Consider the following 69,297-nt stretch of genomic DNA (forward strand, 5'->3'; position numbering starts at 1 on the left):
GATTTTCAGTTTACTGAACTCTGATCAAAGTCTACTACATGACTGCTTGATGTCCATATAAATGTTTTTTTTTTTTTTTGGTTAAACCTTACTCTTGCTGATGGATGACTCTATCTGGTTGCTCTGCATAGTTACTACATCCTCCAAATAATCCAAGAAGATAGAGGGTCGGACTGTTACCTTTTCCGGAAATGGGGTCGAGTGGGCAATGAAAAAATTGGAGGATCCAAATTAGAGGGGCTTTCAAAATCAGATGCAATCGATCAATTCAAACGGTTGTTTCTTGACAAGACAGGAAATCTATGGGAGGCATGGGAGTCAAAAGAGAATTTTCGGAAGCAACCTGGCAGATTCTACCCTCTGGATATAGTACTCCTCATCTATATTGCTTTATTCAATGCAAATATACTCGATTAAGTGTGAAATTTTCTTTCTCTCTAACTTTCCAAATGATCGATTTGTAGGACTACGGAGTCAGCAAACAGGTCGCAAAGAAAACTTCAGATGATGCAGATAGCCGACTTGCCCCTCCATTGAAAGAACTGATGAGGATACTTTTTAACGTGGAGACATATAGGTCATATGATAACCAATATTAGAATTTCGTGACCCATGGTGCTTTGTATTCTATCTAAGTCCAATATTGACTGCAGAGCTGCTATGATGGAATTTGAAATCAATATGTCGGAAATGCCGCTTGGAAAACTAAGCAAAACTAACATAAGGAAAGGTACTTGATTTGAGTATCAATCTTTTCTGATTTGTATAACCAGCTGAAATGCCATATTTTTCTTTCTGTAATTAGATTATATTCAGGAATCATGGGTTTGGTGATATTATACTTCTTTTATCTCAGGTTTTGAAGCATTGACAGACGTTCAGAATCTGTTGAATAGTGGAACTCACGAACCATCCGTCAAAGAAAGTTTGCTTATTGATGCGAGCAACCGATTTTTCACGGTGATCCCATCTATTCATCCGCATGTTATCAAGGATGAAGATGATTTTCAGTCCAAGGTACCGAATGCACTGCAAAATGCATTGCATGTTTCATCACGTAATGTCATGTGTTTCTTGTGAAGCCAATGAGATTGTAGTTGATTGATTTCTACCTAGACAAAATATTTCTCATCCGTGTCATCTCATACTTTTTACATGTGAGGTAAGGCTGAAAGGATTCTTCTCTTATGACTCAAGAAATGTGCATGGGCCATTCTCAGGTAGAAAATGTCTACGTGTGACTTGCTTGCTCCTTGCATGAACCCACACAAATGTTCCTTGATGCAGCCAGAATCAATGTACCCTTTTGGTTTCTGTTTTGGTTGTGCAACGTGAACTCAAACTGTTCAAAAAAGAGAGAGAGAGAGAAAGGAAAAAAGAACTCAAACTGCAAAAGAATGAGATATTTGGCCAGTATCTGGCAATAGATGCAATATTGGCTTGATGGTGATTACTAGGGAACATCTGGAACGATAATGAGATTGAAATTCTTTGTGATTGCCATCAGACTACAGGAAGCTATAGTTGCAGAGCATGTCATATTTCCATTCCTATATTCCCTGGTTTTATCCTATTGCTTTAGTGTTTTCTAAAATTTAAAGTCAGGAACCTTTACCATATGGATATTTTAAAGGCAGTCTACAACCGAATAAAGTGGGGATTACCCTACATGGCTCATAACCAATTTGATACCTTGGTGAATTTAGCTGCTTTCCACAGTGGCTCATTGAAATTATTATGTCAAATATGTTCTTGCCTTTATGGCAGGTGAAAATGTTAGAAGCTCTTCAGGACATTGAAATTGCATCTAGACTGGTTGGCTTTGATGTTGATAATGACGATTCGCTTGATGAGAAGTACAAAAAGCTTCGATGTAACATTGATCCCCTTCCTCATGATAGTGAAGAGTATCAGCTGATCGAGAAGTATCTCCATAAGACCCATGCACCTACTCACACGGTTGGTGTACTCTGTGATTGTTGATCGTAGACTTCGGCTTCACTGGATTCTCCTACTCTCTATCTCTCTCTCACCCATTCTAGTAGAATATTTATTCTGCTTCTTTATCTTTAGGATTGGACTCTAGAATTGGAGGACGTTTTCTCACTTGAACGTGAAGGGGAATTTGATAAATTTGCTCCCTTCCGGCAAAGCCTAAGGAATAGAATGCTTTTATGGCATGGTTAGTGACAACTTTAATTCATTAAAGAGTGACATGATCTTTCGTTTGAGTGGCTATTCCAAAAGAAAATGATTAGTAGCGACTAAAAGTTTCTGCTCCACAGGTTCTCGCTTGACAAACTTTGTAGGTATACTCAGTCAGGGTATGAGAATTGCTCCTCCTGAAGCTCCAGCAACTGGCTACATGGTTCTCCACCTCCTCCCTCCCCCCCTCCCTCCTTCCCTCCCTCTCTCTCTCTCCCCATATATATATATGCATGTGGTTTTTCTTGTTTATGTTGAAACTTTATCTGCAAATTTAACTATCACTTGTTATGCAGTTTGGCAAAGGAGTATATTTTGCTGACATGGTCAGTAAAAGTGCCCAGTATTGCTTCACTGATAAGAATAATCCTGTTGGGCTAATGCTCTTGAGTGAAGTTGCTTTGGGAGAGGTCTATGAGCTTAAGAAGGCAAAGGTATGTGTGCATATTAGGTCTTTGAGGCCTGAAGGGATAACTGGTTTCCTTTATGCCTATATGTTGTTGACAAACTGCTTTGTAGGAAAAGTTTCTGATAGCTTGGAATCCTGCCTCAATTTTGTTGCTCAATATTCATTAAATTTGCATGTCAAACTTTTAATTTGCAAGAGGGGCTTATTACCCTTTCTTTTATTTGTCATTCAGTATATGGATAAGCCCCCGGAAGGCAGACACTCTACTAAAGGTCTAGGCAAGAAGATACCCCAGGAATCTGAGTACGTGAAATGGAAGGATGATGTTATTGTTCCCTGTGGCAAACCAGTATCTTCTAATGTGAAAGCCTCTGAGCTTATGTACAATGAGTACATTGTTTATAATACAGCTCAAGTAAGTTTGCCTTCTCAGATTCAATTTTAGTTGTCATATTACTGCTCGCTAGTCCTTGCATTTTCTCTGCACGATGCTTTGTCTTTTGTGGATAAACTCTTAGTTTTTGTTTAATCTAAATCTTGTGGCGTACATACTGTTACTTTTTCATAGTCCTAAATGCCTGAAACTTATACAGATTTTGACATGTGATTCGCATATAATTTTCTCATGATCCTTTGGAATTTGGACAATATTTTAAATTTTGGTGGAAGAGCAACCTTTTAAAAAGCAAAAACAGATGGGCCCGTTGAACCTTTTTCTACTGCATAACAATGTAGAGCTCTGCATTTTTCAATTTTTTTAGGCACAAAGGGAGAAAAACAGAATAGCCAAAATAAAGCTGTTCAAGGGTGCGTTTGTTTCGCGGAAAACTCAAGTTTGGAAGACATTTTCCAAAAAATGATTGCTCGTATCGCTTGCAATAATCAAACAATGAAAAATATTTTTATCACCCACGAAAATAGTTAGTCATAGATTGTTGTCGATAATAAAAACATCTTCCGTTGACAAATTTTTCTAAGCGATATAACCAATTAAGTTTCAAAATATGTTTTCCCAAATCTTGAGTTTTTGAAACAAACGCAACCTGAGAGGAAGAAAGCAGAGGGCTGTCTTGTCCCTATGTGGTAAAAGAGCATATATTCTCGGCACAAACGGAGTGATGTAGGCTTTCTTACTGCCAACAGGCATTCGAGATCACTTGAATACATGCTTTTACTTGTCTGGCCACCTCACGCATCCTGTCATAATTTATGTTGGGCTGTTGGAGTCAGGAAGTAGTTCTTTATTTTTTTGACAATGAAGGGTGCTGTCGGTGTTCTTTCATTGTTACTATTGCAAGCTGGATCATGCTTGGTTACTACTACCCTCCCACTGTGTTTCTTCAGAACTCAAACACAGATTATAACTATCTATTACCCTGTCTACTGATCTGGTGGTTGGATGTGATGTCTTTAACAGGTTAAGATGCAATTTTTGTTGAAGGTGAGGTTTCACCACAAGAGGTGAAGAAGCAGCTAGAAGTGTTGGTCGCTTGCCTTTTGAATCTCTGTATAGGCTGGATGTAAATAGCGCCTAGTGGTTTATCTGGTTGGAGACTCAGTTTCCGGGTTGTTTGACACTTATGCCCGCTAACCACTATTTTTAATCACTGGCAAGATCTCATTTTGGGGTTTGGTGGAGATCTTCAAACTTCCTCTCCCAGCTACAAGTATGTCGAGTTTCGGTCTTAGCTCTGTAATTGACATTTCCAAGTGAAAAAGTGTTGTGCCTTTGAATTATGAGTTCGGTTGCATCCTCTATGGTTTGACTGAATTTTCCCAAGGGGTTGCACACGACCTGCTATGTCATTTGTTCAGGGAGTGAGACATATTGTCTTGCCAAGAAACGCAACTATATCAGACCTCGATGTTGGCGAAGGCAGACTCATAGTGAGATTTGATCAAGTACCGGGTAAGCAAGCATCATGAAGGCCATCGTCCTATATTACTGAAGATCCTAGCTATTAGCTGTTATTCCTGACTGTTTGTAACGAGTTAAAGTTCTCGTTATTGAGCGCAAAGTCATTGAGCGCTTTGCAGCTCGATGCAGATCCAAAGAAGATTGCTAGAATATCTGACAGTGAAAATTGGTTAGGCAAGTCGTGTTGGGTCGTATGGAACGGAGAATCTAACCCTTAATTCACTAAGAGGGTGTCGTCAGTTGAGGTAGATGATCTTAAAGCGCGATACAACTGGACAGCTTGGCGAGAGTGTGGCATGCGGCGAGGAGGATGACCTCATTACGACAGAGGTGATAGGTAGGGGCCTGAGGAGGGGAAAAGGACGGCGATGATTCCGACCGCTTACATGTTTAAGGGGGCCGGTGGTTGGCGTGACGGCTGTGAGCGCAAACAGCCATTTTCCTCAGTCACGGTTACGGTACCATTCTGGTGCAGCTGTTCTCTAACATGATGAGCAGCTTCGCTTTTTATATTCGCAATAGAGCGGCGGTTGCCTTGTGTACGTGTGATGATTGACCGTAGGTTTTCAGTTCGAGATCACGTACGTTGTTCCATGGTCCCGAGCACTGGAATCTGATTTTCGTTTTGTCCGGACTTTCGTTGCCTCTCTAAATCCACTCCTTTCGGTCTGAACATTGCTATCAGACGGCCTGCCAAAGTAAATACGTACCCCGCTAATGATATGCGATCATTCAAGTCACTAGCGTGATCTAAGTACACATACCTTGTGATTTCACTGACATTCTCGACAAGTTCCTCAAGATGTCGATGTGGTCGTTTGTCTGCCTATTGGAACCCTAATGGCTTAGAGAATGTATCATTGAACTTCGGGGATGATTTGAAAAAAAATCGGGACAGAGTATTCAGAAGGCAAAATGGTTATTTTTGGAAGGTTTGGGAACCAAAAAAAAAAAAAAAAGGGTCAAACCAGCCTGAATGCATGATAATTTATGACTGATAGAAAATAGGGTTAATACCATGAAAAACCCTAAATTGGTACACTTGTGACAAATTTATCCTAAACTATTTTTTTTACTACAAAAAATTCCAAACTGGTACACTTGTAACAAATTTGCCCCAAACTATTTTTTTAACCACCAAAATCCTAAATCTGGTATATTTGTCACAAATTTATCATAAACTAATTCTTTTGACCAAAAAATACCCCAAACTGGTACACCTGCGACAAATTTGCCTCTAGTTAAATTGATTTAATATCACGAAAAATCTCAAATTGATAAACCTGTGACAAACGGAAGGTCAAAACTCCATAATGGTATACCCGTCAACTGTCATATGTCACCAAATCAACAATTTGACTGTTAAATTTAACGAAAATTAACGGAGGGTAAATTTGTCACGTGTGTACCAGTTTAGGATAAATTTGTCATAGATATACCAATTTGGGATTTTTTGTGGTAAAAAAAATAGTTTGGAGTAAATTTGTCACAAGTGTACCGGTTTGGGGTTTTCCATGGTATTAACCCTAGAAAATATAAATATGCAAAGCATGAGAAATTGATTTTTTTTTTTTTATAGAATTAAGGTTGCAAGCCCTTGTCGGTTGGTCAAAGTTGGCCGGATGAAATGAATTGACATAAATACAAAAGATTTAAAGGCTGAATTGGTACAAAAAAAGAAAAGAGATTTAGGACTCCATTGGGTTTTTTTTTTTTTAAACATGAAATGCGCATTCAAATAGGGAGAAGTGTCAAAAAAGTCCTAAACCTATTGTATTAGTGCCAATTCAGTCCTAAACCTTTTATTGGTGCTAATTTAGTCCTAAACCTTCCGTATTGTTGCAAATTCAGTCCTAAATCTTTTATATTTATACCAATTGAGTTAATCCGGCCAATTTTGATCGAAAATCGCTGACGTGGACATCGATTGTCCTACATGGCACGGATAACGCTAACTTGGACATTTTTTAATATTATTTTAATATTTTAAATAATTTTTTAAGCATTTTTTGGTTTTTTCAAAATTATTTTTTAAAAATAATTTAAAATATTAAAAAAAATATCCACGTTAGCGCCAAACGTGCCACGTGGAATAATTGATGTTCATGCCGGTGATTTCTAATCAAAATTGGCCGAATTGACTCAATTGGCATAAATGCAAAATATTTAGGAATAAATTGGCACTATTATAAAAGGTTTAGGACTAAATTGACACTAACAAAAGGTTTATGACTTAATTGGCACAAATACAAAATGTTGATGACTGAATTGGCACTAAAAAAAGGTTTAGGACTGAATTGACACTAATGCAATAGATTTAGGACTTTTTTGACACTTTTCCCCATTCAAATATGTTTGGATAACTCCGAAAGCTCTTTGGGGATAGATGCAAACGAAGAGATTTTGAAACGTCTTCGGCCGCGTGGTCGGTGTCCGTTTATTATTACGGCCACGTTGTCCGACACACCCCAAAGTTTGGATTAGCAGCCTATGCATTGTTCTTAAACCCCGTTCTGTCAAAAGTCGATGGAAAGTCCAAGGTTCAAATCACATGGGTGGGGACGGTCACTATTTGCATCTTCTTTCCTTCTCTTTTCAAACATGACAAGAAGGGTTCGATTGGATTTTAACTATGCATAAAATGATAAGGGGTTTACTCGGAATATTCAATTTTATTTTCGTTTGCATTTCCAGCCGAAAAAAACCAAACAAAAAAAAATTGGATATTCTGTAAAATTACGGGAAAACTACCGAAAAAAATTCTAAACACATTGCTCTTGTGCTAATTCAATCTTGAATTTTTTAATTTGTCCATTTGAGTCATAAGCCTTATGATAACGTGCTAATTGAATCCTTCGGGCCAATCTTGATCCGAAGCCGTTGACATGGATGTCGATAATTGGTCTATATTATCGTGACCGAAGCTCGTGTGGACCTTTCTTGAAAATTTAATATTTTTAATTTTTTCTTTTCTATCTTTGTTTTTTTTTTTTCCCTAAGCCCTCACCGGTGAGGGCCACCATGCCCTCCCCGGTAGTTGGTGAGGCTGCAAAGGGCCTCACCCGAATTTGGCGAGTGCCTTCGCTCCATCGCTCGCGGATGGCGAGGCCGTGATGGACTCGCCCGCAGCCTTCGAGGCGGTGCTAGCTGCGAGCAAGGCGGCCCTCGTCCAAATCTAACGAGGGCAACCTGGTTGGCCGACGAGCTAAGGAGGGGAAAAACGGCAAAGCTAATCAAAATCCAAAATTCCAAAAAATTATTAAAAATGTTATCAAAAAAATATTCACGTTAGTGTCGGTCGCAATGCACAGGACAATTGGCGTCCAAGCGGGCGATTTCCGATCGATTTGGATCGGAAGGACTCAACTGGCAAATTATCAAGAGCTTTAGGATGTACAAGTGCAATATATTTAAGACCCTTCTGAAAGATTTCTCGAAAAATTTACCATATCAAGTCATGTACTTATTGTACGGATATCTTTCAACCGCGTCAATACAGTCCTAAACATTTTCACTGAATCCTTGAGTCCCCATATCGGATCCAAATGGTAAAAATCCTTCTCTTTCGCAAAAAATATTTCCGAGAAATGAAATGTCTCCCCTTCCAATTAAATGGAGCATTCTAAACGAGGCATGCGCGGACTTGTCATGCTAATTAATATTGACCGACTGCCTCATCGACTAAACTAAACAAAGAGAAGATATGTTCGTCGTCGTCCCTTAGTTGTGAACCGATTTTCGAGCCAAACTTCGTATTTTTCTTCGCCTAGGGCTCCCAAAAGTCAAAGCCCCTACTCAATTGGTTTGACCAATTTAGCTCCCTCTCGCGTTAACCAGACTCATCAGTCATCTGCCCCCGCTTTTTGCATTTTGATTTTTCCCCTCGAAGAACTATTAGATCATGACAAAAAAAAAAAAATCGACTTAGCGAGTTCTCATCAGGGACATGTTACCACGCTCTACGGTCACCATCGTCGCCTCAGAAATGATTCTAATCGTTCAATCGATGGATTTATTTGAAATAATAAAAAAAAAAGGCGACAATGTCTTGTCTTCTTTGTTTCAGATCGATTTGCATGTCATGACGTAATATATTCGTACATTTCATATATAATATATGTTTGTATATATGTATATCGATATATGTAAGGTTAGCACACCGAAAAACTTCAAATCAGTACACCTGTAACACATTTACTTGAAGGGTTGTTGCGATATTAACCGTATATATATATAAGGCCAAACTAGTAGAGGTGGTGACCGACAGGTGCCGGTTCCATTGTCCATCCCCAACCATCCAGTTTGGTCAGCGTCAAAAAAAGGCGACAAAAAGCAGCAGTTCCCAGGTGCGGCGTTCGGCGGGAGAAAAAGACCGAAAATGTTAAACAACAACAGCGATAATTAATTAGGCCAAAACCATTTATATTAATCCCACATTCCCACCCCCACAAGTCACGAAATTACGACTTTGGCCCGATTTTTTTTTCTATTACGGACCAAACCGTGCGACAATAAATAAAGAGCTTCATTCTCCAAATAATGCAAAAGTGTGGGGCCCTCCCAACCCCTAAATTAAACTCAAATTGCAGTAAAGCCCCATTGATTGATGCCCCCTCCGAACCCTACACGCAGACCTTCCCTGTCCCCACACGTTCTCTTCCGTGCCTCCTTCTATTTGCAAGCAAAAGTAATAATCTAGATGCACCTGTATAATTACTAGGTAATTACCACACAATTACCAGCATTTTCAGAAGCGAGGATCGATGGACAGAATCAATTGCGATAAAGAGGGACGTCGCGAACTTACATTTCGATGACTACGTCGCGTGTTCGATTTCCTTGCCGCCTTAAAGAGTCAAATGGTCGAGCAGAACAAAAACGGTATCATGCACACTGAACATTCCAACGGCGTGAAAGTCGACCGTCGGTGGGTCGACTTTGAACCCTTAAAATCTCGCATTAATCTCGTTGTCCAAGTTCAATCTTTTTCCATAATTAATTATCATGAGTTGCTTTTAAATTCACCATATTAACGATAGAACCGCAACGATGCACAGCCACATCAATATTAACCGCATTTTTAGACAATTGGGTTAGTATTATAAGCTATGGATTAGACATAATGTGTTTTATAAGTTAATTTTTTTTTTATTGAAAAATGTTAGCCTGACAATTCGATATGTTTTTTTGCATAACATGCGGTGATAGTATATAAATCGTTCTTGGCAGTACTGTTAAGAAAATATATTTTTTTTTCCTTCGAAGAGATGGAGTGGAGACAATAGTTGTACTTAAAAAAAAAAAAAAATGTACTTACTCCTTCCCGTTATATTTATAGGCCACCCTTCTCTAAGTGCCCCACACGCCCCCTACCTCAAAGCAGTTGGGTTAAGCGTACGTGCAAACCTGCGACCTCTGTGATCTGTCTTTGTTCTTTCGCTCATCCCCACTGCACTCGTGCGCATCACCTCCTCTCTCTCTCTCTCTCTCTCTCTCTTCGCCGTCGCCGTCGTCCTCCGCAAACCGATGGGACCGAGCGGGGCTGGGAACGGGGCGGCGGTCTCGCCGTGCGGGGCGTGCAAGTTCCTGAGGAGGAAGTGCGCGGCGGACTGCATATTCGCGCCCTACTTCCGGACGGAGCAAGGGCCGGCGCGGTTCGCCGCGATCCACAAGGTGTTCGGGGCGAGCAACGTGTCCAAGCTGCTGCTCCACGTCCCCGTCGCCGACCGCTGCGAGGCGGTCTTCACCATCGCCTACGAGGCCCAGGCCCGCCTCCGCGACCCCGTCTACGGCTGCGTCTCCCACGTCTTCGCTCTCCAGCAGCAGGTCTCTATCCCCCTCACTCGCCACGACCGTCATCATTCATTGGAGCTCAAGATTCGATATGTTATATTCTGATCATCATCTTCTCCTTTTCTTTCTTTCTTTAATCTGAACTTCTGTTGAGCCTTTTCTTTCCTTTCCCTTTGATGGAGTTTGAGCAAGAAACATGGGAGAAAGATCTGGAACTGAAGTTCTTTCAAGTCTTCTCCAAATAAAAATCAAAATTCATTGCTGAAAATGCCTGCCATTCTTGACCCTTTGCCCTATATTTGTAAAGTGATATGCAAGAAGATCAAGCTGTAATGCCCGACTGTCTAATTTCTTGATTGATTGCGACTCTCCTTCGCATTCGTCCACTGCACGACATGAATCTCTAACTCTGATTTGCAATCTCTCTCTCTCTCTCTCTCTCTGTTTTCTTCACAGGTGGCCTTTCTGCAAGCACAGCTGATGCAAGCGAAAGCCCAACTGGCGCAGAATCTGACGTTGGACTCCATAAACTACAACGCCCTAATGCAAAACCCTCATCAACAATGGTGGGGCGATAACAATAACGTAAGCGGACTCCAAGCGTTCACGACCCATCACATGATGATGATGATGAGCAACAGTTCGGCCTCTCCCACGAGCTCGCTCGAGTCCATCGACCACAGCAGCAACAGCAACCACAGCAATGGCGCTGCGGCGATGATGGTTCACCGCGGTGAGACGGAGAGTAATAGGGAGGATTGGTACAATTATCAAGAGCTTTGTTTCCTGCGGCCGTCTTCATCGTGCGCCGCCACGAAGAGACCCCTCAACGGCGACTTGAGCGAGCTTCAAGCTCTTGCCCACACAATGATGAGGAACGGATCGTGATGGCGATCGTCTTCGACCTTGGTCCGACAACGCTTCATGCCCTGATCATGATGATCACGGTGATGATGTATGACGAAACATGGTGTAAATATTAGAGAGACCCATCCATGGGGCCGGGAAAAGAATAAGGAGAAGACAAAAAGTTTAGCCTAATTTGAGATAGGACTGCGGATGTAGGGCAAGTTTCTTTGTGCAGATCCATCATTCATGCAGTTGCATAAATGCTGTAAAGAACTCATGACCTATCCCACAGTTTTTTTATTTTGTAATCGAGGAAGTACGACGATTGAATTATCTGAAAATTCATGGAGTACTATGAAATTTTCACGAATTGCTTAAGTGCGGACTTTCGACTTGCATAGTTAATCATGATTCAGAGCAATCTGCATGCAATGACCTCATTTGTTCCTACTTAGGTAACTTTTATGCACTAATGCAATCACCTTAGTTATGATTTTGCTATGCAAATACTCAATGTGAATGTGACTCGAGTAAAGTGACTTGTTCTAAAGAAGAATAGTTAGGGCGGATTGGACAGTTCGAATTTAAGGCGGATAGGACAAAAATTAGTCTATTCGGCCTTTGGTAACGTCATTCGGTAGGAGAAAACCCCCAATAAACTCTTATAAAAAGCTTGATAGGTTGTCCAGACCTAGGGACGAGATAGACCAAAATTTGAAAACAGTCTTTTTGTTTTTTTTCAGATTAGTCAAAAGAAGGAACTAATTCATCCTTTTGCGTCACCACCAAGATTGCCTGAAACCATTGCAAGACGGTCGCTTCTCCCTCTAGGATGTGAGAAAATCATAACTTGTTCTAGTCCGATTTTCGACATTTCATACTTGCACCAAATGCAACTTATACTCCGAGACTTCAATAAAAGTACTGGATGAAGCCACATCGAAGATCGAACCCTTAATGAACTTCACAAATCACGTAACATGCTAGTCAAAATTCAAGTGAGCAATTTGTATTGCATAGCGCTTCTGGCATGAAAAATATATCCTCAATATGCTGGGCCACGGGCGTTACATAAGAAAATATAGATTGGAGTCACGCACGTACGCCCCAATATATCATCATTGAATTGGGGATTAGAGCAAACTAGTGGTAGGTCTTATGATTGTAGATAATTATCATGGCTACCCCAAATCCGTCAGGTGAAGTACTAGAAGGGGGCCATCCTTTTTGCCCTAGACCTCATGCCCTGATGAGCAGGTTCACCTAACGTTAACCCCAATCTTTTCAATTTAAACCCACTACTCCATGCCTCTTTTGTACTCATATTAAAAGACCAATTGTCCCCTTGATTGAATGCATGTGGGTACACCATTGGCAAGTGTTTGGGCTTGGCAAAGACTTTGTCAAACCAATAAGCAACCCCAATACCCTAAAACAATTGTTAAACAATGTGGGACGACAACCTTATACTTCCGGTCGAGAACTTAAATCATCTCGTGGTTTATGCGAGAAACGCACGTAAGCTTCGAGCCCCCGAGTACTATAATATCATTTGCTGCTAGAAGACATATCGATCGGTCTTAATCCGAGTCAATAATTCATCACATTTTATCACCATCTTCCAATTGCTTCGAGCCCCTGGCACACTGGCATATATTATAGGAATAATCTGACCATCAAATTCCAGTCAAGCCGCAAGCTACCCACTTTCGGGCATTCAAAAAGGTAAGATAATATGCAAAAAAGGAGTAAAATTAATGGCTGAAGCATGTTCCTTGTACGTGTCATTGGTTAGACATGGAAAGCAACTGTGTCTGAACAATGCTTAATTATAGTTTAATGGGTTGATTACTGTGCGTTAATTCAGAGTGAGTTCCAGAGACAAAAGACTGTCTGGAAAAAGTTGGCCAGAGGAAAGGAAGAGAAAGAGGAAGAGATGTAAAGCTTAGTAGGCGACACGATTCGATAATTAAAAATAGAAAGCAAAAGGTTTCCCGGGCAGGGAAAGCAACGTTGCTGGGGCGAATTGCAGAAATTTTTCTGAATTAATAATTGCTTTGATTTGATTAATCGTGTCGAGCCATCGCTCTTTCGACACTTGTCGCCGGGCCCTTCGTCTGTTCTACGTTGCTCATCAAGGGCACGCGTTCATGTTCACACATGCCCGAGCCGAAGGAAGGATTCGATCGCGTGTGGATGGATGAACGGAAGGACTTCATTGAACTTTTAGCTCATGGCAATGGTAAATCAGCAAAATTGGAGCACGAAAACGATAACGAAAAGGTCCGAATTGATTTGAAACCCGTGAAAATGTCAGTATTTGATGCTAACTATGTAGTACTTCGAATGAGCTCGGCTCTTTTGGGAGGGTGGGGAGGGTTTTCCCGCTCTCTCCAACATGAATCCTATGAAATTTAATTCTTCGGGAATAAGAGCTCAATTGCGAAAAATAAAGAAAAATAATGAGTTTGTTGTATTAGTTTATGTTATGAGACCCACCCTTACCTCCTCTTGAGTTTAAAAAAGTCATAGTTTACTACAAAATGTTTTGTGAACTCTTGTTCGAAGCCCACCTATTGGCTTTGAATTTATGAAGCTCTACAAAGTATTCTACAGTTGCGCTCACATCAAGCTACTGATAATAATGATCCACATAAAAAAAGCTCCGCCATTCCTTAGCCGGATTTTAGATCTGAGGGTACTATGAGAGCCGAAGAAAGAAAGTGAAGCAAATCCTCTCTTGAAGCAATTGCTTCACATAGGAATCATTCATTTTCATTCCTTTCAAAAGTTCTCACACCAAACTGACTGTTGTAAAGCAAAGCCCGGCGGGGGCTCACCTTTGTGTGAAGGCTACATTCGTTTTGGAATCGAGAGCGCGCGTCATGCACGACGTCATTAGTTGATATGAATTGTGACCATGCCTATAATGTGTCCGATAGTCAAAATCGCGAAGAAAGCAGTATGCTGTTACATTAATATGGATGACAACTGTAATTAGCTAGTTTTCATATTTCGTAAATTGATTGAGTTGGCGCATGGTACTCGCGCAATATGATCTTCAATCTGGGCAGCAAATCTTGATTTATTGTGGATTAAAAAAATGAAATTGTTTGGCGTAAGGTCAACTTTGTCCCACAATGGCCTGCAGTCTTCATTAGAAATCGAAAAGCAGGCCCGTTTTCCCGGGTCTTGTCATGGGCCATGCTAAGTTATTATTATTTTTTTTTCATTAGATAGCTTGAGTTTGTGCGTTACCTAATTTTATCTAATTCGACGCCAATAAACTCCATGTACCTCTATATATCTCTTGCAGATTAAATTGAAAGTGGGAATTTGATGTTTGACTCTCTTTCATTTCTTCCAAATTTGCCTCTTGTATTAAATAAGAACGAATGTAGTTCACCGCTCCGCAGGAAATTCCCTCCGCCCCTGCCATACTCTAGCTCGGTTGTTTAGTCATCGACATGTAGGGTCTCTCGCTTTTCAAAAGAAACTTCTTTGTTAGGTTTTCGGAAACTTGCTTTTTCCAACATCTGAATAGCTCAATTTCCTACACGAGCGAATTTTTGTTAAGGGCACCTAGGTTTTCCTTCCTTTGTTATCCAGCTTATTGTAACGAGGACACTCCTCCTTGTGGCCGACAGGCATGGCGTCAAGTGAGATGTCGCCGAGCACGGGTAGTCACAAGCTTTCGACCATTCTACGAAAAACTAAAACCATCTGTGGAATTTCACATGGAAATCTCTAAAGTGGAATAATGGAATGGCCAAGCCACATACCTTCTGGACGAAGACACCCTTCACCACCAGCCTAAATATGGTATTGTCACAGGTGAATATGCACGTTAAAAAATTTTTTTACCGCAGTTTTAGGACTGATTAGTAATGGACCATATGTGATTTCTACTGTTACTGTTTGTTAATTTTATTGCTCATCTTAGTATTATGATTTGATTTGTAGTGAGAGAGCAGAAAATGCTAGCAAATTGAAGAAGCCTCTTCATGCATACTCATCCTCTTTTGCAAAGGCGAAAAGTTCAATAATTGTACAAACAAATCAATACATTTGGAAAGTAAATTACCCAAATACTCTCTCATATATTAAAGGCAATCCGTATATCAAAGAACACACAATCAAAAGAAAGAAAAACCCACACAAAAGAAAGAGAGAGTACTGTGCAACTATACATTAAAAACTGGCTAAAGTATGGTGGACAAGATGAACAAAATTTCGATTTCACCTACAAGCATAAACACCAAAAGCATGACTTTTCATGATTAGTTGATAACTTAACACTCCAAAATTGTCAAAAAGCTCGAGTAAATGTTCATCAGCTGCTCTAATCCTGAAAGATTCGGAGATCAATTTCCACTCGAACTGGAATGTTCTGTAAGTAAATGAGTGCAGCAGGTCAAATCACTCGGAACCAACATCGACCCCTCTTTGCTTCAAGAAATCCTTGGCCTCGACAACGTCCTGCAAAAGATTCAACTCTCTTGCCTCAACACAAAGTTTAACTATAAGTTCTAGTTACAAAAAGAACTATAACTGAACTAAAATGTGCATAAAAAATGGGCAGGCATAGAATACATTGCTAAGTTCCAGCAGATTGTCCAACAATGGAGCAACCATTCTGAAAGATCAAATTCATATGACTCATTGCAGCTGTGTGCCATCATATTATCACATCATAGATATTTCACCACGGTCTTCCACCACTCCTTCCAGAGACACCAAGCACAACAAGCATGAGCTACCTACTAAGAGATAACCTCAGACAGCAAGAAATGTGCTAGATGTGAAGTCAGGTACAGGTTACCCGTTACTCCTGTGGTCAACCCATCAGCCTTAACACAGGCAGGCGGGTTAAATAAACTAAATTGAGAAACAAGTCCTCTTGCCTTAGAATGCGTCCCTCTAACCCCGCGAGAAATAGAATTCACAGTCATCCACAGTGCAGAACTAGCTCTTATGGCACGCAGTCCCTTCAAACCACCTGCTAGATTAAATCTAGTAACAATTCCTCTTGTTTCTTTTACTAGAGGAATGTGAAACTGTTATCGCGTTAAAAAGAAAATCCATGTTTACCCAAAATACTCGACTAGCTCTTAGGGGACTACATTCCCCCAACACCACCCACCACCCCCAAAACAACACAAGAAGCAGGTGGTCTGAGATTCCAAACTATACCCCTGGTCACTGACAAGCCATAGAGTAAATACCAGGTATTGTTTGGAATCTCAGACCAGCTGCTTCTCGAGGTCAAGAAAAAGTCGTGCTTATGGAAATACAATGATAGATGACACCAGAGGCATACAATTTTACCACTTCCATATGTTCCCAGGTGTAATAAGTTAAACAAAATGCTCCAAGAAACCCAACAAAACTAGCAGCAAAGTACCAACCTAAAGATTTCATAGGTTGCTTAAACATGAAACCAAGCGATGTTTTGAGAAATACTATTCGAGTATCAAATCCAAAAACATATACAGACTTTCTTTTTGAGAAATGTTTGAAGAGACTAAATATGTTAGAAGTTTGTGATCTCAATGACCTTCTCCATTCCACATAAGAGAAAAAAATGTAGGCAATAGAATTAGCTCCCTCAAGAAAATTTCTTCTAAGGGATTCACTTATGCACTTTGAATGCAGCACACTACCAGTACTATATTTAAGAAATTCAAAAAAGGACCATTGGATTAATCCCTACAAAGATATCCATTCTAGCACCATTAAAACAACCAGAAGAAAAAGAACAAGTACAAAGAGAAATGGAACCCAACGAGTCAAAAATGGATTGTCAATGTATGAGCCTTGCCCAATAACAAAATTATGAAAATTCGAAAACAATATACCTGCTGCAACAACACTGCCTCTTGAGGACAAGTTGGAAATTGCATTAGGCCGATGCCGACCATTAGCAATCCATAGCATCCCAGTGAAACAATGAAATATATTGGTAGCTGAAGAACAATCAGAAACCCACAACATCAAACTACGCACGAAAGGAAGGATCTCACAAGTGTAAAGGAGATCAGAGAAGGGAGAGGCAACTAAAAAGATTCTCACCAACCACGTCTGGCTTCTAGGAACTACAGACATCTCCAGGAGACCAATCCACATGGCAGAGATAGCCACCAAAAAGGTAATTATCTTCACAATATGCTTCATTATGCTCAAGCAATCCTAACCTTGGTCATAGGAAAGTACAAAAATCAGACCAGCAAGAGCTAAACTCTCACCAGATTAGCAACAATATCTTTCGGCCGTATCAGCGGCCCGCAGACTGCCATACCAGGATATTCCATACAGAAATTTCTCACACAAAACATTTGTATGGCCCCCTTTTCACTTTCAAGCCAGTATTGCAAACATTTGTGCACACCATACATAAGTCAATACTAGTCTTCCCTAACTAATTAGGAAATTCTAAGACATGGACATCAAATGAATACCTGATTCGACTTGGAGAATATATCTGAGTGGAGGGATGAAGGAGAAAATCTAGGAAGCCGATCCGACTTGGCTTGATCGCAACCTTAATCCCACCGAAAATTTTTCAAGAATTGGACAGAGTTTGAAGAATTGCAAACCTTCCGGATCGGGGGGAAGAAAGAAAATCAAACCTTTGAAAGATTACACAGATTGGTGAAGCTTTTAGAGTCAAACCCAGCAAAGTACCTAACGAAAGTTTGGAACTTTGCGATGACGGACAGAACCCAGGTCGATGATCGAGGCTTCGGAGATTGCTACCGATGGCTTTGTCCGTCACCAGAACGAGGAACACCGCCATGGGGGCGACTGGCGAAGGACATGGAGGTGGAGGATGGACCGATCGGGTTTGGTCCAAATGGGCCTGTGTCCGACTTGGGCGGGCCGGACTTATCACAGTGAATTAAAAGGCAAGAAGGAGCACAAAAAATAGTCTTGAAATTCTGCATCTTGGTATTATTGAAGAAATGAAATTTCTGCCCATTCCTCTGCAAATTTGGGAGAAAATGATTTGTGCGCGTAGGGAATTATGAGAAAACATTGGGTGCTCCTGGAGCACCAATCCATCTCTGTCTAGTCCACTCAAAGAACGCCACGTGGCAAGCCGGGGCCCACTGTTATGAGCTCCGTTATCTCTTTTCCCCCCTTCTCTTTGTCTTTCCGTCTTCTCGAGGAGAAGCGGGCAAAAATACTCTACGCAACTTCAAAATCTCTTCCGCTCACTTTTTCTCTATCTCAAATCCCTCTTTCACTCACGACCATAGAAGGAGAAACAAGAACAAATCTTTGAAATCTCGTCCTTGCGTCTTCCCGAAATCTGCCTCCGTTATAATCCATTAAAAATTAAGGCCCTAATCAATCGGAAATCATCCGATCATAAGCTACATTGCACAACCACAAGAAGAAAAATGCACACGAATTCAAGCCCGATCCCCCTAGAAGCGCCCTGCACCATCGAAACCCCACCTTCCCATTTCGCAGAATTAGAGGAAGAAGAAGAGGAGCGAATCGCCGTGTAGCTCGGCGAATGCAAGCGGTTTCATTCTCTACGGATGCCCCCCCTCTCTCATTCTCTCTCTCCCAGAGTCTCATAGTAGGATTGGCTCTGTTGAGGAAGAGATATGGGGGTTGTGAACAAACCAAGTTCGTGGCTACCGATGGGGTCGGAGGCAACGCCGGAGCATACGGCGAGTAGGCGGATTTCAGGAAGACGCAAAGACGAAATTTCAAATATTTGTTGTTGTTTCTCCTTCCACGGTCATGAGTGAAAGAGGGATTTGTGTAAGGACAACCGTTACTACGTTAAAAGTCGATGGCAGTGAATGGAGACGAACTATGAGAAATATTTCCCTTCATTTGGGCAACAAAGGGGAAGTAAACCGATGCTGAATTGCTAATACAGAGGCAATAATTCCTGAGAAAATATTGGGTGTTCTTCGAGCACCAATCCATCTATGCTCTAGTCCGGTCAAAGAACGCCACGTGACAAGCCGGGGCCCACTGTCGACAAATTTTGAAAATCTGAAGTCGCTTTAAGCAACATTTGTATATTCAAATCCCATGGAAGTTTTGATTTGTCCATTACATTATAGCACACGTGGGATCCGTTGAATTTTCACAAAATGGCCGCAGGTTCTTGGAGTTACCTCAGAAATCAGATTTCCAAGGCTATGTGGAGAACTTATGCTCGATAGAAAAGGCATATTATATTGTTCTTCCGTTTGAAAATTTATGTTGTTGCATATCAAAATCATGATTTTGGTTATTTGTGTGCTACGATGCGTTGCGCGGGGCAAAGGATAAGCGTCTTCGGGTCAAGCGGACCGGCGAGAATACCCACCGAGGTTCTTCATATTACAACTAGGAAGCCAGCCTGTGGAGAATGTGTTGGACTAGAATCGGTTTCATGTGACGAGTGAGTGAATGTGCATGATTGCTGTTACATAGCCCACCAAAATACGACGTTTAGTGTAGTTCTGCTTTGTCTACTTTATTGGCATCAAGAGGTGGTATGTAGTTATCACTCTAAATTATAGGTACGATCTTGTATAACTTTTGCAAATTCATGGCTTCGATTCGGATATGCACTTGCTTTCTAATTTCTCGTGGATTTTTGGGCTATCCACATATTTGCAACATTTGATTTTCCCGGGTTCGAAAGATGTTTATCCATAGCCGAGTATATTTGAGCCGATAACGATTGCCTACTGATCATGGTCAATGTTTCAACGGTGTTATAGTCCATGGTCTCTGCAAACCGCATCATGGTTTCGATTGAGTTTTTGTTATGTGCTCTAAAGCAATCTCAGTCTGTCTTGCGTTTGTCGAGAACCGATACACGGGATAGATTTGAGCGACTCACAAGCGGGTCGGTGAGCTCTTCAGCTCTCCCGAAGTTGACAAGCGGATTACCTCCGTCACTATCGAGCCCGACGTGGAGGTCGAGGTCACCATTGCAGACTCCTTAAGTTTGCTTCACCACGGTGTGTGTGAGAGATTTACTGTTGGTTGATCTATGTGGGGCTTATATAGATAATGTTGTCCCAGTTGTCTTGACAAAGTCTTTTGATATGCGTAAGGGTTCTTGTTGTTAGATTTGGAGAAGTGAATAATGGAATGCTTCAATTACAATTAGGCACAAGGCCAATATAAATATACATACAAAGAAAGGTATAAAAGTAAATACATATACTAAAGGAAAAACCCTACTCCTAATATATCTAACACCCCCCCTCAAACTCAAGGTGGGTCAACCAATGAGAGTTTGGAAAGAAGAGTAGCAAATCGTTGTGATGTAAGAGATTTGGTGAATAAGTCGACAAGTCGGGGTCGCGAAGCTACAAAGGGAAGAGAAATGATACGTGCTTGGAGCCGATGACGCGTGATATGACAATCAATGTCGATGTGCTTGGTACGCTCATGAAAGACCGGATTTGTAGCAATGTGAATAGCACTCTTATTGTCACAATGAAGAGGAATGGGATTAGAGGAGGCAACACCAAGATCAGCAAGGAGACGTCGAAGCCAAATAATCTCAATCGTAGTGTCGCCCATAGCACGATACTCGATTCGGTAGAAGAGCGAGACACGACAGGTTGCTTCTTAGCACGCCAAGAAATCGGAGAATCACCCGGAAAGACACAAAATCCCGTAATGGACTTGCGGTCGGTAACATCCGAAGCCCAATCAGCATCGGAGTAAGCACGAAGAGCAAGTGAGGAAGTTGATGGGAGAAAAACCGAGCGTGTCAGAGTACCACGAAGATATCGCAGAATGCGGAGTACAAAGAAAGCATAATGAACCGTACGAGGAGCCGCTACAAATCGACCGACAAGGTGAACAAAGCATAGGCGATATCGGGACGAGTAGTCGTAAGATAGACAAGATCGCCAACAAGAGCCCGATAGCGAGTAACATCAGACAAAGGCTCACCATCATCCGGACGAAGCCGTAAATGAAGTTCAACGGGAGTAGCCGCGATGCGAGTATCGGACAACTCAGCACGAGCCAGAATGTCGGCAATGTACTTTCGTTGGGAGAGAAGAATACCACGTCGATTGCGAGCAACTTCAATACCGAGAAAATAACGTAAGAAACCTAGATCCTTCATAGCAAACTGACGGTGAAGATGTTGTTTAGTATAAGCAATATGAGCATAGTCATCCCCAATAATAATTATATCATCAACATAGAGTAGTAGAATAGTACAACCAGAAGGAGAAGTGTGGGTGAACATAGCATGATCATTCTCACTCGAACAAAACCAAGTGACCGAACAACATCTCGCAAAACGTTCAAACCAAGCTCGAGGAGCCCGTTTGAGACCATAAAGGGCTCGACGAAGACGACAAACCCGACCGGGAGAATGAGCTAGACCAGGAGGTGGCTGCATATAGAGTTCCTCATGAAAGACCCCATGAAGAAAAGCATTCTTCACATCAAGCTGAAAAAGAGGCCAATTACGAATAGATGCGATCGCAAGAAGAGTACGAACAGAAGCCATTTTGGCAACGGGAGCAAAGGTCACCTCATAATCAATCCCATACTCCCGATCAAAACCACGTGCAACAAGACGTGCTTTATAGCGCTCAATACTACCATCAGAGTGAGTCTTGATTTTATAGATCCAACGACAAGATATCAAGGATTTTCCTGGTGGAAGAGGTACAAGATCCCACGTACCGGTGCGTTCAAGAGCAGACAATTCCTCGGACATAGCATCACGCCATTCGGCATGTTGTACGGCCATACGATAATGTGATGGTTCCCGTAAAGTATGGACAGCAGCCATAAAGGAACCAAACTCATCGGAATAACTTGTAGCAGCCACGTACCTAGCTGGAGGACGGCGATCTCGCAGAGGATTCCTCCGAGGGGAAGGGGGGCGAGAATCGTCAAGAGGCGTCGAAGTGGCGGGTGAAGTAGACGAGGAAGGAGGCATAACGGGAGAAGGTGGTGGCACTGGATCTAACGGAGAAGATATAATAGGAGGAACAAGAGATGAATCAAGAGGAAAATCCATAAAAATAGATGGGGCTGAGTGTGAAGAAGTAGAGGTAGCAGAAAAGAACGGTAGGTGCTCAAAGAATTGAACACTACGAGAGATACGAATACGCCGTGAAGAAGGATCATAGCACTCGTAGCCTTTATGTTCTGTGTCGTAGCCTAAGAAAGCACACCGAACCGACCTTGCAGAGAGTTTGGTATGCTCATGCGGTGGAAGAAGCACATAACACGTCTGACCAAAAAACACGAAGTTGGTGATAAGTGGGTGGTTTCGAGAAAAGACGTTGGTAAGGGGTGGCTTTGGAGAGGACAAGAGAAGGAAGTCGATTTATGAGATAGACAACGAGTAGAAAGTGCTTCGGCCCAAAATTCAAAGAGGGAACAATTGGACAACAAGAGAGCACGAGTAGTATCTAGAAGATGACGATGTTTTCGCTCGGCAAGACCATTTTGAGCGGGAACACCGGGACATGACAAGCGAGGTAAGGTTCCCTAAGAAGTTAAGAAAGAACGAAAAGCAGTAGAAAGATATTCCCCACCCGAATCAGAACGAAAAACTTTAATAGTTTTAGAGAATTGAGTAGAGATCATGGTTGTAAAGTTTTTATATATAGAGAGAAATTCATCACGAGAGCGCATGAAATAAACCCGGGTATAACGAGAATAATCATCAATAAACGATACATAATACTTGAAGCCACTTTTAGAAATTTGGGGGGCGGGACCCCAAACGTCCGAATGTACTAAATCAAAACAAGAAGTGGAAACATAAGAACTAATAGGAAAAGGAGGTGCAGATTGTTTAGCTAAAGGACAACTAGTACAAGGACGCATAACAGTAGATGAAATAGGCCCAAGTACACCTCGCCGACGCAGAAAAGACAAACGAGAAGCGGATATATGACCCAAACGCTGGTGCCAGCAATCAAGGTCGAAGATAGCGAGAACATGTTGAGGTGAGGGAAGCCGGAGATGCTGCATTGTATATAATCCTCCATGTCTACTACCCCCGCTAATCGTCCGGCCACTCGTACGATCCTGTACAACACAAGAATCAACAGTAAATGTCACTATATAACCCATATCAGCAAGTTGTCCAACGGATAAAAGATTCAAGGCTAAGTTCGGTATATGCAACACATTAGGCACATTAAAAGCGCCGGGGATAGTAAGATGGCCTTGCATAGTAGCAATAATAGAGGATCCATCGTTTGTAAAGAACCCTTGTGGATTTTTGAGTGTAGTCTGCTGAGTGAGATGATGAGCAGAGGCGATCATGTGATGAGCGGCCCCAGAGTCAAGAATCCAAGAAGAACTATCACCCGAGGATTGCAGAGCAAATGCGGCAGTAGCAATAGTAGAGGATACACCAGAAGAACCAAGATGAAGCCGAGCTAAACGAGAAAGCCGAGCCTCAATATTAGCAAGTCGATCATCCGAAGATGAGGATGGAGTGGCACGATCAACGGATGGAGAAGAGACAGGTGCAACGGAGCATGAGGTTGCATCGGGAAGATCACGCATCTTCTGAAAGCATCGATCCTCGGTATGTCCATTTTGTTTACAGAAGTTACAATAAAAATGTGAACCTCGCCGAGAAGAGGCACGCTGGGAGCCACGCACGTAACTACGCCGAGAACCACGTTGAGAACTACGCCGAGAATAGCCGGATTGAAAACCACGTTGAGAGGAGACAGATTGAACACCACGCCGAGAGGGGCCGGACCGGAAATCAGGCCGTGGGGTGGCCGATATTGCGGAGGGATCTACAGATGGAGGAGCACCAAGAATTCCTCGTCTGGTTTCCTCGGCCTGAAGTTCTTTGATCGCATCTCGAAAGAGACGGTGCGGGACAACGATAGAGAATCGACTCGAACTCCCTCAAATTCTCGGTGAAAGTTGCATCAAGAATTCGTAAAGACGATTCTTGTTCGATCTTCAAGTTTAAATGCAGCACAAGTAACGCAACCAAGACACGTGGGACATCTTTGGACGAGCCAATACATCAAGTTGAGACCAAAGAGATGTCATATAATTATAAAATTCATGAATTGATCGCGTGCCCCGAGTGGCACGACGAAGTTCCTGCATAAGGCGATAAACACGAACGGTAACCCGTTTGCGTAAACATCTCAAAGCAATTTGATCCCATAACTGTTTTGCACCAACAATCTCGAGTAAATTGGGGGCGAAGATCGGGGCTAATAGAACCAAATAATATGGCCCATGCTTTCCGATCAGCAACATGCCAAGCCCTAATTTCAGATTCGCGTTGCGTAATCCGATCAGCACTAAGTTTAGGGTCGGCAGTATCGGACAAAGATGTAGGACAAGAACGAGTACCATCAACATGCTCATATAAATCACGATAAACAAGAGCAGCCATCACCGAGGGTTTCCAAATAACATAATTAGAGCCATCCAACTTAACATCAATGCGATCAATCCGATCACTATCACCCATTAATTCCGAGATCACTAAATCAAGGTGGAAGCAAATATATATATGAGTGAAGAAGATAGAACCCGAGATCGATCGCAAGAACAAGGCGAAAGACGAAGAAGATCGGGCGAGACAAAGTCGGACAATCGCGAAGCTATACCGATGAAGACAACGTGGCCGGCATGAAAAACGAAGGCGCAATGAAGAAGGCGACCGAAAAAAAATTTCGGTGGGCATCGTAGTCGTTGATTAGTGTACAGTACTCACAAGAAAGCAAACCCTAGCTACGATACCATGTTAGATTTGGAGAAGTGAATAATGAAATGCTTCAATTACAATTAGGCACAAGGCCAATATAAATATACATACAAAGAAGGGTATAAAAGTAAATACATATACTAAAGGAAAAACCCTACTCCTAATATATCTAACACTTGTTACTCTTTATTTCTTCAATTTTCCACCTTGATATAAAATCTTCTTAGAGCATTCCTTCGAGATCGAGCGCTAGAATGCGGGATGATGATTGAATTGACCAGTGATGTTTTCTTGACGTCGCGAACCTACCCGTTAAAGGGCATTCTGCATCTCTTTTTCTCAAGATTTGGCCATGTTTCTCATTGAATTCATGTCCGGATGGATGCTGTGGATGTCGATCCGGACTTTACTTATCCTGGTATTAGGAATTAGGCCAGAAGCAATATTTTGGCAAAGCAAATTGGTGAATCATAAGACGGAACAAAAACATTTCCTGGTAAGTTTAAGTTATAGCAGACTTTTGTTGCTGAAAGGGGAAGGCGAAACTTTGTGCGACGACTAGCTCACGCAATCGATGAAGTTAGCCGGGCGACAAACAAAATTTGATTCCCATATGATTCCCGAAGAAGATGTAGACAAAGAAGGATAAAGATTTACAGTGTTTGTGGCTAGTTTTGGAGCTCGAACAGCGGTTCCCGTAATATGCTCTCCCCCCAACATTCCATTTCTCGAATATCCAAAGATTCGGACTTTCTCGACGATGTCCCGCAAAAGATTCGAACTTTGTCGCCTCAACACGATTGCTAATGTCCAGCAAACCATCCAAAGTGCAGCCGTTTGCATCATTGCTAAACTGTCATTCTTTAGAGGAGACAGTTCCCGCTCCCCGGGCGCGAAGGTGAAGGTCGGATGACCGCACGAGGTAAAATCACGCAAAGAACATGTACACTTCATCCTTGATGAGACGCGGCTATACCTCGGGGTTATGTAACTCACATCCGATCCATATATGCGAGCAAACGAAGTCATAAGGATGTGTCCCAAATGTTCCGGAGTTGAAAGGCAATATCGGTTGCGGCCAACCACAAGGCCCAAGTCTCATAGACTTTTTACCATGGTCTACCATTATTAGTTGCTCCAACAGAGTGATTGGCCTACGCATACCTGTGTGGATTGCCGCGGCATGTTGATCTTCTTCCCTAGTAAGGATATGGGAAAATGGCATAAATTGTTCGTGAATTTTGACCCAATGTGCAATGTGATTCCCGAACTTTTAAAATGACTCCTTAAACTTTAATCCAATATGTAATGTGATCCCCGAATTTTTAGTTTATTCAATGTAGTCCCCAAAATTTTGGAACATATTCAACTTAGTTTCTAAATTATAAGAAGATATTCAAAGTTGTCTCCGAACTTAAATTAGTAGAAAGATTATATTGAATATCTTCATATAATTCAGTGACTAAGTTAAATATATTTCAAAATTTCAGGGATCATATTATCAAATTAAAATTTCAGGGATCATATTATACATTGGATCAAATTTCAGAGATTATTTATGTGGTTTTACTTATACCTAGGGATATATAGAAAAAGAATTTGAAGTTTATTTTTATTTATTTTTTTGGGTCCCGCCATTTAATTGCCAGTGCTAAGTCCGGCCCGCCAAAGTTCGGACACAGGCCCATTTGGACGAAACCCTACGCAGTCGGATCCACCGGATTGCTTGTTACATTAAAAGCCGAAACCCTAGACGTATATAAACCGCTCACCATCTCTCTCTCCAAGACCTGCACCTCCATTCGCTTCGTCAGTCGCCGCTGCTCCCTCTCCCCTCCCTCCTCGCTCCGTCGAAGGTACCTCTCTTTGAGTTAGGCTCTTCTTATCCGTCGCGTCCTGCTATGTTCGCCGTTCTGAAGGTTTCCGGTTTTGCTTTCGTGTCTTTGGCTCAATGTGCTGGGCATTGTTTAGTAGTTTCTGTTCGCTTGCTCCGGGTTTTTGTTGATTATTGGGTTTGAAAAGATGTGGTTCTTGTGCGGAATGATGTCTCTGTGGTTTGCGAATGATGTCGGATCTGCGGTTGGTTGTGTCGGTGTTTCTGATCTTATCATGAGATGAATGGCCGTCTCGTGCCTGCAGCTGGTGCTTACATGACCGAGCTATTTTTCATCACTTCCTGCGTAGTCTTTGCACGCTACGCTTGGCAATTTTAAGCTAAGAGTGAGAATGATGGAGAAAGAAGTGGGACAAAAATTACAGTGGGTTGGATCTTATATTTGAAGGAAAACACGACGTGGTGGGAAATTGAGCTAGTTAATGGGCTAAAGGGTCCTTTCTTTTTTTACACTTTGAAAGAGATTAGAAGGTCGGACGCAAAAGATGGGTAGTTTCTGCCCATTTGTCTCCAAATTTGGGAGGAAGTGATTTGTGGGCTCGGTGGAATTATTTCCTTTGTATTAGCAGCAGTTTGCTTCCCCTTTGTTACCCGAATGAAGGAAACTCAGATGTAATTTCCGTCCACTTCGGTCCAGTTCTTTCTAACCAATGTTCAGTTGGGTGGAGTTGGCCGAGAGGAACGGAAGTGATATGCTGGAGACTATGTTATTTGTTTGGATAGCATGGATATTGAAGAAGCATAGGACATATGATAGAAATACTTCTTTTTCGGTCCTACAAAACATGTCCTCCAAAAAATTTGGGAGGAAGTGGAAGGAAATTCTGCCTGCCCCTAGTTTTCCTTTGTTCAAGAATGTGAATATATGAAGATTGTTTTAGTCTACATAATTATTTCATTTACCCTCCATGACTTGTTCCTTTAATAACCATCTTTCTCACTACTTAAATTGACAGGCATAGTAAAAATTGCACTCAACAAGAATTCTCGTAAAGTCAATGCAAATATTGTTTTATCTGGCTTATTCTGTGAAAGAGAAATCTAGTTAATTTAATCTCATTGACTCGATAAGAATGAGACTTTATTTGGTTTTGCAGGGTTAAGTTACCAAAAGGAGTGAAGATGGCTTATGCTATGAAGCCGACAAAGCCGGGTTTGGAGGAAACCCAGGAGCAGATTCACAAAATCAGGATTACTCTGTCCTCCAAGAATGTTAAGAACCTTGAGAAAGGTCTCTTTAAACTTTTTTGCTTCTACATCATATTATCTTATGGATTGTTCTGTGCTTGGTAGTTTTGCAAATATAGTTTCTGCTGATAGATTCTGGTTTGATATTGATATGAATGGTTGACAACCTGTTCATTCTATAGCAAACAATGTGGAACAGAAATCTAATTTTCATGTTTGTGTTTACACAGCAAACCCCTTCCTTTGAATTACTTGATAGTCTTGACTCTCTTTTTGTTGTGTTTATTACCCAGATTTCAATGTGGTCCTAGATGGAAATGCATGCAACTCTTGCAAATTATGCAGACTGCTTATAAATTACCAACCCAAGCTACTTCACCTTATTGATATATTTTGAAATTTAATGAAAATTTCATTTGTTCATTACGTTTTAGTACCCATGGATCTGTTGACTTTTTACTAAATGGCAGAAGGCTTGGGCTGCCACATCTGTTTCTTGGAGTTACCTTATATTTTCAGATTTTCAAGGCTATTTTCAGTATTCCTGTATAGAAGAGGCCGATATTGTTGTTCTGTTTGAAATTATGGTGCATCTAAAAGTGATGCTTTTGTTTACCAGTGTGCACTGATCTGGTGCGCGGGGCAAAAGATAAGCGTCTCCGGGTCAAGGGACCGGTGAGGATGCCCACCAAGGTTCTTCACATCACAACTAGGAAGTCACCTTGTGGAGAAGGTATTTGATTGATTACTTCTGTCCAATGCCTTGTCAGTTTCACGTGACGAGTGAGTGATTATGCGTGATTTCTGATACATAGCCCACTGAAATATGATGTTCTCTGTAGATCTGCTTTGTTTGTATGAATAGTTATATGGTTGTCACTCCACAATATGGGTGCTGATGCTGTACTATGTTGCAAATTCATATATGGAATTCAGAAAAGTACTTGTTTTCTAATTTTATTGTGGATTTTTGGGCTTTCCACATTTGCCATATTTGATTCATGGGGCCTTGAAAGTTGTTTATTCATGCTGAGTATTTTTGAACAGATAAGTGAATACATGCTGATCATGGTCAATGTCTCGACAGTGTTACAGTCCGTTAAACCTCTGCAAACCACATTGTGGTTTCAGTTGAGTTTTTGTTATGTGCTCTAAATGAACTTGACCGTTCTCTTGCATTGATCAGGAACCAACACCTGGGATAGATTTGAGCTCCGTGTCCACAAGCGGGTCATTGACCTCTTCAGCTCTCCGGAAGTCGTCAAGCAAATTACCTCCATCACTATCGAGCCAGGTGTGGAGGTCGAGGTTACCATTGCGGACTCTTAAGTCACTTTTGCTACGACGAGTGTCTGTGAGAGATTTATTGTGGTTGAGATATGTAGGGGATTATATAGCTTTGTTATCAACCCAGTTATGTCTTGACAATTTTTGAAGTCTTTTTGATATGCAGAAGGATTCTTGTTTGCTGTTTCTTCTTTTCAATTTCACCTGGAGAAAGCTTTGCTTAAGAGTTTTCCTTCAAGACTTAGCTCGAGAGTGGTGGTTGATTAAATTGACTTGCGACAGTTTCTATGTTTTCTTGACGCCGTAACTCAAATTCAGGAATTTTTAGACTCTTCTTCGATAGCCCGACCTTGTGATATGCCATTTTGCGTCTCTTCTATTAATTGGAATGATCAACTCGATGTTATTGGCCGTGCTTCTCATCCAATATCTGCATGGATCGATTCTGTAGTTGCTGATCCTGCGATTTAAATTTTAATGTGACAGTTTGGCCAGAAGTAAAATAACTCAGCGGAGCAAATGGTATATCGTAAGAAGGAAGAAAGAAGTAGCAAAATTTATTGCACATAGGGTAATTCAATTTTAAAATTTTTAATTTGGTCAATTTAGTGTAAACCTTTTGGTGGTTTACGATGTTCAATTTTGGCTGGAAATTATAGATGTAGATCCTGGTCAAAATTGATCAATTTGAAAAGTTTAGAACGTTGATCGAACAAATGAGTATATATTTATGAAGGGCTTGTAGCTTATTTGGAACTTGAAAGTTCATGTAATATGGTAGCTTTATCAATGGTATAATGTTTACAAGACAAAGAAGAGGAAGAAATATTTATTGGGTTCAAAATGGAGAATTACTTCAATGGCGGTCAGAAGTAGTCCTAAGTCCGAGCTCGATATCTGAGTTAATTGAAACTTTCATTGGGCCACAATTTCCTATGGATCTACACTAGACCTGCCAAAATAAAACATAGATTCATTTCCATATTTGATGGATCAAGGTCATTATATTGTATGGGTTAGTTATATTCAGTAAATGGATTATAAATGGATTTAGAATGGTAAAAAGAAATATACGAGTTCCCAATTAACTTCACCCTTATTAAAAATATCCAAATGGCTTCTTTTTGTCCTCATTATTTTTATATGTAAATTAATCTTGTAAGTTTCATCCATTAGATATTGGAGTATATCTTTCCCCGATTGCATTTGAAATTATTATTTTTATTTTATATTCCAATATTAGTTCTTAGCATTACAATCCGTGGTCAACATAAGTCATCTTCTTGAATACCTTACATTCCATTTAATTAACTTCAATTCCTCTGCATTATTTGTTGTTGTGAATTTATAAATTATCTATCAAGTACAAACTTTCTCTTATTCTTCATTATAAATGAACTCTTTTGCATATGAGAACTTTAAGTGGGTCAATTAAATGGATATGAATTTTCATAGGTTTGATTAAATATGCAAGAATTTTAGTAAAAGGATCAAGTACGGATAAGGGCACAAGTTGGGTTGGGTATGAGTCATTGAATTGTATTGTATATAAATAGGTCAAACGGGTTAAATAGGTTATTTTGAGTTTGACCAAACTCAATTCTACCAAAATCCAACCCGACCCACCCATTTAATGACTCTTTTCTACATGAATCAACATATCATTAGCAGGCAAACATGAAGCACGTAATGTAAAACCGACTCCAAGTCTTTCTAAATTTTTCAAACGTACGGAAAAGGGCATCATTGGGTGAACCAAATCAACTCACCATTTTATTGGAAAATGATGCATTTTTCTTTATCATGTAGTTTTCCCCCAAACAAACGTATCGTTAATTTGGTTTCTAATTTTTGTCAAGATGAAATAGGCTACATTTAAGTCGGTTGGATACAAAGGGAGTGATCGAACTTTTTAAGATTAATCTATTTAATCCGGATTAGTGTACTTGCAAAGGAACCGCAAAAAGTTTAAAAAAGTTAAAAGAGTTAGAATTAAGATCTTTCTTTCGCCATTTCTTTGTGGGAAGGTAGAACAAGCTGCATTCCAATATGATTCCTTTTCATTCTTTTGGTTTGTAATTGGGTTCTTTTTCCAAAGTACGCTCATATATTGAACAGAACGAAATCACTTGAATGAAATCTTTTTTTTTTTTTTTTTGGGTGGTAAAAGAGGCAAAAACCTAACACAAACCAATATCTTTTATTTTTTTTTTCAGACTTTCATTCTAGTCAATCATAAATATGTCGGAGTTATTAATTTTTTCACACATTTTTTTGGAGAATGATGGGTGGTTATCTAATGATTTGAAATGGATAAAGTGTGACGTTACCAAAGATGTAAAGAACTGTTCGCAAAAAGTTGGATGCATTGTTACATTGTAATCTCGGAAGATCTTGAATATCAAATTACAGTTATATTCTATCTAACCTATTAAGAGAATAGCATATATCAAGGGCATGTTGGACATTTCCCGGTGGACACCTAAAAGAATTAATGAGAATTAACTTTTTGTTCGTCAGTCTACAACTTTTTATCATTTATTCGCCATTCAAATTGAAGATAATAAAGATAGATGATGTGAAACTCTTATCTTTGCCATTGAAAACAAATTATAAGTTAGCATATTTTTCCTATCATGATCTCATGTTTAGAATTATTAACTCTATTTATAATGTTGGGAATGCCCCTAAGCTGCTGTACTTCATCTGCTGTAACATCTTTATCCAAAAAAAATAAAAATGCATGAATAAAATATTTGTATCGTTAATTAAATTATGGGTCGCGTAACCTTCAAGTTAGTCCAAGGGAGGATTACTTTTAAAACTAGAATTAAATAGGAACTTTGGAAGACCCGTTTAACTCAGACTCCTGCAAGCCCCAAACCCTAGACATGCATGAAAACTCGAAGAACAAAACCTGAAGTATATAAAACCCTTTGTTTCTGTGTCAAATTCTGCAAGCTCTTCTTCTTCAGCACCAGTTGCCGCTTCTCTCTCCCTCCCTACCTCGCCATCTCTCCGACGAAGGTGCTCCTCTCTCTGGCTCTCTCTCTTTCTCTCTCTAACGTTACTGTCTTTTGACAATTAGGGTTTTATGTGTTGGGGATTTGTGAATTTGATGTCGAAGCCTTGATTGGTGAATCCGCGTTAGAGTAGAGTTTGTCCGAATGATCTTGAAAGAGAGAGAGAAAGAGAGACCAAGTAATGTGATTGCTAATGACCTCAATTCCCGAGCGAAGTCACCAATTTCGTCACTGTCACGTACACACCTTGATCATAAACAGTGTTGTCCCATTAGGGTTCTTACTGTAGAGAAGGGGAAAGCTTCTTTGCATTGTCCAGGCCCTTTGATTACATTTCATCAGTTTCTTTCGTTTCGCTGATGCTATCCAACCTTGTTTACATAGCTTGGCAACGATGTATTACCCCATGAAGCCGACAAAGCCTGGTTTGGAGGAATCTGCGTAAGAGATTCTTAAGATCCGAATTACTTTGACTTCAAAGAATGTTAAGAATCTCGAGAAAGGTCCTTTTTTTCCGTCTCTCTTTCTCACTGCATATATGTTGTGTTTTATGAAAGAATTCAATCTTTGAATTGTAATGAATCAACTATCTTGTTGAAAATGAACGCAAAATTGATTATCCTTTGAGAATTTTGTTTATGCTATAACATGATAAAAATGATATTATCTCGATCCTGAATAAATTTCATTATCAAGTGAAAAGCATTTCTACTATTTTTCGGGTCTTTATCGAGCTGTCTTTGGGTACTTCTTAACAAGGTCAATTTGTTATCCGTGTTATTCTATTTACATAGTACTTCGATGATTCGCATAGTCTATTTGTATTGTTACCATTACTCGAGAATCCCTCAATTGCAGACTTATTTATATAAGGTGCGGAACAAAAACTAATTTTTCCAAATGCTTCTCCTGATAATAATAGCATATGGATGATTAATTATGTTCGATGTGTCTCTCGACTGGATTGTGTATTTGACTTCGAATATTTATAAGTTATTGCAATTAAAGTGAACTCTTGAGTATGTCTCTCTCTCTCTCTCTAGAATGTCATTCTATTGTCAAACTCAGTTAAGATTTTAGAAGCATTATTTATCCGAGTCATTGAAGATGGTAGATCTCAGATGACTTGCGCTGAATTCAACAATTAACCTGGTACATACTAGGTCCGAGAAATAGTTTGTTCCGACATTTTGACTTACACATTACGAGTAGCATGTACATGATATGCAATAACTTCTTCTAATTTAGTTTACAGGTTACAATTAGCATGTCCAAGATGTGGTTAACTTTTTTACCAGATGTCCTCACTCCTTGCTCTTTGGAGATATCTGTATACTTGAGTTCATGTAATATTGAGCTTTAGTTACTGCTATACTTCCGTTTCTTTGGGTAGAATTCCTCCTCGATGGAAATAGTATAAGGAAAGGCATATAGTTCTGGATTTTCTGTTCCAAGTCATGTTTTTATTATTTCGGTGTTTGACATGGATCTTTCAACAGTTTGCTCTGATTTGATTCGCGGTGCCAAGGATAGGCATCTCAGGGTCAAGGGGCCGGTGAGGATCCCCACCAAGGTCCTTCACATCAACGCCAGGAAGTCGCCTTGTGGAGAAGGTATTGAAACTGACGGGACATTTTAGTTTGATCCCGGACATGTTCTCTCCAATGTAGCTATATGGAAAGATCATCCTATATCTCGAACTTGTCTGTCCAATTGCATTTCTTTTTGTCAGGAACCAATACGTGGGATTGATTCGAGCTTCGCATTCACAAATGGGTAATCGACCTCTTCAGCGCTCAACATGTCGTAAAGCAAATTACGTCGATTACTATCGAGCCCGGCGTGGAGGTTGAGGTCACCATTGGTGACACCTGAAGTTAGAGGCTTGTCACTTGTTTCTATTTTAAGGCATTTCTAGGGTTGGCATTTAAGGTAGGGGTTGCATAGCTATGTGGATCGAGTTACTGATTTCAAGTTTTTCTTAAGCTTTGGCTTTGAGAACTGAGAGGCACAACACTTTTCAGAATCAGATCTTCTGCAACGAAGCAGAACCCTCCTTCAAGTTGAGATTTCCCTGCTCATCAAAGGAAACGCCTGGAAAGGTTTGCATCTATGAATGATCGTATCTTTCTATCCACTCCAACAGAAAGGAGAAATCCTCCATCTTCTCATCCTTTAAGTCCTCTCTCTGTCATATTCTCAAACGGCAGTGTCGCAGCTAGGGCAAGAACTATCACGTAATCAATATAAACATATCTAGAAAGGATCCAGAAACAATCTTTGAAGGTTCAAGTGGTAGGAAATTGACATCACAGAAAAACTCAAGCCATAAGAATTTGCATGTGACCGAGTTAAATTACAGCAAAGTCACCATGTCGTCTGCATAGACAATATAAAAGTATTCCCAAGATATCTTTGGAATTTAAATTACGTGCAAGAGTAATAATCCTTATCAAACTGAATTTAGTTGGAGACCACACAATTGCACAGGACGAACAGTCTATGTTAGAAATTCTTGATGATCCATAACATTTTTTTTTTCCAATTAAGTATGTAAATTGTTACGTGGGTAATAGTTTAGAGATATTTTGGTCGCAACTCGGGCATGTATGGATATACTAGGGCCAAATTTTATTATTCCGCTCAACATCTAGAAAATAGTAGGTTCATTGACACGTAGGTAAACAACCATTGAGGTCAGAGCCAAGGCGGTCGACCTCATAAGCAAGGTTGATTGCCGTCGAACTTCACATATACGTGTCTTAGAGAGAGAGAGAGAGAGAGAGAGAGAGAGAGAGAGGGGTTATGTTGAGTGTTTTCAATTTTTCTTGGATACAATTTCTGTGGCATTAAGGTTGCATATGAATGATTGTGGGAAAAGTACCAAAAAAGCCCTAAATATGTTGCATTGGTACCAATTCAGTTCTAAACCTTTTAATTAGACCAATTCAATTCTAAACTTTTTTACATTAGTACCAATTGAGTTAGTGCGGCCAATTTTGGCCGAAAATCGCTGATATTGGTTATCCTAAGTGGTATGACCGGAATTGATGTGAACATTTTTAATAATATTTTAATTTTTTTTCAATTTGTAAAGAATTTATTGGTTTTCTTTTCTTTTCTTTTTCTCTTTGCTGTTCTTTACTACTTCTTCTTCTTTTTTCTATTGTGGGCCGGCCATGGTCATCGGCTGACCTTGACCGGCCGCAAGCGAGGCCCTCACGCAGCCCTTGCCTAGATCAAGCAATTGGTGAGACTCCCTTGCCGGATATGGGCCAAGCGAGGGTTCCGTGGCCCTTGCCATCTCTCGGCAAAAAAAAAAAAAAAAAAAAAAAAAAAAGAAAAGAAAAAACACGAAATTTAAAAAAATATTACAACATTAACAAAAAAATTGACCATACCAGTGTCGGCCATGCTATGTTGAATAGCCGGCGTCCACATTAGCAATTTTAGATAAAAAAATTGATCGGATTGACTCAAGTGATACTAATACAAAAAGGTTTGGACTGACTTAACATTTGTACACTAAATTTAGGATTTTTTTTTTCTTAATTTTCCCATCACAACACATCACTATTACGATTTAACCACAACTACATACCAAACAAACTGATAAGAACCTTGGCAAAACCTAAGCTTACGTAGGGCATACCTATTGCTGTTTGAGTGGAGGAGGAAGCTGATCAGCCTTTTTCAAAAGGAAGAAAAGAAAAGAGAAAGGTGTGAACCTGAGATGTGCCGATTGCGTGCAAAACGATAGCACATGGAAAAGTGGTTCACTTGTGGCAAAGTCTATGGACAGGAACGTTGCCTTGCTCTCTACAAAAAGAGCTTCTGAAAAGGGCTTCAATAGTGGTGGACTCTAGGAATAGTTCCTCTCCTTTTCTTTGGGTCTCTCTTTGTCCTCTTGCTTTTCTGAAGGTCCTCCCAAAGATCCCTGGGATGGTGGAAACCCTAGAAGGACCGTGTGAATCGAGAGAATCCAATTCGCTGGCAACAAAAGCAAACAGCTCGATAATCTCCATCTAAATTTAATGCTTTTATTCACGAGAATCGTTAAATCATGTGAACTCTACATGATCAAATGGGCTACTGTAGATTTAAATACCTAACAATCTTTCGTAAAGATGGCTTTTTTGACAAAGATTACAATGCCCCAGATCAAAATAAACCCATGAAAAGCATCAAAACTGTGAACTAACATAATCATCCAGCAAAACTTCTTTTAGGGCAAGGTGGGTTCTTATCTATCTTTTATTTTTTTGTTAACCCAAGAAGGAAAGAGAGAGAGAGAAGCTACTTAAGGGCATTCTTTTCTTTCTGACAGCACATAGGTGGACTCCAACTAGTTGCATTCTGTTCTCCAAGGTCTTGTTTGCTGCTTCAACTAGATGAATCCTACATTACCAACTTAGCTAAACCATGACCTTGTAAAGTCTTACAAGATGATTTATGAAAAAAAACACTTTCTTCACCTTAGTGGGTAGGCAGAGAAATTAACAACATTATCGGAAAAAAAAAGGGAGTTGCTAGTGGAGAGGCAGAGAAGTTCACATCCTCCTTCAGTTTCATGCATAGAAAAGACAAGAACATTGTAAGGTCTTTTCATGGCGAAAATGTGGATGAAATTTGCTTGAGAAGCAATTCTTCTGCTTGTGATCTTCCTTCTGACCTGAACCATCATTTCCTCTTTAACTCCATTGACATTTTCTTTCTTGTCCTTTTCTTTACCAACTGGTTCTTTCTTTTGTTCTTTTGAGGTATTCGAGGATGAAGGAACATGAAACCCTAATTTCATGGTGTCGCTTAGTTATGAAACTAAAAGCAGAGCTCCGATGAGAAAATCTCAGTGACCCATGCAGCTCCTCCAGTCTCTCTTCCCCGCTTTCTGGACGTTCTTTTAACGTCTAAGTATGGTTTGAATATTAAAAATAGGAAGACTGTCCTAATCCTTGTCCTTCGGCAGGAGAGATATGAATAATTATGATAAGTAGATAATTGTAGTGTGGTCCTTGTTTTATTTGGATTATTGTGTGGCTGCCGGAGCCGACCGAGGTCCCCCAACCTCGATGCAGAAATTTGCGGTAAAATTTAAGGTAAGAATAAAATGCTACTCCCTCTCGAAAAGATTAACACCATTAAAAATCTCGAATTGGGACTATGTATTTATCTTGAACAGATTTTCGTCTTATAGAAAATGTTAAACTCGAGTCAATCGCACGTTTATTCCGAACTAAATTTTGTGTCGTGAAAAATTTCAATATGGTACCTTGTGACATATTTACCTAGAACTAGTGTTCATCTCATAAAATAATTCAAATTAGTACTCCCGACCTAAATCTATCTTTCATGAACATTCCGTCTGATATTCCGTTAAAATTCACACATGTCAACATACGGTGACAGGCGACCGCAAAACAAATTTGGCGTGAAGATTGATAGATTCGATCTAGAAACTCCTTGTGTGTTGATTTTTAAATATTTTAATGGGTGGGTAGATTTAGGTGTTAGGGGTATCAACCTGTGAGTATCTCTAAGAGGAAAAGTAATCTAGGGTAATTGCGTCATAGGGTACCAGTTCGGAACTTTTAATGGCATCAACTCAAAACAAAATGCTAACTTCTCTATTTCTTAAAACTCAACCGCATAAAATTCAAGGATGTGATGATAAACAAATGGCATTTAGATATAAATCTAAACGCAGAAGATATAGATGAAGGCAAACAGACGATATAAACTACATGAATCCATAATACTATTGTGTCGCCAAAGTGACGATCATGTCAAGTAAACAAAATGAGACATCCATCCATAATGCTAACATATATGAAATTATATTCGATCGGATGGATGCAAATAATGAAAATACCGCGATGATTTATAAAAGTTGAATTGAATTTAAGTTCAACGAGCATGCATAATAAAAACAATACACGATTTACAATGATAGGTCCTTAATTGTCACGAGAAAAATCAACCTATTTTTCATCTAATTAGTCAATAAAATGGGTCAATTTGTATTATGTGATTCCCACCACTTTCGGTTGTTTGAAAATGCTTTGAGAAATGGACATGCGTGGGAATCTCCAGCGGCCACAGTTAACACGCGCCTGACCCCCGGTTACGGTCAGTGGCCAATTACACGTGGCCACGTGGCTTCCAGTACAGGGGCCTTTTGTCAGTTTGTCCGTGGACTGGACACTTCTTTATTTTCAATAGAAGAGGATATTCAAATTTTGAAAAGCCATGAAACGTTCCAAATACCAAAAGGATTTACATGTCAGACGTACATAAATTTTTTTACTATTGTGTATGATTTTTTTTTTTCACATCAAGTAAATTCAAATTTCATATTTAGAAGTCATCGATGGGCGGATGGGCCGCTCGACAAACCTGGGCTTGAATTGGATTGATAGCCGAAGTGGTGTTCTCATCCAAGAAAATTTAGCCCGCCCAACTTTGGCACGGACCCAATTCGTCTCGAACACTTCTAGAAAAAGTTTATGCTATGAGCAAGTTTAGACAATACGCTAGACCCGATTTCAGAGCCGGGGGTAACCGAACGATGGCCTCTATATTGAATCCTCGGTTTGTTTAGTGTTTGCCGGCAACCGCATAATCTCCTATCCAGCACACTGAGGTCAAAATCTCCATCAAATCAAGCTATTATCGCATCGCACTGGTCTATCAATCGCAGGAGTTAGAAAGTAACTTCGAGGAACCGACCGCGTGGAAGATCGAAGCTAGGAGTCGAATGTTAAATCGAATTCAACACACGAGGCTAGGTTTGCAGAAGGCCGAAGAAAAAGCTCCTGATCTCCCGTTCTCATTCAGTCGTCACAAGGCAAGAAAGACAAAAAACAAGAAAAGAAAAGATGATTGTAAGATAACTTTTTCTTTCCCTTGTCCATGGATTTGAGAGAGAGAGAGAGAGAGAGAGAGAGAGGACATGCACAGACACAGCTGGTGTCGACGCCATTTTAGGCCTACCACTTACTGGATTTCGCTTTCGACCATTAAAAAGGGGTGGGGAATAAACACGCCGGTCTTGTACAGCTTGCTCATGATCCCCCCACCCGGCAAAGCCAAGCCACCAACCAACCTGAGCAAAATCAAAAAATGTCCAAAAAAAAACAATTACCATGCATGCACTGCAATCGATGATGTCCGAAGCCAAATGGGCATTAATAATAGCCACTCCATTCTCTATGTTCTCTCCTGCTGTCCTAGTCCAAGGAATCCTATGCCTCTTAATGGATCGGATTGAAGCCTAGGTTCCATCTAATCTGCTTGACAAACACATGATCCTAAGAGAACAGCAGGGCTTGGAATGGGGTCCAGGCTCTCGGGTTTCCAGGGAGCCGCGCATCATCGGCTTATCTTTTGCTCGGACCTTCAACTTTTACACGATCGAATGAATGTGTTCAAAAATTTTTTCTAAGGTGAGGTGTTAGAGAGGCTTGTTACTGAAATTAAAGACAAGAACATAATCGCCTGTCCTGGGACATGTGGAGGACGAAGCGGATTGAGACAACCCTGCATGAAGCCTGCGAGCCTCGGACTCTCATTTGAAAAAGAAAAGTCAACTGATCTAATAACATCCATCCGTCGTCCCAAGTTCCAAAGCATTTCTTTTCTCGAATTCTTTGATATTTCTTGTTTCTTCACTGCAAAACAAGCAAAAATGAAAAAAGCAAATACAAATTTAAGAGAAGAAAAGCTGAAAAACATCTCTCAGTCGCGGTCCTCACCAGTCACCACCTTCTTCTTCTTGTCCCAGAGAGAGAGAGAGAGAGAGAGAGAGAGAGAGATGGGTTTCGCTTCCTCACAGCGGCTCTTGTTCTTCCTCTGGGTGTTCATGTTCCTCGTGACCCAAAGCAACGTGCTCGTCTCTGCAACAAGCACAGAGCTGAGAGCTCTCATGGACATGAAAGCCAGCCTAGACCCAGAAAGCAAGTACCTTTCCTCATGGACCGTCGATGGCGATCCCTGCGATGGGTTCTTCCAAGGCGTCGGTTGCGACGACAAGGGCCTCGTCGCCAACATTTCGCTGCAGGGAAGAGGGCTCACTGGGAGGCTCTCTTCGGCCATTGCTGGCCTCACCCACTTGACTGGCCTTTACCTTCACTACAACTCCCTGTGCGGAGAGATTCCGAGGGAGATAGGCAACTTGAGCGAGCTCAGTGACTTGTATCTGAACATGAACAATCTCTCTGGCCAGATTCCTCCTGAGATGGCTAGCATGGCAAGCTTGCAAGGTTAGTCCTTTTCTTGGCTTTGCTGGACATGCATGTTCAAAATTTTGGAACTTTCTAGTTTCTTTAGCAGATTGTTCTTTGATGTTCATACATTTCGTCCATTTTCAAGTTTTCGGTGTGTAAAGAAACTTGTCTCCAGCGTTTTTTCGGTTTGCCAAGAAAATCTTGATCGTTCTTTCTGAGTAAATCCATCTGGGTGAAGTCGAGAGAATAAAAAAGGCTGAAACAAAAACGTAAAGCTACAACCTTTATGCTTTGAACCGCCAGATGGTAAAAAGGTTAGGAATTCGCTTCCTCTGTTCTTTGATTCGACTTCACAGGGTTTGACGTAGGCTGAATGGGCATAAAGTTTCAGAATTTTACTTTTAGAAATTATGGTTCATTGAGCTCAAAATTTTTCATTTTACGATTTCAATTTTTTTTTTTGGGTTCTAAAGTTTGTCCCTTGCCTTGTAGTTCTGCAGCTCTCTTACAACCAATTGACTGGAAGTGTACCTACACAGCTGGGATCTCTGAAGAAGCTCAGTGTTCTTGCTCTGCAATCTAATCAGCTCACTGGTGCAATACCGGCAAGTTTAGGTGACCTGGGGACGTTGACGAGGTTAGATTTGAGCTTCAATCGCCTCTTCGGCTCGATTCCCACGAGGATAGCTGATCTGCCTCTTCTCGAGGTCTTGGATGTCCAAAACAACACTCTCTCTGGCAATGTACCTCCTGGTAACTATTCTGCTATGATCTCTCTTCAATGCTTTTAGGAATAAGTATCCCCCACAACTGATTGTTGTTTCTTTTTTGAATATTAAAGCGCTGAAGAGACTGAACGAAGGATTTCTGTACGAAAACAACTTCGACTTGTGTGGGACTGGGTTCCTCTCTTTAAGGACTTGTCATGCTTTGGAGGGTCGAAAGCCCGGTCGACCTCAACCGTATGGGGCTGCGACAACAGTACCCTCCACAACTACACCCGAGACAGCCAATGTTGTGTTACCGTGTAACCTGACTGAATGTTCTAGTTTGCCAAAATCGGCACATCCCTCTGCGCTTATTGGATCAATCTTGGCAACTGTTGCATTGTCGGCCATAGGGATTCTTATGTTCACACTCTATCGTCGGAGGAAACAGAAACTTGGCTTTTCGGCTGAGGTTTCTGATGGCCATCTAAGCACTGATCAGCCCCAGAGTGCTTATAAGAAAAATGGCTCTCCTTTAGCTAGCCTGGAATATTCAAACAGATGGGATCCGCTTGCTGATGCTCGGATCGTTAATGAGTTTTCTGAAGAAGCTTTGCAGAGCTTCAGATTCAATCTGGAAGAGGTGGAATCTGCCACTCAGTATTTCTCGGAGGTGAATGTGTTGAGTAAGAGTAACTTCTCTACCACATACAGAGGAATACTGAGAGACGGCTCTGTAGTCGCCATCAAATGCATCAACAAGACTAGCTGCAAGGCTGATGAATCTGAGTTCTTGAAGGGTTTGAATATGTTGACCTTGCTGAGACATGAAAATCTGGTGAGGCTGAGAGGATTCTGCTGCTCAAGGGGCCGTGGAGAGTGCTTCCTGATATATGATTATGTTCCGAATGGGACTCTGCTAAGCTTTTTGGATTTGAAGGAGGGGGATATTGGCACCCTTGAGTGGTCCACTAGAGTTTCGATTGTGAAGGGAATCGCTAAAGGTCAGTGGTGTCTGATGATTTCCTTCTTGTTTCATCTGAATGGCTATGTACTGAATTTCAATCCTTGTTCCATAATCTCTCCAAAACTTGAGTTTGGCTCGAGTTCTTTATTTATCCTCGTGCTACATGTTTGATAACTCTGGTTGCTGCTAGCTATTGCCTTCTAAGTTGCCCTTCCTGCATAAAGCTTTTGTGGGATTTTGAAACTTGAATTGAGTTTTGGATTTTATCTGATGCTAGAGAGCTACCTGTAACCTTGGTAGGTTATTGTTGGTGGGTGCTTGAAGACACATTTTAAGCACTGCTTAAAAAGAATGCTTGTAGTTCCAAATCTCCAAATTGAGTAAAGTGTAATGGTTTTACTTGTGGCATGAAATTCGAACATTCAAAAAAGTCACTTGTTTTTACTTCCAAAGGGACATTTATGAGCCCAATAAGCGCTTTAAATGCACTCGTCAGCATTTTTAAATTCAAGCAAGAACCTTCAAAACAATAACTCCAGTTCTAATTTCTTCTGATGCATCATTGACAATGCTTTGGATCTCTAGTGAGCAGTAACCACCTGAGGGGCTATGAAATTCATAGTAGCATGATCTAGTCTTTATGGAGGAACAAATTTAGGTGGTCCAGGACTTCCATCATTTGAGGAACACTGCCATTGTTGAATTTGCTGCATTATAAATTTTGCCTGGTCGCTGCTTTGTCATGTACTAATATGGGTAATGCTTGAGGTGCTCAAATAGCATACTGTGGCATCAAATTTAAATGTTTTTCTTTCTCTGATTTTGTTGATTTTCGAATGATTTTACGAAACAGGTATTGCCTATTTGCATGCTCACAAACCGAACAAGGCCCCTCTCCTTCACCAAAACATCTCGGCGGAAAATGTGCTTATAGACCAGCGATACAATCCGCTGCTCTATGACTCCGGTCTCCACAGGCTCCTCACGAATGACGTCGTGTTCTCGTTGCTCAAAGCTAGCGCTGCCATGGGCTACCTAGCACCCGAGTACACGTCCACGGGCCGGTTCACGGAGAAGAGTGATGTCTACGCGTTTGGAATGATCGTGTTCCAGATTTTGTCGGGGAAGCAGAAAGTCGATCACACCGTGCGTCTGGCTGCTGAATCATGCAGATACCAGGAATTCATCGACGCGAATATCCACGGAAGGTTCTTCGAGTACGAGGCGGCTAAACTCGCGAGGATCGCCTCACTTTGCACCAACGAGTCTCCTTATGACAGGCCATCCATGGAGGTCGTGATTCACGAGCTGAGTAATTGTAGCAGCTGTCTCTGATTGTGAGGCCTTACTGGATAAATGTTCCAAGAGCCATTTCAAAAGTTGGTCCGAAGAAGCTACCTGCGCGGTACCACAAATGTTGTAACCTACCGGCTTCAGCATTTTTTGGTTTTGGTCCTTTGCCTTACGGCTGTGCTTTCTTCGAGCCCGGCATGCGCATGTATAATTGCTTTGCGACATAGTTTCTTTAGGAGTAGGTTCATTTCGAAAGTAGATTTTTGATATTTCTCGTCACGTGCTGCAATTGTGTGGGCGAAAATCGCTGTCGACTTTGGGTGTTTTGTGGCATGTGAGAAATGCTCGAGAGAAAAAATCTCCATCGACATGTCAGCAATTTTAATTGCTAGTTAATCGAAGGGATATGTTTTTCGTTGCTGATTCATGGGTCAAAGCACGTGAGAAATGCTCGAGAGGAAAAATAACACTTCCCTTGATCACCATCCGGTTGATAAGGGTCCCTTTCGATCGAACGTGATCGGACGCGGACCGGGCAACCACTACTTTTCCTTGTTTCTGCAGAATATAAATGGTCATACAGCCTCGCCAGAAGGACACGATCCAATCACCTTAATAGGCTTCAAAGCTTCTGCTACCAAGATGCAAACCTTGCCCAGTCCTGGTGAATCCTTCACCTGTAGCGCACCGCCTTATGACAGAGCCAAAGAAGCAAAGGAATTTGACGAGACCAAAGCCGGTGTCAAAGGCCTCGTCGACTCGGGCGTGGCCAAGGTCCCTAGGCTCTTCATCCACCCACCCCAGAACCTGCGTGACCTGTCCTCCGACACGGATGGGGCCGCCACCGGCCTTGAGGTCCCTGTCATCAACATGATGGGCTATGGGGATTGCCGGCGGAGGGACGTGGTCAACGATCTCCGTAGAGCATCGGAGACTTGGGGTTGCTTCCGGATGATCAACCACGGAATCCCGGTCGACGCTATGGAACGCATGCTGGAAGCTGTCAAGCAGTTCCACGAGCAGCCTGAGGGAGTGAAGAGAGAGTGGTACTCCAGAGACGATGCTAAGAAATTTAGGTACTACAGCAATGGAGACTTATTTTGGTCCAAAGCAGCAACTTGGAAGGACACTCTCTTCTTTGAGTTGCCGTTTGAAGGGCCAGAACCAGAGGCAGTCCCTGTTCTATGCAGGTCTTAATCATGATTTATACTCTGTTCCTTCACCTAAGACCTTGACAATTTTCAAAAACTATGTACCCTGTTTCTATTTTATTTTAAAAGGGATCAAAAACAGTTTTTCGTATAACTTCGATATGGTATCAGGGCGAGATATCTCAAGTTCGATTCTTCGCACCTCTTTCATCCAATTATGACTTATCCTTCTTTATACGCATCGGTTCAGTTATTGTTTCCGCTTGATGCTTTCTTTCACTCCTTTGCAGAGAGCCGGTTTTTGAGTATGAAAAACACATCGAAAAATTGAAGAGAGCTCTGTCCGAGCTACTATCAGAGGCATTAGGGCTTGATTCAGGCTATCTTGGTGAAATTGAATGCATGGAATCCAAGAGAATGGTAGGCCATTACTACCCAATTTGCCCTGAGCCAGAGCTGACTATAGGCACAATCAATCATTCAGATGCCACAATTCTCACTCTTCTCCTACAAAACAACCAAGGAGGCCTCCAGGTCCGCCACCAAAACCAGTGGGTTGATGTGTCCCCTGTGCCTGGAGCAATCCTAGCCAACATGGGAGACCTCATGCAGGTACAAAGATCATTCAAATTTGTCACAGACTAGAGTAAGGTCATTTTCCAGTCGAAAGTTTGCCTGATTTGTTGATTGCAGCTTGTTAGCAACGACAAGTTCAAGAGCGCGGAGCATCGGGTCCTCGCCAGGCGGGCTGGGCCTCGGGTCTCGGTCGCGTGCTTCGTCTTCCCCGGGGGGACACAGAAGTCGAAGCCGTATGGACCGATAGAGGAGCTTCTCGACGAGGACAATCCACCCCTGTACAGAGAGACCTCTTTCACAGAGTACTATGGGTATTACCTCTCCGGTGGCAATGGCCTGAATGGTGAACCTGTACTTCCTCATTTCAGAGTAAGCGAGCCCAAGTAGAGAGTACAAAAATCTGTATTAGTTTTTCAAAGAAAGTGTTAAAATCTTTAAATAAGGCTACGTTGATTGCCTAAGAGAGGACCAAGAAATGGCCATGATCCTTCGGGCTGTGGAAACATTTGAATCTCTTTCACCAAACGATAATTCCAATTAAGTTGCAAATTTAGGACGAGCTTCATCATCCCTTTCAATCTCATCCATGAGAGGTCTCCAAGTTGACATGTCGATCTCTCTAATTGGCAGAAGATTTAGGGCTGTCAAATTCGTGCCGCGACATCAGATTCGATCTGCGTCTCATGCTGTCTTGTTGCTTTCCATACTGTTTCATGTGCCGAAAAGTGAAACGAAAGAAGGAGGAAAAGTAAATGAGGAATGTTGTTAAAGGTATGTCTTAAGTTTAAGCCAGTAAGGAAAATTAGGAAGTTTCCTAATTTGAGTCGGATTGCTAGTTTGAACAGGTTTCTAATTTGGATCCAATTCCTTTTTATGTAAGAAATGAGTTTTCTTTGTGAAGGGTATCTAAGAGGTTACTTCTTAATGAACAACACCTTGAAGCAATCCGAGGGTGTTCAAGCTAATTAAATCTTGTGGGTAAGATATGTGAATACCATTGTGAGATTGAGATTATTTCAAGAGGAATTGTGAAGGCCAAATATTGTGAGAGTTACTCGGTGTAATTAAAGCTGGAAAACACTTCAGAGTATTTGAGATGATCAAATGTGGTTGTAATCTTTGTTATATCGCTTAATCTATAGTATAATGTTGTGTTACCCTCCAATAGAATAGGTCCCACTAATTGAACCATGTAGATATTATTTTGTTTATTATTGTTCGATCACTTGTTATCCACAACAAAAGGTATCAGAGCCAAACTTGGCTGAGTTGAAGCGAGGGAGGAAATAGGCGACAAATAAGGGTTTTTAGGTTAAAAAGGGGTAAATGTGGAATTATGAAGATTGAGTGAGGGAAAGATTGGAAATTAAAAATATACATTAACTCGGGTCTTTTGTATGCCGAGAAAGCTAGAGCAAGTAAGGAGGAGCCTTGAGTTAAAGGCCTTTAGAAGACCTTGGAAATGCTAACATTTGAGAAATGGGCTCTTCAAAAACAATTGCCAAACACTCTAGCATTCGGCTAAGGGACTTTACAGGTTCAAAGAACTTTGCAAGTGGGTTCCCAAATACAGCCTCAATAGAGCATGCTGATTGAGAGTTGCTAAATAAACAAGCGCCGGGTGTTATTCGGCTAAGTTTGACTTGTAAGGTTGCGTGTAACATCTTGAAAGAGAAACTGCCGCCTGATTAATTAACACAAGTCGAAAATGTAGGAAAATCCATTTGCAACCACTAAAGTAAACTCAAAGAGACATATGTTTCATTTAAAGATGGGCGAAGTTGCATCGATTGCTGACACAACGTTATATTTAATATGGTCGTTAGTCAATTGAGTTTGGTTGAGATTGACTTGGATAACGAGGCACGTTGTTGTATTCTATTATTTTCGAGCCCGGTGGGGGACGAATTACCTTAACTTTCGCTTGTATAAATGCTTTGCGAAATATTATCTTCAGAAGTAGGTACGCATCCAAGTTAGATTTCCGATATTTCTCATCAATTGTGCGGGTGAAAGTGGCCGTGAGTTTCAATGCCTGAAACTAGCCCTGTTGCCTTCGAAGTTGCGATGGCATGTGCATGAAGCATGGCACCTCAGATTGAGAGAAAGAGAACTTGATCGAACTTCTTTTCCTTTTTCCGATTTCGTTTTGGTTTTGGTGGTCGCGTTAGGACAAAGACGGTGGGTTAGGAAAATGATTGGAGAAGAGAAGGATAAAAAAATGTGTATGGAACCACCCACCCGGGTGGTGCAGCTGGCTTGCGCACTCTTCCTCTCGCAAAAGGTCGAGTGTTCAAATCCCAGAGGTGTCGCAGAGTGACTTACCCGGTGGCACGTGTGTGGTGGCTAGCACGTGTTGCCCCCAGGGTTTACCCCCCGGCTGCCGGCCGTGCGGGGGTTCCCCGGGTCATAAAAAAAAAAAAAAGTGTATGAAAGTTGAAACTTTGTAGTTGAAAACAAAGATGAACAGAGAAGTTGAAGATGGGGATGAAGAGGAAGAAGTAGGGCTAAGTATGAGTCATTTGACCAAAGATTTGTCAACACTCAAGACCTTTTTTTTTTTTTGCTCGAAATTGAAACTTCATTCATTCAACGTATCAGTTCAGAGAAACAAGGAAAGCTAGATTCAAAACACAACAAATCCCCCAAAGATTGGGGGGGCTTTGATAGTTAGACTTTAAGTTTACTTAAAACTGCCATGCCGCACTTAAAAACTCGATAAAAAGGCCGCGTAGGATGAATCGTCGGAATATGTCGTCGGAGATATTGAAGTGATTGATTAAGCGATATAACGAAAATTAAAACAACATTTAACGAGAGAGAATGTAATATTTATGTACAAAAGTGAAAAGAAAAAGTTGAATAGTCAAAAGGTAAAAGAAGTAGAAGACTTGGTCTTGGTCATCAAAGGAGGGGATATTCTTCGGTTTGAGAAGATAAACGTAAACACTTCCATTATTCAATTGAAGCTAAAAAAAGATATTCCCAAGTAAAAGGACAGATTCATTGACCGTTTGGTGTAATTAACTGAAACTCGAGTTATGGCTAATTGTCATTGGCCGACTTTATCACTTAATTGAACGATTGGAGATTGATTGTAAGAACTGAATGGAAGTGATAAGTGGACGACCAACTAGTTTTTCAATCTTTTAGCATATTTAACGTGTGTAATTAGGTTATTTAGATAGATGGTCGCAGATGTTGCTATATATGCCATTGAAATTTTAGTCTAAATAAGCTGAATCAGCTTCTCACGGACTGTGAACGCAATGGGAATCATAAAACTTTTCTCACTTTTGCTTCGAAATAACATTTCCTCACAATAGCTCTGTTTCATCATGACTCCCTACTTTGTAGATAGATTTTAGATGACGGATGGGTGGCCACAAAAGGGTATCTTGTGAACAGATAAAGAAATATGCAAGCACACACTTTAAGGCGATTCAAAATTGAGGTATTGAATCTCACATATAAGAGAAGATAGTATGAGAGTCAAATGGGAGCTCTTTTTTTTTTTTTTTTTGGGAATTGCAGTCTAGTAAAATTTACAATATGTTCATATCTCTGTGTCTCTTGGTGATTGCAGTCTGATAAGATATCTTATTGTCTGCTAATGCAGGAGGCTTAACAATATCCTGGACGGAGAGAGAGAGAGAGAGAGAGAGAGAGGTAGGCAAACAAGGAAAAGTGAAGAGTGAGCTGAGAGAAAAGAGTAGAAAAACGAAAGAAAGCAAGAGGGTTACGTTGCATACCCACCTCGGGGACCTCGACGAGTCGGATTCTCTCCGTTCAAAGCCCTGGTAGGTGCTCGCACCCTTCATTCATATAATTGGAGCCATCTTTTCGAACCGAGTCCTAATTTGGGATATTTATTGATTTCTAAGTCGGTGGGTTAAAACTAGGAGTTTCTAAGTTGAGAAATCATGGGGGATTGAAATTTAGGGTGCCGTGGAGCTGTAAATTTTGCAGAAGTCAATTTGGATCAATTTGGGCTTACAGTTTGCCCACAGCAAATTTTCAAAGTTACGGGCAACTGCTGAACAAGAGCGAATTTTTTTGCAGTTTTAGCCTCGGTTGTGGCCCGGTTTCGGATGTCTTTAGAGTCGACAAAGCTTGGGATGTTTAAGTATCTTGAAAAAGGCTTTTGTTGACTTTAAAATTGTTAGAATCAGAGTTTGAAGGAGAAAGTTGTAGCACAAACTAGTCCGGCGAGTAAGCTGCGCGTAGCAGACAGCAGGAAACGTCTGCTACGTCAAGCCTTTCGTTGTTATGTAGGAGTTGATTGGTCGACGAATAAATGTAATTAGTCGAGTTGTTCATTAGAGTATTTATTACTCAGTTTTTGATCCGTTTTTCCATATATTTGACAGAAATTCAGACGTGTCGGCTCAAGTAACTCTTGTAGGTTGTTGTTGGCATTATCAGGTGAATGGTACAATTTCTTCTTGTATTTGTAAACTCATATTTAAAAAATGATAAGTACTAGATAGGTTATGAGTTGAGAAAGAACATTTTTGTTGCATAAATATGATCGAACAATTACTGCTTTTTTTTACCCAAAAAAAAAAAAATTACTGCCGTTTTATGTATTTGAAATGGAAAATCATCTTTTGGCTATATGCCCGAGCTGATTTCATCTACGTGATTTGTGAACCTTTACGAAAGGATTGGGAAAAGTTCATGACTCATGTGACTTTGAATATGGTTTGTAAAAAGTGTTCTGATATGATTGAAACACGAGAGCTATATGTGTTTTAGTTTACATGATCGACTTAGTGGTATATATATTCTAATTTATATGAAAGATTATATGAAATGGTCTATGATCGTCTTGTGACGTGATTTTGAGCTGGCTTGCGATGTGAGAAAGACGTTGCGAGTTTAAATACTCATGTATCCTGTTCCCCATATGTCGGCAGTTTTAAATATGAAAGATGGTACGATAATTGCAAGTCAATCGGAAACTATTTGTATTTGTTTGTCCAGAAACATTAAACCATGCACTATCTGGGAACAAGTTCCTTTCGAGCTGACTATATCGGATGGCGACTCGGCACCTCACGCCTCTCTCCCTTGTTTCTGCAGAAATACATATTGAGATGGTCAAACAGCCTCACAGAAAGGACACAATTCAATCACCTTTGCCGGCTTCAAATTTCCCCTTATAAAGATGCAAGCCTCGCCCATGCATGGAGAATCCGTCACCCGTGGCGGACCGTGCTACGACAGAGCGAAAGAAGCAGAGGAATTCCACGAGACAAAAGCTGGAGTCAAAGGCCTCGTGGACTCGGGCGTGGCCAAGGTTCCTAGGCTCTTCATCCACCCGCCTGAGAACCTGCGCGACTTGTCCTCCGGCACGGATGGGGCTGTCACCGGCCTCGAGGTCCCGATCATCGACATGATGGGCTGTCGGGATTCCCGGCGGCGAGATGTCGTCGACGAGCTTCGCAGGGCATCGGAGACGTGGGGGTTCTTCCAGATAGTCAACCATGGGGTCCCAGCTGCCGTGATGGACGGCATGCTGGAAGCTGTCACGCAGTTCCACGAGCAGCCTGAGGGAATGAAGAGAGAGTGGTACTCAAGAGATGACGCAAAGAAATTAAGGTACTACAGCAATGGAGACTTGTTTTGGTCCCAAGCAGCAGCCTGGAGGGACACGCTCTTGTTCGATTTCTCGTGTGGAGTGCCAGACCCAGAGGAAGTCCCTCTTCTATGCAGGTCTGAATCAGGATTGATAATACCATTCCTTCACCTAGAAGAGAACGTTCCTGATGCTTTCTTTCTTTCACTCCTCTGCAGAGAGCCAGTTTTCAAATACGAAGAACACATCGAAAAGTTGAAGAGATCTCTGTCTGAACTACTATCGGACGCATTGGGGCTTGACTCAGGCTATCTTCGTGATCTTGAATGCATGGAATCCAAGAGAATCGTAGGCCATTACTACCCAATTTGCCCTGAGCCAGAGCTGACTATGGGCACAATCAATCACTCAGATGCCACAATTCTCACTCTTCTCCTTCAAAACAACCATGGAGGCCTCCAGGTCCGCCACCAAAACCAGTGGGTTGATGTGTCCCCTGTGCCTGGAGCAATCCTAGCCAACATTGGAGACTTCATGCAGGTACCAGGATCGTTCACATTTGTCATTTGTTACACATGTTTCCGGTTTCGATTGAGGTCGAGAAATCTTCAGGTCAAGGAGTGGTTTTCCTTTTTGCCTGATTTGTCGATTGCAGCTTGTTAGCAACGACAAGTTCAAGAGCGTGGAGCACCGGGTCCTCGCCAGGAGGGCCGGGCCCCGGGTCTCGGTCGCGTGCTTCCTCTTCCCGGGAGGGATACAGAAGTCGAAGCCATATGGGCCGATAAAGGAGCTTCTCGATGAGAACCATCCACCCTTGTACAGGCAGACCTCTTTCGCAGACTATCTTGGGTATTTCCACTCGAGGAATGGCCTCAACGGTGAATCTTTACTTCCTCATTTTAGAGTAAGTTCTAAAAATATTTAAGCTTTAAATCACGCTTTTATCTAATAGTTTAAACTGTAGTCTCACAAAATTTTATATAAGTGAGTTCAAGTAGAGAGTGCAAATTGTGCGAAAAGCTTTAATAAAGATGTCGGATTTCACATTAATATGATTGGTTTATCTTTTCAACAAAGTTAGGACTGTCAATCAATATCGTGGCATCATTCTATTGTTCGTGTCACGCTGTCTTACTGCTTTTCAAACTATTTATTGTGATGAAAAGTCTTTCTTGGTACAAAAGAAAAGGTCAAAACTTATTAAGTTATGTCAGTTTTGAGTTCATCGCGTAGATTTGAGCTTCTCTTGGTATTATCTACTTAAACAGAGTTCGCTTGCGATACGAACATTATTTATCATACCAACTTTGAAGATCGGTTTCAGTATGCTCTGGCACTAACTCAATTTTTTTTGGCACTAACTCAATTGACAAATGCCTAAATTAAGGGTTTCATTTGACCAATTCAAGCCATTCCCATGTGAAATGGAATCTGGCTCAGATTAGGGCGGTGGTTCCAGACCTACCCCCAACCTCTTGTCTCCTGGGGATTCCTAGGCATTTTGTTCCCTTGACCAAATTTGTGCAATGGCTTCTCTCTAGCTAATCATCTTCATATCATTCCCATGGTCACAGCCTCACATTGAGCAGGGCTCAAATTCATTCGATCTTAACTAAGACTTCAAACTTTGTCACTGCAAGATGATGCAAACCTCGCCTAGTCCGGGAGAATTCATCACTCACCGCGACACAGTTTACAACAGAGCGAAAGAATTGCGGGAGTTCGACGAGACCAAGGCCGGAGTCAAAGGCCTCGTGGACTCTGGCGTGGCCAAGATCCCTAGGATCTTCATGCACCCGCCCGAGAACTTGCACGGTTTGTCATCCAACACGAAGAGGGCCTGCCTCCGGGGCCCGATCATCGATCCGAGAGACTGTCGGGATTCTCGACGTCGAGATATCACCGATGGTATTCGTGAAGCATCAGAGGCGTGGGGGTTCTTCCAGATAATCAATCACGGGATTCCACTTGACGTGATGGACAGCATGTTGGAGGGTGTGAGGAAGTTCCATGAGCAAGAAGTGGAAGTGAAGAAAGAGCTGTACTCTAGAGATGGTATGAAGAGAGTGAGGTACTTTAGCAATGGAGACTTGTTCCAGTCAAAAGCAGCAGCCTGGAGAGATAGCGTCCTATTTGATTTCCAGGATGGTGTCCTAGACCCCGAGGCTGTTCCTCCTATTTGCAGGTATATACCTATGACTTGTGAGAGTTAATAATTGAAGTTGCTACGTGAAAAATCAGAACAACTTGGTTTTGGAGTATCCTCTAACAACCTTAGTAACAACAGTTGAGGGAGAGCCAAGGTGTTCCCCAAGTCTGAACGTGCATTCTTCCAAAAAAACAAAAGAACATAAACAATGCTACAAACCTGGATACCGAAAACTCACACACGGTGCTTTCATTTGCTCGTTTGTAGAGAGGCAGTTTTCGAGTACGAGAAGCATATGGTCAGGCTGAAGACATCTTTATCCGAACTGTTCTCGGAGGCATTGGGACTTCGTTCCTATTATCTCAGTGGCATTGAGTGTATGAAATCGGAGACACTAACATGCCATTACTACCCAGCTTGTCCTGAACCAGAATTGACTCTCGGTACAATTAATCACTCGGACTTATCGTGTCTGACTCTTCTCCTTCAAGACCACCACGGTGGCCTCCAAGTCCTCCATGAAAACCACTGGGTTGATGTGGTTCCCGTGAAGGGAGCAATTCTAGCCAACATTGGAGACTTCATGCAGGTAAAGAAAGTTCCACCTTTTATCTGACCTTATGCTCCCTGGCATACATAACATTGGAGTCGGTTTTGAATGCCCTTCATTACATCAACCATATAATGAGTCTAGACAATGTTTTCTGAGCAACCAATCGAATGTAGAACGAACTTTCCACGATACCCTGAGCACTTGAGAAGAATCATAAGTGAAGTAACAGAGCAATGTTGCGGCATGAGAGCACATTGCATTGTATGCCTAGCTCTTTGCCTTCATCATCTTTTGAAGTCATAACTCCCTTTCTGGTCTAATACAATGGTTGCAGCTTGTTACCAATGACAAGTTCAAAAGCGTGGAGCACCGAGTACTCGCCGGGCGGGTTGGACCCAGGGTTTCGGTCGCATGCTTTCTCTCCCCAGGCTGGACGCAAAAAACCAAACTCTTTGGGCCAATAAAGGAGCTTCTCTCTGAAAACAATCCACCTATATACAAAGAAACCTCTCCTTTGGAGTACGTCACCTATTATATATCCCATGGCCTGAGCGGCAATTCAGCACTTCCTCATTTCAGGATGAGCGACTCCAAATAGGGCGGAGTTGTGGAAAATCCTGAATGAGTGTGTCTTGACTGGTTATATCATTTATCTGAGTTTGTGGCAGGACTTTGCACCTGTCTGTTTCGATATGTGCAATAAAATCTTACTTATCTCAAACAAACCAGTGCCAAGGTTGATTCTTCTGATGCATTGTGTAATGTGACTAGATGCCGTAATCTATGTTACACGGACACGCCCCCAAAGAAAAATTTCCCGTGTCGGACACGTGTCGGACACCGACACGTGTCCGACACGTCCGGACTCTCTTCAACATGCTTTCCAATATCAACTCACAAAAATTTTATACTTCAAAATCATTTTCTGCCCACGTTTCCATGAAACTTTGGCCCATGGACATGCTAGGTATTCCTCAAGGCCCATCAAGCCAAGATGGGTTGCTTTATGCAACTGAGCCCCCATTTATAAGAGGTTTTCCCTTCCTTTCTCTATTACATTGCCAATGTGGGACATGGAATCAGACATATGCACAGGCAAACACAGTTCCTGGTCATGAAACTAAAAGAACAAAGTGTCCCCACGTGTGCACAGGCAAACATATTTCATTCTAGGGCTTTTTTTAATTATCTATTTATTTGTGACTTCAGCAAAATAATAATTTATCACACATCTATAAAAATATATATTTAATATATAACGTGTCCCAGCGTGTTGGAATTTTCTATTTTTTGATAAACAACGTGTCGGCGTGTCGTGTCGTGTCGTGTCGTGTCCCGTGTCCCGTGTCGGTGTAACATAGGCCGTAATAAGCGATGGAACCATAGAATGAAAACCTATTGAAGATTTGCTCAATCGTTCTGCAACTTTATCATAACAAATCGACCGTCAAGAATTTACACCATATTTTTGGCTAGCATTGACAAGCATGTCGGCTTCAACTTGTCCGAATCAAAGAACAACTGACTCGATTAGACAAATTCTAGAAATTCAAGAACTCGTTAGATATGATGACGGCACTGGAAAAAGAGGGCAAAACCAAGAACCGAATATGTGCTGTTTCCTTGAATACTTTCACCCATTCACTTTTCATCGGAAAACAGTTATGGTCAAAAGAAATGACCATATGTTCACCTGAGGTGTTACCCATGATTTTCTGATACAAAGTGCGAAGTGGCCATTGTCCTTCTTACCACCCGCAGAATCTATTTCCGCCGAGAGGGGGTCAGGAAAATAACGACAGCATTACCAAGTCATTGCTGCAGAATAAATTGGGTCATGTAATTATTTGAGTAATGACTATGGAGCTCAAATAGCATAATGTGGCATCTGGTTTAACTGTTTATCATTCTTTGGATAGCAGATTTACTGATCTTCGTCGTCCTCCGCTTGCAAGTCGCAGGTTTTGATTTTGTTTATTTCCAAATGATCTTACAAAACAGTTATTGCCGATTTGCATGTTGACAAACCGAAGAAGCCCCCGCTGCTTCACCAAAAGAAAGCAAAAAGGCACCTCAAGTGCCAATATTGATGTTTTGGCGCTCACTTTGGTACTAATTTTTTCTTTATCATTAAGTGCTAAATCGGAGAAAAACCAACGGCGAGAAATTCCGGCCAAAAAATGCACGTGGCATTTAAATTTAGAACAATTTAGTGCCAAGTCATTTAAAATTGAGAAATAAGGTTACGTGGGCTTCACGTGGCAATTCATTTAAAAAAAAAAAGTCCACTTGAAGATTTCTTTAAAAAATTCAGTCTTCTCTTGGCACCTAAATTTTGGATATTTATTAATTTATTCCATAAAAAAATGAGGAACTAACCATAATCCCTAGAAAAAATATTTAATTAGTTTTCATATAGTTTTAGGAACATTTTTGCATACATATTGCATTTAGTCGGACCAGCGGTGGATCGACTCAAATGAAAGGTTCTGGATTGCGTCAGCTAGTTGGACTAAACCCACAAGAGCATTAAACTTCGGCCAAGCCCATGGAATATATTATGGCCGAAAATTAGTGCTAAACAATAACAAGAACATCCTGTTCTTAAAATATTGCGTAATTGAAGATAGGAAATAAATGTTGGCGAAAACCCTAAAATTACATTATAAATAGTGCTTAAGGGTTCCGTTCAAGGAGGAAGGGCCATTCATTAGAGTACAAAGCCATAGAGCACACGGAGGAGAGAATAAAACAGAGACATACACGGCATAGAGGGAATAGGGAGAGGAGCTCCTTGCCTGACCGAGAAGTTGACGATCTGAGAAACCAACCGCAAGACGACGATCTGCTGCCTCTGGGTTCGAGCCGCTGCTGCTGCCACTTCCACACCTGACCGCATCCGATGCCGGTGCCTTGAGCGTGAGCACCCTTGACGGATCCTTGCCACTGCACCAACGAGCTCAACCGCGGTGAGCCCGACGTCTCCCCTCGGTCTGACCATGATTCGACGGCCTCGGCAGCGATGGCTCTTCCTTGCTAACCCGCCACGCATATTCATCCAATTTTCGGTGGCCACCTCCAATGACCAGGTGGCGTTTCCTTCTCATGCATAATTTTAGAGAACACTGGAGTATCAAGGAGTTTCTCATGCTCACGTGGAGAACTCTGGGCTATAATCAGTAAGAGAATAACAAGACAAAAGGGAAAGTGTGGAGATTTGTCTCTTCTTGAAGAATTTCTTTGACTTCTTTCCATTGTTCTTGTTCGAATGTTCCTTTTGGCAGGTGTCCGAAGTATGAATCTGTAACTCCCTCTTGACTGGGATTTGCCCCTCACCGACGAGGGCAGAAATTGAAGCTTCACCGTCCGTCGTGGAGCAGCCCCTGTCAAGCCTTCGCTGCAGCCGCATTGAAGGGACAAAAAAACACATGAGCAATTTGACTTGCGCCTGGGCACCCTCATGTGCCTAATGGTATTCATGGAAAGAGTCGACATCCTCACCTCATCTTAACGTCCTCCCCTATATAGTTCAGATAGCTATTCGCTCCCAAAGAGCACGAATAAAGTTCATTTCACATTCAGTTAGATTATTGCTGAAGGCAATAATCTTCTCAAACTCTTTCTCTTTCCTACAACCACCTACCCAGATGATATCATGTAATATTTCGTTGAATTTGATAATCTGATAACATGCCCAACCAATTCAATGTAATATTTCGTTGAATTTGATAATCTGATAACATGCCCAACCAATTCAATGCATACATTCCATGTTATAGCTTTCATTTCACGATGAGCCACAATTGTAGGGAACAAGAGGTCAAAAGGCAAAACTTGAGGAGTTGCAACGTGAAATAAAAGCTATAACATTGGATGGATGCATGAGTTGGTTGACCATGTTATTAGATTCAACGAGAAATTATAGGATGTTATATGGACAGGTGGTTGTAGGAAAGAGAAGGAGTTTGAGAAGATTGTTGCCTTCAGCAATAGTCTACCTGAATGTGAAATGAACTTTATTAATGCTATTTGGGAGCGAAAAGCTTGTATGTACTATAATATGCTTCTTGAAGCCTTAAGTGTGACGCCTTGGAAATTCGGATTTTGTAATTTGTCTGAATTCAATAAAATGAAGAAAATTGAATTTTAGTCGGTGCAAATTTAGGATCGCAAGGACGAAAGTGACGAATTTTAGACAATTCCCGAAATGTCGTTCGGTTTCGATTGGGTCTCGAAATCGTGGTCACCGCGACTTAAGATTTTAATCCTCGCGCCTAAGCTTTTTCTGGACCGAGCCTAGCCCGTGAAAATCTAAATTTTATTCCTAATCGGTTGAGCCAAAAATCCGATCGGACCCGATTTATCAAATTACGAAATCGCCCTTAGATATTATGCATGTGAGATGAAATCAATTAATTGGCAGAGACCCGTGGGCCCCACCCCAGTCAAATCCGGTCAAACCAATCGACATTCTCTCTCTCTCTCTCTCTCTCTCTCTCTCTCTCCTCCCCTTTTCTCTCTCCCGCACGATTTCTCCCCCTCCCCTGTACTCGCACGAGACCCCCCCGCACCACCGAACGACCTTCCTCCTCCCGTAGCCGTTTTTGTGTGAACACCACCTCAGACCTCCACCGTCGCTCCGCCACCTCGTCGCCACCTCCCCAACCGCCGTTCGCCACGAACCCCGCAACAGCCCCTCCTGCGCGCTTGCTTTGTTTCGGGTTTAGTGGGCGTTGTGAGCTGCCCGGCCGGCCCATACCACCTACGACCACCACCGATCTCCTCGTCGTCCGCCCTTTGACCCCCGGACGCCGTCCCACCGCCGCACGTCGCCCCGCAGGCCGTGAACGGCCGCCTGCCCTGTTTTACGCCGAACCGCTGTCCGTCGCCCTCCGCCACGATTGAGCCGGGCCCACCGCCCGCCGACCACCCCAGGTTGTCGCCCTCGACCTCTAGTTGTCCTATGGAGCTTCTACTAGCCGGCCGCCACCCGTAGAGCTCGATTTCAGCCCTAGCCAGACCTCCCCTGTTCTACCCGTTTCCCCCTGTTTTCGGGCCCGGTTCTGGCCGCCGCTGCTCGGCCGCCTTCGGCCGTCCGCCGCCGCCTCCGGTGCTACCGGCTACAAGCCCGAAGACCCCCCGACGTTGACCACCCTTTCCCCCGGCCTTGAACCACCCGAAAGCCCCCAAAATCGCCTCGACGCTCACTATTCTGCTCTGTTTTTCCTCTACCCGAGTCTTGTTCACCGCCGGCCAGCCATTGTTTCGGCTAACTCCGGCCACCGGCCGCCACCCCTGAGCTTCGTGCCGTTGTCCCGAGGTGTTGCCAAGTCCTTTGGGCCATCTTTGATCAAGTTGGAAGCCCAAAGTCAATTGGGCCGCGAGTCGCCTTTAGTTGTCGTCGGATTGGGCCGAGTTCGTGTCGTCGTCGCCCAAGTTGAGACCGGCCAAGCTAATTTAAATTGTGAGTTAGCCCCTAAGTCTTGGTTAGGACACTAATTGCCTTCGGATTTAGTTTAATTAGCTAATTAGGTGTTTAGGTAGATTAATTACGGTCAAGCTAGATAGAAACGTGGTTTAGGCTAAATGACCGTAATTAGTTAAGATTAGTCAATTAGCTAGGTTGTCTGTGGCTAATTGGTGAGTAGAATTGATTGATTGGATTGATTGTGTTAATTGATCGCGAGCGAACAATAGGTCAGAGTCGAGTACGCAATTTGGCTATCAATTGGAATTGAAATTGGAATTAATAATTGATTGGTTGCCATTGACTAATTGATTCATGAAGTGTTGGCTGTGAATGCCGGATTAATCGTTGATTGCCGTGGGGGTCCGATTAGAGGTTAATCACTCTAAATTGCTTGATTTTTCAATCGATATAATTGCGCATTCATGTGACCACGTATGATATTAAATTGCATGGTTTTGCACGAAAATAGCCTTGGGCCAAGTATTTGAACATGCGAGCGTGAGCATTCGACCTAATTTTAAGAAATGAATTGGCTGGTTGTCGAAGTGCTTGAGTGGTCACATAATGAGATAATTCCAACGATCATTGTCTTCTGGTTGATCGGTCCCGGCAATCATTCTCTTTTGGTTGCTGGATGCGCGTTAGTCATTGTCTTCGGGTCGTTCGTTTACCGGTCACGGTTTGTGATGGGCCGAAGCCTTTCAAGGATTCCTGTTAGCTATGTGCTGTGTCGACAATCATTGTCTTACGGTTGGTCGAGCGGAATCACATGGACTATCAGAAGCCGTCGCCGGAAGTAAGGGACGATGTCCGGTCCTGCTAAGAGAGCACCAACCGATTAGTGTGCTGAACCTACGGGTTGGATCCGATAATAAATGGACTACGTGTGGTGTCCTGTGCATGCAAGTCTTGTGAGGCTTTGCTAATGGGTTGATTGGTGTAATTGGTTTGATTGTTGAGTCGAGTCCGCATCGCATTATGTATGACCTGGAGGGTAAACTTGCATGTGATTGAAATATCTGCTCTTTGTTGACGTGACTATTTGTTAGGACGTTCGAGCGAATCAACGCCCTAGCTGGGCTTAGGCGTTGACTCATTGAGATTAATTTCTCACCCCGTCGTTGTTACCCATTTTCAGGCGGTGATGGAGCCAGTAGAAATTAAAGCGATGATTATTGTATGATTTTTGGGAGTAGATGAGGGTTTAACCCTACCCGACCGTATGTTTTTTTGAGCTCTTAGTGAGTCACCCCGAAAAATGGGGTTGTATATGTTTACCGTAGTTCATTAGGGTTAAATTTCGTCTGCTTTGGTTTTATTAATGAAATTGTCTTTTGTGGATTGATGGTGTTAATTTTCCTACTATTCTATCCCGCTGATTTTGATTGTGCGGGAGAATTGCATGTTCCACATGCGTTGTAATTTCGTAAGTCGATAGCTTACTTGAGACGCTATCATTCATGACATAAAGCAAGTAAGGTAGGGATGTCGCAAGCTTGAGAGTCGGGGCGTGACAATAAGGGAGGACATTAAGATTAAGACGTTGAGGACATCGGCAATTTCCATGAATACCACCCGGCGCATGAGTGCACCCCGACGCAAGTCAAAGAGATTTACTTAGGCTGTTGCCCTGTGAAATATTTCAAATAGAGAGCTTCCAAAGCGTTATGACAAGACTTTGCCGGTTTATAAGAAAAAAAAGCTTAGCGGTTGATGTGCCTTTTTATAGGATATGCTGCATGGTTTGGGACTCTTTTTGTTTGTGGCTGTTTCTCCCAGTTGTTTTAATCTTAAGTACATGAACTCGTTTATGAAACATTTGGTTGTGAATAATAAACGGCAGCTTTTTTATTATATTGTTTTGACGTCTTTGTTCATTTTTATCCATGTGTGCTCTTGTGGGGAGTTCGATAAGTTTATGTAATTTTAAAGGAACTCGATTTACATAAATCATTATGTTAATGGTAATTTCAAATTAGGTTATTTCGATGATGAATGGAAACGTAGTGAACTTTCAAATCTTAAGGCCTCTTGTGAAACTATTCATTAACATAATTAGTTAATATAATCATTATGCAGAAACGTTAGTCATTAAAAGATTCGTGCAAATAGTGTCTCAAGAACTTTGTGTTCTTATAGAATGGCATTAGCAACAAACTATATTGTAGCTGAGTTAAACAGGGGAGAGAAATTTAACGGCAAAAATTATGAGATATGGAACTTGAAAATCCCAGTATGCGCTAGAGGAGCAAGAAGCACTAGACACCCCGAACCAAGTTATGGATGAATCTAAATAAGGTAACAATGCACAACATCGGAGAGATAGAGATGCTTTTACTGCTTAGAAAAGAAAGAACTCTCTTGCTCGCATCACATTGCTGAGCAGTATGGAGAGCGACATATGAGAGAGTTCGAGCCTTTTGACAATGCCAAGGATATGTGGGATGCATTAAAGGCGATTTGGTCAAAAACCGGTGACTAAATTAAGACAATTCATTATGAGGTTCAACTCATATAAGCTGCTTCATGGCCAAAATATGAAGCAACATCTCAGCAATAACCACCAAGAGTGGGTGAGGAAAATAACAACAGCATTTCCAAGTCATTGCTGCAGAATAAATTTTCCCTGGTCATTGCCCTATCATGTAATTATTTGAGTAACATTACGGAGCTCAAATAGCATAATGTGGCATCTGGTTTGGTTGTTTATCATTCTTTGAATTGGGGATTTACTGATCTTCATAGTCCTCTACTTGCAAGTTGCAGCTGGATTTTGTTTATTTGCCCTGGGCTACCTAGCGCCAAAGTACACATCCATGAGCCAGGTTCATGTAGAAGAGTGATGTCTAAGTAATGGTAAGCTTTGCTCTGGACACCAAAAATTCCCAAAAGAGTCCTAAATCTATTGTAATTGTGTCGGTTCAGTCACAAACTTTTTTTTTTTAATTAAGTTTTAAACCTTTTGCAATTGTGCCAATTCAGTCCATTTGTCTACCGGCGCTAACGTGGCAAATATTTAATAATATTTTAAACATTTCTAGAATTTTTAATTTTTTAATAAGTTTTCCGTCTTTTCTTTTTTGTTTTAGGGCTAGCAGGAAGTTGTCGGCTACCGGCCACAAAATGAGGGCCTATGAGCCCTCATTGGCCCCTGGATGAGGGCTTGCGATGCTCACCCATAGGCCGATGACCTCCTGCAGGTCCCGACTAAAAAGAAAACAAAAGAAAAAGAGAAGAAAATTATTAAAAACTTTATAATTGTTAAAATACTATTAAAAATTGGTCACGTCGTACCTGCTAGGTCAAATGGATTGAATTACTATAATTACAAAAGGTTATGACTTAACTAGCAAAAAAATTATTTATAACTAAATTGGTACAGTTGCAGTATGTTTAAGACTTTTTTGGTAATTTTCCCTCTTTGGACGACACCCCACACATCTACATGAATGAGCCTAGCCCTTGTTTAGCACCTTATGGCCCGTGCGGCACGGGTCCAAGTCGGCACTTGGGGTGCCGCACGGGCCCCGATCGGCACTAAGACTGCCGGCCGGGGCCCAATTTCGTAAAAAAAAAAAAAAAAAAAAGGTGACCCCATTTGGTATTTTTCTTTTGGACCTATTTTGGGAAAAAACCCTCACCTAATGGTCCTCCAAGTTTCACCTGCTCCCTCTCCATGTTTTTCTGCAGGATATAAATGGTCATGGAGCCTCACCCAAATGGGCACAACTCAATCACCTAAATAGGCTTCAAAGTTTCCACTTGCAAAGATGCAAACCTCGCCCAGTCATGGACGATCCATCACCGGCGGTGGACCACGCTACGACAGAGCAAAAGAAGCAAAGGAATTCGACGAGACCAAAGCGGGAGTCAAAGGCCTCGTGGACTCGGGCATGGCCAAGGTCCCCAGGCTCTTCATCCACCCGCCCGAGAACCTGCGTGAGTTGTCCCCCGACACGGATGGGCCCGCCACCGGCCTTGAGGTCCCAATCATCGACATGATGGGCTATGGGGATTGCCGGCGGAGGGACGTGGTCAACGACCTCCGTAGAGCATCGGAGACTTGGGGTTGCTTCTGGATAATCAACCACGGAATCCCGGTCGACGCTATGGAACGCATGTTGGAAGCTGTCAAGCAGCTCCACGAGCAGCCTGAGGGAGTGAAGAGAGAGTGGTATTCAAGAGACGACGCAAAGAAATTTGGGTACTACTGCAATAAAGACTTATTTACGTCCAAAGCAGCATCATGGAGGGACACCATCTGGTTTGATTTCTCGCGTGGAGTGCTGGACCCAGAGGCAGTCCCTCTTCTATGCAGGTCTGGCTCGTGATTGATACCCTATTTAGTAGCGTTTCCATGTTATTTTGAAAGGGAAAGAAACCAGTTTTGGTTACAAAATTCAATAGTGTCAGGGTGAGATGTCTCATGTTCAATGCTTCACCCTTTTTTCCATCTATTTATGACTTTCCCTTCTTCATACACACGGGTTCAATAATTATTTCCAGCACTTGCTGCAGGACTGTTCATATAAAAATGTGCAAATTGCGTCGTACCCTTTCATTGCAAACTTTTAGCACATTTGACTTTTCATTTGCATTCTAACACAGTGCCAGCCCTCGATCAAATTTCTTCCGACTTCCTTCATTTACTCGTTCGCACGTGGCTAATTGCCAACCTAACTTTCTTATCTTTCATTTTACATACAAAATAAAAGGTTAATACCACAAGAAACTGCAAACTATGCCTACTGCCACATAAATACCCTAAACTTTCTTTGTGTCACTAAAAACCCTAAATTTGCCCAACACAAATACCTCAAACCTTTTTTTTTTTTGTGTCGTAAAAAATCTTGAACTTATACTAGCATGCGATATCCTAGATGGAACTGTGATAGAGGGTATATGTATATGTCACATAAGTATAAGTTTGGATTTTTTCGTAACAAAAAAATAGTTATGGAAGTGAGCAAGTTTAGGACTTTTGATGACACGAAAAAGGGTTGGGAGTATTTGTGCCCCAAAACACTATTTATAACTTTCCCTTCTTTAAAAGCGTAAGGTGTTTTAGACATCTTCAGTGGGTCAAGAATGCATTTCCCATTGTGAAAGTCCAGAACTTTGACGATGCTCTTTTCACTCCTCTGCAGAGAGCCGGTTTTTGAGTACGAAAGACACTTCGAAAAATTGAAGACATCTATGTCTGAACTACTATCAGAGGCACTAGGGCTTGATTCAGATTATCTCGGTGGCATTGGGTGCATGAAATCCAAGAGAATGTCATGCCATTACTACCCAATCTGCCCACAACCAGAGCTGACTGTGGGCACTATCAATCACTCGGATGCCTCCTTTCTCACTCTTCTCCTCCAAAACCACCATGGAGGCCTCCAAGTCCGCCACAAAAACCAGTGGGTTGATGTGTCCCCAGTGCCTGGAGCAATCCTAGCCAACATTGGAGACTTCTTGCAGGTAGGAAGATCATTTCCATTTTGTCATTTATTGCAAATGCTTCCGATTCGATTAAGGTCGAGTTATCTTCGAGTCAAACAACGATTTTCCTTTTGCCCGATATATTGATGCAGCTTGTTAGCAATGACAAGTTCAAGAGCGTGGAGCACCGGGTACTCGCCAGGCAGGCAGGACCCCGGGTCTCGGTCGCATGCTTCCTCTTTCCAGGAGAGATGCAGAAGTCAAAGCCATATGGGCCAATAAAGGAGCTTCTCGATGAGAACAACCCACCCATGTACAGAGAGATCTCTTTCACAGATTATTTTGGGTATTACCTCTCTAGTGGCAATGGCATGAACGGTGAAGCTGTACTTCCTCATTTCAGAGTAAGCGAGTCCAAGTAGAGAGTACAAGAATGTGTAAAAGCGTCATTGAAGGTTTTGGTGTTCACATGAAATAAGACAGCTCTATCTTTTCATCAGATACATTAAGAGGACTACAAGTGAAAAAAAATTATTCAGAGTCCACACATTGTTTACGTAAGACTGAATCAGGAAATGGCAAAAACATGAAGGAACTAAACCTTTTTCCCTTTTCTTTATTTGGACCAAAGCAATGAAGGAAATTAAAAGGAATCCGGTCACCCTTACAGTTGGACAAGGAGGTGATGATATAACTTATAATCAGTGCAACTTTGTATTCTTAGATGAGGAATCTCAACTCTTAGACATGCATATAATCGATACCTCCCTATAGAGCACTAAACTCGAACCATCGGGGGAAACAAGGGAAGAAGAGCTATTCGAGTAATTGCTGTCTATTAAAGTTGTTTGATTAGTTAAACTAACGGGAGAGCGAGTCGGATGGTCTTTGAATCACCTACTTCATATGTATTCGCCCTTCGGGGCATGCTAATGGACTTACCAACACAGATAGACACTACATTAGTATAATAAATCCCGAGTGATGGACTGTATATTTGCTTGAAAGAAATGCGGAGGCCGCCGCTAGTCGAAGTGTCAAGTTGCTGATCGAGTTACGATGCAAATTGTAAATCTCATGTGAGTGAAAGTTAGGTGAATAAATCGAAAGAGCAACTTCCGTAAACACCCGATTCGAACTCGTATAAAAAAGATTCTAACTGTTCATTAACAAAGAAATCATGAATGCTTCCTCAACACAAGCCTTCAAAACGTCTGACTATCGGTTGCTAGAGCAAAAATCGACAATTGAAATACATAGAGAAAACTTTGCAGAAAAATCGAAAAAACCGTAAGATGTTTTTGTTTACTAGTTTTTTGAGTTGATTTTGAATTTTTTTGCCGTTGATATATTCTGAGCATGTTGAATGTTAGTTGTACGCTTTCATAACACCACCTATTTCAACTGCTGGATGATTTTAAAATTTTTATATTAGTGATCAAAATATCGCCAACGTCACCATTGATTGAACAAGACTATGTTTATACAAGTACAATTGAAGAAAAGGTCATGCTATTTTCACTCCCACTATAGCTCAAATATTTCCTATCGTCATGTTTTGACAATATTAACTTTTGTGGGTCCCACCTTTTTGTAAGCATCCTTTGTGTTTGGTTACGGTGTCCCGTTCGTTTTCTTCTTTGTCTTCTCTTGTGAGTCCCATTTTCTTCTTTTTTAACTTCTCTGTGGTCCCTCTTAATTTTGATCATGGTTTAAGAGTGGTCTACCTTCGTTATGTGCCGTCTACATCGCACTCATCAGTTTTTGAATCTTTAACTAGAGTTTGATACACAAGAGCACAATAGACCTAAAGGCTCTTGTTCCTAACAGCAATGAAAACACCGGGATATGAACAATTGAAGAGGAACAGGGCCACCTCATCGCATAAGGTCTCGGACTTGAGGGTTGAGTTCGCAATCACCTATTTAGCAAAAATCTCTGAATTTTTGCTAAATAGGTGATGGCTTGGCGATCAAGATTGGTGTGGAAGTAGGAGAGAGCCTTGAGGCGAGGAGGGGCAAATCCTCACCGGTCTTGAGGATGGGATTGTTGTTCTTTAAGGTAGCATTTTCGGTTTGCATAAACAACTTAGCGAGAGTGGGGGGTGAGCTCGAGTCATGGATTTGGAGGTCGGTAGGTGATGGTGAATCGGGGATGATGGTGATGATCGAGACCAAGAAGACAAAGAGGGAGAAGCAAACATTGCTGATGAGCTTGATGGGAATTCGGATGAGGGCTTCTGAATCTTTAATGGGGGGCAGGTTTTTCTGGTCTTCATGATCGATCATTTGCATAATTTGAGCCCCCTAGTCCTTTCTCTTTCCTTCGCGGCGCGGTACCCTGTGCCGAAGAAAACCCACGATTTTTCTCTGGGCGGCTCGTGCTCTTTTTTTTTTTTTTTTCCGCCTCGGCTATTTATGGGGTCCACTGTGTGCGGCTACTTTTCCATTTCTTTTGTTCATTATCCGACAAGGACTCATTCAACCATGGGGCCCACTTGCTTTCTTTCTCTCTTTACGGCCACAAAATCTTCACGTTTTCTTTTTGCAGCAATGAGATAAGCAATGAGATAAGTCCAAAACTTTATCTTGATCAAACTTGAGCATTCACGAAATTGCCACCGTACCAAAAGGAAAAAAATAAATAATAAAGCAGCATCAAGACTCCACTAAATATCAAATTTTGCATTGGGCTCAAACTCGAGACATATTTTAACACCGATGACGAAGGGTTCAACGTCTGACTATCTGTTGCTAGTGCAAAAATCGATAGTTGAATTACATCGAAAAAACTTTGCAAAAAACTTTGAGTTGATTTTGAATTTTTTTCTTTGTTGATATATTTTGAGCCATGTTGAATGTTAATTGTTCCCCGGCATCATTTTTAAAGTAGACCAACCCACGGTCGTTGAACGCTTTCATAATACAACCTATTTCAACCGCCGGATGATTTTAAAATTTTTATAGTAATGATCTAAAGATTGCCGACGTCACTATTGATCGAAAAAAGTTATGTTATACAAGGACAATTGAGTAAAAAGATCATGCTTTTTCCACTCTAACCATAGTTAAAATACTCCATATCATAACGGAGGAATAAAAGAGTATGTGCACCTGATTTCGAATCTATCTTGCTTTAGGCGGAATCACGAGCTCAAGTTCTTCTCCTCTATCACCCTCTGTATTCCTGGCTTAATGAGCCGGTCCTTCAACCGCGCGATATCTGTATATGCTCCTTTATGTGAGGCAGGTTTAGAGAAGAGACTTAAGCACTATTTACGGAATTTACAATCGAGTCTTCTCATTACGGGCCGGGTTCAACTCGGCACACACTATACAGACCCATATTAGACTAAGAATCCTTATAAATTGCCTTTTTTAGACCAACTCGTAAAATGATAGATTAATATCGTAATACGGTAAATTACAATCTCAATTAATATAAGCCCACTTTAGGAAAATTCTTGCAATGGATTCTGACCCAGATTAGGACAAGAACTCTACACCTACCACAAGCTTCCCGTGTTAAGAGAATCTTAGGCATTTGGTTCCCTTAACTAAACAATGGCCTCTCCAGCTCATCATCTTCATAACGATCACATGGTCATAGCCTGTCGTTTGATCAGGGCTCAAAGACCCTCAATCTTAATTAAGACTTCAAACTTCGTCACTACAAGGAAGATGCAAACCATGTCCAATCATGGAGAATCCATCACCTGTAGCGGACCACACTACAACAGAGTGAAAGAATTGCAGGCATTCGACAAGACCAAGGCCAGAGTCAAAGGCCTCGTGGACTCTGGCGCGACCAAGATCCCCAGGATCTTCATCCATCCTCCAGAGAACTTGCCCGATTTGTCAAACGACACGGAAGGGACCGGCCTCCCGTTACCAATCATCTATCTAAGAGGCTATCGGGACTCTGGGCGGGGGGGCATCATCGATGGGGTGCGCGAAGCATCGAGGGAATGGGGAATCTTTCATTTAATCAACCACGGGATTCCGCTCGACGTGACGGACAACATGTTGGAGGGCGTGAAGAAGTTCCATGAGCAACAAGTGGAAGTGAAGAACTGTACTCTAGAGATGGTACGAAGAGAGTGAGGTACTTTGGCAATGTAGCCTTGTTCCGGTCAAAAGCAGCAACTTGGAAGGACACTATCATGTATGAATTCCAGGATGGCGAGCTAGACCCAGAGGCTATTCCTCCTATTTGCAGGTATGTTCCAATCTTTTTTTTTTTTTTTGGCTGGAAGGCCAAATAATTTTGGCCTTTTTCTCTAACTGAGGACTGGTTGGAATTCAATTTAACGTACTGTGTCAAAAACCGGAAACCATGTCGGATCATCCCGCGTAATGCATTTCAATACAGCTCAAAGCTTGGTATTTGAGCACCCTTTAACAACTATTCTGCTTTGATCTCTCTTCAATGCTTTTAGGAATGAGAATCACCCACAACTGATTGTTGTTTCTTTTTTGAATATTAAAGCGCAGAAGAGACTGAACGAAGGATTTCTGTACGAAAACAACTTCGACTTGTGTGGGACTCGGTTCCTCTCTTTAAGGACTTGTAATGCTTTGGAGGGTCGAAAGCCCTTTCGACCTCAACCGTATGGGGCTGCGACAACAGTACCCTCCACGACTATACCTGAGACAGCCAATGTTGTGTTAACCATGTAACCTGACTAAATGTTCTAGTTTGCCAAAATCGGCACATCCCTCTGCCCTTATTGGATCAATCTTGGCAACTGTTGCATTGTCGGCCATAGGGATTCTTATGTTCACACTCTATCGTCGGAGGAAACAGAAACTTGGCTTTTCGGCTGAGGTTTCTGATGGCCATCTAAGCACTGATCAGCCTAAGAGTGCTTGTAAGGAAAATGGCTCTCCTTTAGCTAGCCTGGAATATTCAAATGGATGGGATCCGCTTG

General features: G+C 41.7%; 7 protein-coding genes and 2 pseudogenes across 12 annotated transcripts in view; 8 read left to right on the forward strand and 1 right to left on the reverse strand.

The window, feature by feature from the left end:
- LOC115752007 (poly [ADP-ribose] polymerase 1) overlaps positions 1-4,534 on the forward strand; it is an 11,527-nt gene extending 6,993 nt beyond the window's left edge. Inside the window, exons 11-20 of the mRNA XM_030690029.2 lie at positions 132-369; positions 465-577; positions 654-730; positions 857-1,017; positions 1,768-1,959; positions 2,074-2,182; positions 2,286-2,368; positions 2,502-2,639; positions 2,847-3,029; positions 4,032-4,534. Of these exons, the coding sequence (XP_030545889.1) occupies positions 132-369; positions 465-577; positions 654-730; positions 857-1,017; positions 1,768-1,959; positions 2,074-2,182; positions 2,286-2,368; positions 2,502-2,639; positions 2,847-3,029; positions 4,032-4,079 (1,342 nt within the window). The 3' untranslated portion in view covers positions 4,080-4,534. The remainder of the gene's footprint in view (positions 1-131; positions 370-464; positions 578-653; positions 731-856; positions 1,018-1,767; positions 1,960-2,073; positions 2,183-2,285; positions 2,369-2,501; positions 2,640-2,846; positions 3,030-4,031) is intronic.
- A 5,492-nt stretch (positions 4,535-10,026) lies between these two features.
- Positions 10,027-11,404, forward strand: LOC115752038 (LOB domain-containing protein 16-like). Its single transcript, XM_030690067.2, has 2 exons — positions 10,027-10,358; positions 10,782-11,404. The coding sequence occupies exons 1-2, from the start codon at positions 10,059-10,061 to the stop codon at positions 11,211-11,213; spliced, it is 732 nt and encodes a 243-aa protein (XP_030545927.2). The 5' UTR covers positions 10,027-10,058; the 3' UTR covers positions 11,214-11,404.
- A 3,936-nt stretch (positions 11,405-15,340) lies between these two features.
- On the reverse strand, positions 15,341-17,920 carry LOC115752066 (dolichol-phosphate mannose synthase subunit 3). Of its 5 annotated transcripts, none has more exons than XM_048282172.1 (5): positions 17,804-17,920; positions 17,633-17,715; positions 17,247-17,363; positions 17,033-17,140; positions 15,341-15,653 (listed from the first exon to the last, which is right to left on the reverse strand). In XM_048282172.1, the coding sequence occupies exons 3-5, from the start codon at positions 17,346-17,348 to the stop codon at positions 15,594-15,596; spliced, it is 270 nt and encodes an 89-aa protein (XP_048138129.1). In that variant the 5' UTR covers positions 17,349-17,363; positions 17,633-17,715; positions 17,804-17,920; the 3' UTR covers positions 15,341-15,593. The 5 variants fall into 5 exon arrangements, with proteins under 5 accessions (XP_048138129.1, XP_030545975.1, XP_030545974.1 ...); XM_030690115.1 differs by having other exon boundaries at positions 17,247-17,368; XM_030690114.2 differs by having other exon boundaries at positions 17,247-17,368; positions 17,633-17,770; positions 17,859-17,915.
- Positions 17,921-26,586: 8,666 nt separating this feature from the next.
- On the forward strand, positions 26,587-29,425 carry LOC115730666 (40S ribosomal protein S20-2). Its single transcript, XM_030661276.2, has 4 exons — positions 26,587-26,732; positions 27,868-28,001; positions 28,578-28,691; positions 29,145-29,425. Exons 2-4 carry the CDS (start codon positions 27,893-27,895, stop codon positions 29,285-29,287), a joined length of 366 nt encoding a protein of 121 aa, XP_030517136.1. The 5' UTR covers positions 26,587-26,732; positions 27,868-27,892; the 3' UTR covers positions 29,288-29,425.
- Positions 29,426-30,289: 864 nt separating this feature from the next.
- On the forward strand, positions 30,290-34,143 carry LOC115733248 (annotated as a pseudogene).
- Positions 34,144-39,681: 5,538 nt separating this feature from the next.
- On the forward strand, positions 39,682-43,679 carry LOC115730665 (LRR receptor kinase SERK2). Its single transcript, XM_048282159.1, has 4 exons — positions 39,682-40,526; positions 40,983-41,243; positions 41,332-42,201; positions 43,018-43,679. The coding sequence occupies exons 1-4, from the start codon at positions 39,809-39,811 to the stop codon at positions 43,497-43,499; spliced, it is 2,331 nt and encodes a 776-aa protein (XP_048138116.1). The 5' UTR covers positions 39,682-39,808; the 3' UTR covers positions 43,500-43,679.
- Positions 43,680-44,058: 379 nt separating this feature from the next.
- Positions 44,059-54,195, forward strand: LOC125315904. Of its 2 annotated transcripts, XM_048282163.1 has the most exons (7): positions 44,060-44,647; positions 44,899-45,220; positions 45,302-45,553; positions 45,991-45,993; positions 52,487-52,950; positions 53,182-53,503; positions 53,802-54,195. In XM_048282163.1, exons 1-7 carry the CDS (start codon positions 44,100-44,102, stop codon positions 54,063-54,065), a joined length of 2,175 nt encoding a protein of 724 aa, XP_048138120.1. In that variant the 5' UTR covers positions 44,060-44,099; the 3' UTR covers positions 54,066-54,195. The 2 variants fall into 2 exon arrangements, with proteins under 2 accessions (XP_048138121.1, XP_048138120.1); XM_048282164.1 differs by lacking the exon at positions 45,991-45,993 and having other exon boundaries at positions 44,059-44,647; positions 52,406-52,950.
- Positions 54,196-62,707: 8,512 nt separating this feature from the next.
- On the forward strand, positions 62,708-64,937 carry LOC115733439 (1-aminocyclopropane-1-carboxylate oxidase homolog 1-like). Its single transcript, XM_048282168.1, has 3 exons — positions 62,708-63,255; positions 64,085-64,406; positions 64,520-64,937. The coding sequence occupies exons 1-3, from the start codon at positions 62,708-62,710 to the stop codon at positions 64,787-64,789; spliced, it is 1,140 nt and encodes a 379-aa protein (XP_048138125.1). The 3' UTR covers positions 64,790-64,937.
- A 3,119-nt stretch (positions 64,938-68,056) lies between these two features.
- LOC115733857 overlaps positions 68,057-69,297 on the forward strand; it is a 3,180-nt pseudogene continuing 1,939 nt past the window's right edge.

This window comes from Rhodamnia argentea, chromosome 7 (genome assembly GCF_020921035.1).
Source record: "Rhodamnia argentea isolate NSW1041297 chromosome 7, ASM2092103v1, whole genome shotgun sequence".
In the NCBI taxonomy this organism is placed as follows: domain Eukaryota; kingdom Viridiplantae; phylum Streptophyta; class Magnoliopsida; order Myrtales; family Myrtaceae; genus Rhodamnia; species Rhodamnia argentea.

Coding starts and splice junctions, on each gene's coding strand:
- LOC115752038 (XM_030690067.2), top strand. CDS start 10,059: ATGGGACCGAGCGGGGCTGGGAACGGGGCGGCGGTCTCGCCGTGCGGG. Junction 10,359..10,781: donor TCTTCGCTCTCCAGCAGCAG/GTCTCTATCCCC, acceptor TTTTCTTCACAG/GTGGCCTTTCTGCAAGCACA.
- LOC115733439 (XM_048282168.1), top strand. CDS start 62,708: ATGCAAACCTCGCCCAGTCATGGACGATCCATCACCGGCGGTGGACCA. Junction 63,256..64,084: donor GCAGTCCCTCTTCTATGCAG/GTCTGGCTCGTG, acceptor ACTCCTCTGCAG/AGAGCCGGTTTTTGAGTACG. Junction 64,407..64,519: donor ACATTGGAGACTTCTTGCAG/GTAGGAAGATCA, acceptor ATATTGATGCAG/CTTGTTAGCAATGACAAGTT.
- LOC125315904 (XM_048282164.1), top strand. CDS start 44,100: ATGCAAACCTTGCCCAGTCCTGGTGAATCCTTCACCTGTAGCGCACCG. Junction 44,648..44,898: donor GCAGTCCCTGTTCTATGCAG/GTCTTAATCATG, acceptor ACTCCTTTGCAG/AGAGCCGGTTTTTGAGTATG. Junction 52,951..53,181: donor GCTGTTCCTCCTATTTGCAG/GTATATACCTAT, acceptor GCTCGTTTGTAG/AGAGGCAGTTTTCGAGTACG.
- LOC115730666 (XM_030661276.2), top strand. CDS start 27,893: ATGGCTTATGCTATGAAGCCGACAAAGCCGGGTTTGGAGGAAACCCAG. Junction 28,002..28,577: donor TGTTAAGAACCTTGAGAAAG/GTCTCTTTAAAC, acceptor TTTGTTTACCAG/TGTGCACTGATCTGGTGCGC. Junction 28,692..29,144: donor GAAGTCACCTTGTGGAGAAG/GTATTTGATTGA, acceptor TGCATTGATCAG/GAACCAACACCTGGGATAGA.
- LOC115730665 (XM_048282159.1), top strand. CDS start 39,809: ATGAAGCCTGCGAGCCTCGGACTCTCATTTGAAAAAGAAAAGTCAACT. Junction 41,244..41,331: donor CTCTGGCAATGTACCTCCTG/GTAACTATTCTG, acceptor TGAATATTAAAG/CGCTGAAGAGACTGAACGAA. Junction 42,202..43,017: donor TGTGAAGGGAATCGCTAAAG/GTCAGTGGTGTC, acceptor TTTACGAAACAG/GTATTGCCTATTTGCATGCT.
- LOC115752066 (XM_030690117.1), bottom strand. CDS start 17,348: ATGAAGCATATTGTGAAGATAATTACCTTTTTGGTGGCTATCTCTGCC. Junction 17,141..17,246: donor CTAGAAGCCAGACGTGGTTG/GTGAGAATCTTT, acceptor ATTGTTCTTCAG/CTACCAATATATTTCATTGT. Junction 15,654..17,032: donor AGGCAGTGTTGTTGCAGCAG/GTATATTGTTTT, acceptor AATCTTTTGCAG/GACGTTGTCGAGGCCAAGGA.